Source organism: Bactrocera dorsalis, chromosome 4, assembly GCF_023373825.1.
Source record: "Bactrocera dorsalis isolate Fly_Bdor chromosome 4, ASM2337382v1, whole genome shotgun sequence".
NCBI classification, from domain to species: domain Eukaryota; kingdom Metazoa; phylum Arthropoda; class Insecta; order Diptera; family Tephritidae; genus Bactrocera; species Bactrocera dorsalis.
This window is the reverse complement of record NC_064306.1, coordinates 61,172,919-61,232,415: the sequence shown is the minus strand read 5'-3', so window position 1 is coordinate 61,232,415 and position 59,497 is coordinate 61,172,919. Positions and strand designations below refer to the sequence as shown.

The 59,497-nt window shown below is 38.7% G+C and overlaps 3 protein-coding genes and 1 long non-coding RNA gene across 4 annotated transcripts; 3 read left to right on the top strand and 1 right to left on the bottom strand.

The window, feature by feature from the left end:
* Positions 1-19,259: 19,259 nt before the first annotated feature.
* LOC105229748 (40S ribosomal protein S14a) lies at positions 19,260-20,336 on the bottom strand. The gene is made up of 3 exons (XM_011210182.4): positions 20,239-20,336; positions 19,663-19,918; positions 19,260-19,600 (listed from the first exon to the last, which is right to left on the bottom strand). The coding sequence occupies exons 2-3, from the start codon at positions 19,897-19,899 to the stop codon at positions 19,382-19,384; spliced, it is 456 nt and encodes a 151-aa protein (XP_011208484.1). The 5' UTR covers positions 19,900-19,918; positions 20,239-20,336; the 3' UTR covers positions 19,260-19,381.
* A 674-nt stretch (positions 20,337-21,010) lies between these two features.
* LOC109579789 (uncharacterized) lies at positions 21,011-22,522 on the top strand. The gene is made up of 2 exons (XR_002183982.3): positions 21,011-21,460; positions 21,542-22,522. It is a non-coding gene; the product is annotated as an uncharacterized LOC109579789 (long non-coding RNA).
* A 287-nt stretch (positions 22,523-22,809) lies between these two features.
* LOC105229747 (zinc finger SWIM domain-containing protein 8 homolog) lies at positions 22,810-51,174 on the top strand (the record flags this gene model as incomplete). The annotated part of the gene is made up of 9 exons (XM_011210181.4): positions 22,810-23,233; positions 42,685-42,927; positions 43,012-43,175; positions 43,249-43,559; positions 43,653-44,147; positions 45,199-49,272; positions 49,341-49,679; positions 49,752-49,901; positions 50,631-51,174. Coding segments are annotated over 9 exons (6,267 nt in total), but the record flags the coding sequence as incomplete, so codon positions are not given.
* LOC105229803 (centrosomal and chromosomal factor) lies at positions 50,833-53,518 on the top strand. The gene has a single exon (XM_049454151.1). It carries the CDS (start codon positions 50,833-50,835, stop codon positions 52,432-52,434), a length of 1,602 nt encoding a protein of 533 aa, XP_049310108.1. The 3' UTR covers positions 52,435-53,518.
* Positions 53,519-59,497: the final 5,979 nt, after the last annotated feature.

The following is a 59,497-nucleotide window of genomic DNA, read 5'->3' as shown; positions in this document are numbered from 1 at the left end:
CACCTAGGAATGTACACATGTTGAGTTTGCGCATATAAAGGGTGAGAAATTTCGAGGTCTCCTTATTTTTGAAACTTCAAGTTTAATGGGAATAATAAACATCATTCGAAAGAACATTCTGCCGTATTTATTTTTCGAAGATTATCTCTTTCAAATGTTGGCCACGGCTACGTCTCAGATGGTCCATCCGCTGAGTCTAACTTTCGATGACTCGTTCGAGCATTTCGACAGGTAACTGGCTATTCACATGCTTTATGTTTTGCTCCAAGGCCTGAATCAAAGCGTGATCGTCCGATCGTCTAACGATGCGATATCACATGATCTCGGTGGCCAATCGATCGACGCAAATGTGAAATTATCTGCTCACCAAAGTGTTCTCTCAATAAATCCATTGTTTGATGTGATGAAAGTATTGTTGTCGCCGAGATAACGAGCTTCAATTTCAGTCATCAAATAGTCGGTTATCATGGCGCGATAACGGTCGACATTGACGGTTACACTCTCACCGGCATCATTTTTGAAGAAAATATGGACCCATAATCTCACTGCCCCACTAACCACTCCAAACCATTGTTTTTTGTAGATAAAATGGCAGCTCTTGAATCTTTTCAGATTGCTCTTTGTCCCGAATGCGGTAATTTTGCTTGTTTACATACCCATTGAGCCAGAAATTGGCCTCATCGCTGAACAAAATTTGCCTCGAAAACATCGGATTTTCTTGGAAGTTTTCAAGAGTCCATAGAGCGAAGCGATGTCGCTTGGGAAGGACGAGGACAGCCTGACACGACTATTGAAAGAAGTACCTCTATTGGATCACCCGTTATAGGAGTACAATCAGTAGCATATGAAACAAAGCCAAGCTCTAACTGTAGCGTTCTTCAGCGTCGCATGTGCGCTTGTTTTCTCTGGAAATATTTACACTGACCGAGCTTGTTGCATGTAATAATAAATAATCCCTTGCCAATATATACAAACATATATTGTATAACGGAGTGTTTGTGGTGAATGCTACACTCAGTTAGCACATGTGAACTATATACATACACAAATATGGTTACGTGCTCAAAAATGCTGCTACGAAAATTTGTGTGCGTATGTGTATAAAGTATATTTTATGGCAGCGAGTAGCGCGCGCTTCTAAGTGCATTGTCATGTTATCAATGAAACACATTCCTGGTATACTGAAGAACAGCGTTGACCAGATGTTTTATAATCACTGCGCTTTAAAAAAAAATGGCGGATATTTCAAGGTCACCTTTGGGGTTTTATTCACTGAAAATTAACATTAAGTATTACATATTAGTGTCTTTATTGATCTTCTTAAGGTGTATATAAAAATATTTAATTATTCATCAATATTTATTTTGTCGCCTTCAAATTAATCCTAACCAGATGTGATTATGCCAACGATTCCAGTCCTCGAAACACTCATTTTTTATAAGGACTTTTTGGGATGACCTTCAGCTTCTTTGGCGAATTTTGCGTTATCTCTTCGTTTGACTGAAAACAGTTTCCATTCCGACGATTTATGACTTGTTTGCATGTCGAATTCTTAAACATATTTCTCTGCGGCTGCTATAATGCTTTCTATTAATGAGGGATCGGAATTCGCACGATCCGAAGAGACCTGTTTACGGTACTCTTTTTGAAAAAAAAATCAGCTTTATCAGAACGAGTCGAACACGAATGTGTTTTATACCCAAAATATCATTCGAACGGACTCGCTAGAGATTTCGAACTCTCTTGCCATCTCTCTAACACTTGTCTTACAATTTTCAAGCACCCTCCACTTTTTTAATATTTCCATTAGTTGAAGAGGTTCCATCAGAAAGTTGTCCAAAACGAGGCATGTCTCCAATGATCTCTCGAACCGGGGAATTTAATTACAATTTTCGGGCTACTATTTTGTCACAATGTATCATTTTTGTATGCAAACAGAAGATGCTTAGTCTTAAGTTTATGCCTGATGGTGTCACTACAGGGAAATTTCGGGGTAAAAGTCATATTTTTTTTATTTCAACATAAAATAAATTATAGCTGACAGTTAGCCAGTGTTTAAACTTCTAGGAGGGAATAATGAGATGCTGGCGGTCATGAGTTCCACAATATATCGTAAAAACATCAAGAGGTATAGAAAACGTTGACTATTTTGAGGCATACCACCTGAACAAATGTGATGCGGACTAACAAAAAACAGCATATTTTCCCGTATTTGCTAGATGGTAGAACAGTCTGAAGGCAGTCTGATGAATACAGAGGGTTCAGCATTGTTGTCAAGTATATTTTTTGCGATCTCTTCTCAACGTTGTTTCTACAAAATACTCAGGTCCTTAGCCGTGTTTAAAGCAAGCTCAATTTATGCACCGATCCGAGTCAAATATGATCAGATTGTACCTGTAAAGATGTGAATATTTGAGTGAAGTTATGTATGTCGATCATAAGAGTTATGGAGCGCTAAAAGCTTCACTGTGCATAGATATTACTTATCAAATGTGTGCTGAGATTAATTTGTAGTCCCAGAAAACTTACGTTAGATACACAATTTTAATCAATAGAAATATGTTTTACTTTACAAAGAGGCGGGGCCGATGGATTGCCAGCCGAGCTATTCAAATACGGCAGCTAAGAACTGATAAGAGGCACGGTTGGACGAAAGCATGCCCAACGATTATAATTTAAGTGTGCGCTGCCAATCCACAAAAAGGGAGACCCCACAATCTGCGCCAACTACCGTGGAATCGCATATAAGTTCTATCGAGAGGATTGTGTAAAAGAGTAAAGCCCACCGTCAACAAACTGATTGGACCTTATCAGTGTGGCTTTAGACCTGGAAAATCAACAACCGACCATGCGCCAAATCTTGGAAAAGACCCGTGAAAGGAGAATCGACACACACCACCACTTCTTTGATTTCAAAGCTGTTTTTGATAGCACGAAAAGGAGCTGTCTTTATGCCGCGATATCTAAATTTGGTATCCCCGCAACACTATTAAGGCTTACACAGCTGACGTTGAAAAGCACCAAAAGCTCCGTCAGGATCGGGAAGAAAATCTTCGAGCCATTCAATACAAAACGAGGTTTCAGACAAGGCGACTGTCTATCGTTCGACTTTTTCAATTTGCTCCTAGAGAAATTAATTCGAGCTGCAGAACTTAATCGAGCAAGTACAATCTTTTATAATAGTGTACAGCTGCTGGCTTATGCTGATGATATTGATATAATTGGCCTCAACAACAACAGCATCGTTCTGCTTTCTCCAGGCTAGATAAAGAAGCGAAGCATATGGATCCGATAGTGCACGGGGGCAAGACGAAATATCTCCTGTCATCAAACAAATAGTCTTCGCACTCGTAACTTGGCTTCCACGTCACTGTTGATAGTCATAACTTTGAAGTCGAAGATAATTTCGTCGCCCTTGGAAGCAACAACAACTTCAGTGTCAAAATCCAACGCAGAATAAGTCTTGTCAACAGGTGCTACCTTGAACTGAGTAGGGAATTGAGAACTAAAGTCGTCTCTCGACGAACAAAGAGCAAACTTTACAAGTCGCTCATCTGCACCGTCCTGCTATATGGTGCAAAGGCACGGACGATGACACCATCTGATGAGTCGAAGTTACGAATTTTCGAGAGAAAGGTTCTGCGGAAGATTTATGGTCCTTTGCGCATTGGCAACGAGTATCGAATTTGCTGGAAGGATGAGGTGAACCAGTTATACGATGACATTGTCATAAGGATGAAAACACCCTGGCTCTGAGAGTTTTCGACGCAGTACTCAGCGGAGTAATCGAAGGAACAGCAAGATTTCCACTTCGTTGGAAAGATCAGGTAGAGAAGAACCTGGCTACATTTGGAATCTTCACTTGGCGCCAAAGAGTGAAAAGGAAGAACGATTGGCGCGCTGTTATAAACTCGGCTATAACCACGTAAGCGATTTAAATCAGGATAAAGATCCTTTTATACCCTTTATGCTATAAGAAATACAACTTTGAAAGGTTTTATAGCTTCTGTGCAGCCGAAATTAACTAATATATAATTTTGAAGATTTAATTGAGTAAAATAATATTATTTTTCTTCTTCTTTATTGGGGCGTGAACAGCGATTATAGCCTAGTTTATAAAAGTTGGCTGTTTTCTTTTATTCACTGGAGGTGTTTTTACGTAGAGGGTCCCAAACTCAGCGTACAAGGTACTTAACCCATTCGAGGGCGTTGGTTAAGCAAGAATTAAAAATATTTTCTATTATCACATTGTAAAAGGTTAGCACTTCAGTTCAGCTTCTGAAGTATGCCAAATTGCGCTTCATAAAAGACAAATATGTATATACATTTAAAAGGAAATTATTTTAACCACAGCAGCCTTTGGAGCGAAAGCGATAAATTGCAAATTGTTTGCAGTTCAATGCATAATGACTTAACTGTGCAACAACAGCAAGGGAACAAAAACGATGCAACAAATCATATGTTTGCTTAACAAGAGTTTTTCCCTTCGCACACACACACACATACGCACTCAACACACATTTGACATTTATGGTAATTGTACTTTTATTGCTAAGCAAGCGAAGGATATCAAATTTTAAGTGCATATTTCACACGCCAACAGCCAAGGCGGCAGCATATTTCGCAACAACAACAACAAAAACAGCAACAATGGCGCAAGGCTAGCAAGCGCTGCGCCAACCAACCAACAAGCGCTGTTCCTACCATCTAGCGCGTTAGTGGGTTTTTGCCAGTGAAAGTGTGTGTCAAGTGTGTTTGTGCGTGTGAGTGACAGCCGAAGGATAAATGAAATGTGACAATTTGAATAAAATGAAGCGGCAAAAGTGTGCGAGTGCGCAGAAAGAATTTCAAATATTTTACATTTAATTTATGAATATGCATACGCCGGCACATATATTACATATGCATGTATGTGTGTGTGCGTGTTTGTGTGAAAATGCAATTAAAAGTTAAATTGCATCAAACGCAATTTACATGCAAAACTACTTAAGTATGCATGCAACATTTTCCTGCCTTCCTGCCACTCGGCGGAGCGCCTCAACAACCGCACACACACACACACCGACAACCCCACATACTTGTCAAGCAGCTCACACCGTTGTGTTGTTAGGCATCCGCTCGCATTGCCACGCAACGCTACGGTGTCTTGCAGCCTTTTCCGGGCAACGCACCGCTGCTCACTTTGCTGTGCGTAACGCCAGCGCTGGCATTGTTGCCACATGCGCGTTGCATATGCCGTTGTTGCATGCTTCACTGCCATTCATATTGTTAATGCTCGGTTCTAAAAGTAATGTCGCCAGCATTCTTTTTTTTCACCGCCACCACCAACAACAACAACAAGTTGTTGGCATTTCCTACATGCCGTTATGCCAGTTTGTCGTCGCTACAATGAAATTCTGCAATTCTGAGTGATGTTGCTGGCGTGGCGACTTGCAACTGCGTGAATGGGTGAAGCAGCGGGCGACTGTTGCTCAGCAGTATGAGGCGCCTGACGTTTGTGGTATGTGTATGCGTTGCTATGCTGTGCTACGCTACGCTCGAGCCGAACCGTGTGAGCTGCTGGCTTGCATATGCCTGTGTGCGCATTCTCATGCATATCATTCGGTTTATTAGTGTTGGTGTCGCTACGTTTTAGTGATGAATTTGCACATGAATTGGGACGGCCGACAGTGTGACGCTGTTGCATGTGCCACATACCATTTTGTAGAAATATATTTTTGTATATATATTTTTTTATTTCTAAATTCACTTAACGCTCTGGGAGTATGTTGTGCAACTTCCGTTAAACACATGCACTGGCAACTGAATATTTTAAACAGCTTAAATTGAGGTTGACTAGTTTTATGGGAGTCAAATTGTGACTAGTTACGCGATTAATGATAATGTCACTAATAGTTTTGAAGGGTTAGACCGTAAAATAACGGAATGGGATACGCATTTGGAACATTTCTGGAGCCTTCACCAATGTGTCTACGGAATCTCTTCTGAACAGTATCCAATCAAAAGGTGATGCTCAGCCTATACAACGCTGGATGAGAAACCTTGACGCATTACCATCCTAATAACGGGAACGTGTCTACAGATCATTAGATCCAGAACTGGGCAAGCGGGTCTTGGGTTAAACCCCGAATTGGTGTTTACAAAAAAGCACAAAATTCTTCTATGGAAGTTCCAGTCTATAAATGGAACACAACTCTCTCTCAAGGACCGACCAAATATCTTGGAGTAGTCTTGGACAGCTAACTGTTGTGAAAGCACAAGGTAAAAGAAAGAGTGAGGAAAGCCAACAATGCTTTATATGCATCTAGCCAGAGGCTCGGGTGCTCTCTCCCTCTCTCATGTACCACCAGCTATATGTAGACCAATTTTGCTCTACGATGCAGTAGTATGTTGAACAGGCGTATGGAAATCCACCTACCGGAAGCCAATGGAGAGGCTCGCTGCCCTGTGCATTATAGGAGCTTCAAGGACAACTTCAACGACGGCTCTTGAACTGGGAGTATACGAGGTATGACAATTAAGTAATGACTGACTCCCCTTCAAAGTAGTCCCCTTGGGCAGCCATACAGCGATTCCAGAGCGTTTTCCATGCTTCGTAACATTTCGACTGGGATGTCCGCGAGTACCCTCGTCACGGCCGCCTGGATGTCCGTAATCGACTCAAAATGCGTTCCTTTGACCACCGATTTTGTTTTAGGAAACAAAAAAAGTCACAGGGTGACATGTCGAGCGAATAAGGCGGCTGTTGCAACACGGCGATCCCTTTAGAGGCCAAATACTGGGACACGCTAAGGGCGGTGTGGCACGACGCGTTGTTGTGATGAAGGATCCAGTTACGAGCGATGTCTGGGCGCACCCTGTTGACTCGTTTTCGCAATCTTTCGAGTACTTGGCAATAGTAGACTTGATTCGCAGTTTTCTCCGGTGGAACGAATTCTTTGTGGACGATTCCACGGCTATCAAAAAAGGCAATAATCATCGTTTTCACCTTCGACATGCTCATGGGAGCTTTTTTCGGGCGGGGGGCGCGCGGAGACAACCATTGTGCCATCGAAACACCTGGTCAAGACTAAGAGCACAATCACCATACACACTTAAAATTTTAGCGTACGTTTTCGAAGCTGTTTCGCCCAATCTGACGAAAAATTTTATTCGTTTTTCCATTTTCGTGACGAGCACTACAAACACACGTCTACCTAACTGAACTTGCAGGCGAACGAAACAAGCTAGAGCGATGGCATATATCAATGGAGAGGGGAGTGATGCCAGAAAAAGAGAAAGGGAATTTCAAATCATCAGTCTCATTACTTAATTGTCAAACCTCGTACTACAGTATGTACATATATTTAATAGGTTGTTTCATTTTGAGTATTCCAAACTTCGTCACAAACTTAGTATACCCTGTTCAGGGCACAAAAAGAGGATATTTCTGGTAACTAAATCTAGAATTGCTGACAAACAGGGAAACTCGAAAACCCCAAACTATTTTCGAATGGTCTTTCAATATAGAATGGGTTTCGAGACCGAATCAAATTAATATTTCAGTTGAAATCTGCCTCGTCAAGAAAGGTTATACCATAAGCTACCGTCACCACAAGTTTAGTCTCCATAATACTTATTATCTTAATAAACCAAAATATGAAAGGTTTGAAGAAGAAATTGGAGTCAAAGCCCACAATCTATTTACGATAGCCAAAGAATTTGCAAAGTAAGGCTAGAAAGCACTGGGATTTAGGGATTCTAAGGATTCGAAAAAAACCTATATTACAGGCAGCTTTTGAAAGCTCATGTCTTCTGAAAACTCAGGAAAACTCTTTTGGTGTACATCAGCACCAGCAGAGATCAGGTCTTCGAATAGTAAACTTTCCAACAGTGCCCGAAGAAGTGACTGCAGCAACGATTTGGCATTGCATAAGGCAGAACTGTCCATATATTAGTGTGAGTTAAAGAAAACCAAAAGAGGTTCGTGGAGAAACTTCTGTGGAAGCAAAGAAGGCTATCATAAATCGTGAAGTTTTAGGCAAATTCTTGTGAAAAGTCGTGCTCCCCTGGTGTATTTAAGAAATGTTGATGGTGATGATGAATGGGACGCGAACTGTGTGGACTCGCTAAAGCTACTCCTTGACGTACACTTTCCGTTAAACCTTTGTAGAGCAGAACACTTTCCAGACCCAAATCATACGAGTATACCTTCGTAAAAGAATTATATGTGCAAAATTTTTTTTCTGTGTATTCCGTAAATTTATATCGATAAAACTGGTTCCCTCCTTCCTTATATGCTCAGCCTGTTATTGTCACTAAGGGGTAAAATCAACTAGTTACGAGACTAGTTCCAAACAAACCAATTGCCTACTAGTTAATAAACAACTAGATTCAAAAAAGTCATTGGTAGCAAATTTCTCTTCATACACCATTTGTCAAATTGAAATTAGTGGCGATTTATTTGACACCAATTAGCAATTAACTCTAAACGAGTTAACTTTCCTATGTGGTCAACTGCTTTATCTCATCTATGCAGTTGTTGCACCAGCTCGAAATGTGAACGGAAGCTGCCACATTGGCATCGCCTCAGCAGCCAACTTCCGACCTGAAGACTTGACTGCAATTTATTACGTCGCTTCGTCTTATTCTTTTTCATTTAAATTTCACAGCTCGGCTGTGGTAAGTACGTGTGAGTGTGTGTGCGTGGGTAATTTTTATGTCAGCAAAGCGCTGGGAAATAAATAGCACAATAGCAACGTGCGCTGCATGTGGAATGCAACAATCAGTCAAGCAGTCAAGCACTGCCACATGCGCACTCAAATAACTAAGTATATTTATATACATATATATGTGTGTGTGCAGTGCTGTTATCACGGCGGTCTTGCGTCACCCAGTCAGTCAGATAAGGCGATGCATGCCACACTTGGCAGGCAAAAGCAATGATGTTGTCCATTTAGGTGGCAGACATTTGAAATGCATGCCAGCACACACTCACATACACACACACGTTTGCTGCACTTTTGAATTTGTTACATTTATTTGCAATTCATATATGCATGTGTGCGTGTGTGTGACGACAAGTCGGAAATGCACAAAATATGGTAAACTTTTTCACATCCGTTTTTGTTCACATTCATTACTTTCGTTTTCATCTCCAACCATTCGGTTGTGCCTCCTCCTCCCGTCAACTTCCCACCGCTCCCCTCGGGTGGTCGCTGGCATTGCGGATAGTTATGCGCTTCATAAATCCTTGAAAACTTGAACAACATTAGTCAAGTGATTGTTACTTGTGAAATTGTTGTCATAGCTGTGGCGGCATTGGGGTTTACCAGGCGTATACGTGACTTTTCTTCGGGGAGCCGACTGCTGATGTGCGTTGAAAAATTTTGTGCATTTTTCATATGATTTGCGCAAATTCACATGTGTGCACACTTATATTTGCGTGTGTATGTGTATATGTAAGTGCATGGCTGTGAGCTGCGGCAAGAAATTGAAAATTTGAAAGTCACGAAATATTTGCCACATTTAAATTGCTTGTGTGCTGCTGGCAGCTAGGCACTTACGGTTAAAGTTTGACTTTTCCAGCAATGCTTAGTTGGAATTGTTTATTTGTGTTATCAAAAACAATAAAAAAGTGTAAACTTCTACGCAAATACAATGGTCATGCATTAGTAAGATTTTCCGAAAAAGAAAATTTAGAATGTTAAGAGAGTTTTTGTATTTGGAAAGGTCAAAAATCGACTTTTTAAAATTCAAATTATTTTCAATATTATAGTCGTTGATAACTCTGCCGGTTGGTTTAACTTGAAACTTTGAGCATTTTTTTAAGCCCGAAAGCAAACTCGTATAGCTTGCCTGTGTACCTAAAGAGAAACACCGTCCTGATATGCATGGGCGGAATGTCATCTTCTCTTTTTGCGCAGCGGACGGGATCTTCCCAGCCTACCAAGGGGGGGGGGAGATCTCCCGCATCCATTTAGCGGACATCTCGCCCATGCAGTCTACCTGTAATATGCCTCCTTTCAAGTAGACCTCATGTTATGTTGGACCTCATGTCAGGTTGGTAACGATTTGGTGCGGAGACCTGGGAGCCTACTGTGGCGTTATTTGTCCGCTCTTTCGCGGTTTGGGTAGTCGAAGGCGGTGCATTTTTGCTTCCTCGCCTGACGGTTGGGGTTGCGTAAGCCGGGCAGCAGACCCGAGCATCGCTGCCTCGTGCGTGTACAGACGCGGATTTGCCACCTTCGCGCTTTTTCGATGCAAGGGAAGCACCACTATCTCTGACTCTATTTCGCGCTAATATAGGGTGATTTTTTAAGAGCTTGATAACTTTTAAAAAAAAAAAAACGCATAAAATTTGCAAAATCTCATCGGTTCTTTATTTGAAACGTTAGATTGGTTCATGACATTTACTTTTTGAAGATAATTTCATTTAAATGTTGACCGCGGCTGCGTCTTAGATGGTCCATTCGGAAAGTCCAATTTTGGGCAACTTTTTCGAGCATTTCGGCCGGAATAGCCCGAATTTCTTCGGAAATGTTGTCTTCCAAAGCTGGAATAGTTGCTGGCTTATTTCTGTAGACTTTAGACTTGACGTAGCCCCACAAAAAATAGTCTAAAGGCGTTAAATCGCATGATCTTGGTGGCCAACTTACGGGTCCATTTCTTGAGATGAATTGTTGTCCGAAGTTTTCCCTCAAAATGGCCATAGAATCGCGAGCTGTGTGGCATGTAGCGCCATCTTGTTGAAACCACATGTCAACCAAGTTCAGTTCTTCCATTTTTGGCAACAAAAAGTTTGTTAGCATCGAACGATAGCGATCGCCATTCACCGTAACGTTGCGTCCAACAGCATCTTTGAAAAAATACGGTCCAATGATTCCACCAGCGTACAAACCACACCAAACAGTGCATTTCTTGAACGGCTTCTGGTTGCTCTTCACCCCAAATGCGGCAATTTTGCTTATTTACGTAGCCATTCAACCAGAAATGAGCCTCATCGCTGAACAAAACACGCGCGCGAAACACATTTCGAACCGAACACTGATTTTGGTAATAAAATTCAATGATTTGCAAGCGTTGCTCGTTAGTAAGTCTATTCATGATGAAATGTCAAAGCATACTGAGCATCTTTCTCTTTGACACCATGTCTGAAATCCCAAATACTAATGCATGAAAATCCTAACCTCAAAAAATCACCCGTTACCTCCACCACCTCAGGAGTCTTCCCCTCCCAGAATGGTCTTAGGTACCATTTTAAGCTAGCACCGCTCAAGGCCTTCCTGCGAGAGTCATCATGCAAGCGTGCGTTACCGGCTGCTGGTAAAGGGGTCAATCGGCCCCGCTATTCCTTTTTCACCTCCATCTGCGAACACCTTTGGTATGAGTCCGATGCGACTCCCCCAAATGTAGACAGCTGAGCCTGCTGGGAGGAGCCTCGGTTGTCCTAGGTTTAATTTTTGGGTTTGTTATTGTTTTGGTTTATTGTGTCATCATTTTCTTACCATTTTTGGCTCAACGAGGAAAGTTGTCAGGCCTACGTTTTTGTAGGGGAACGCAGAGGCTTGCCGCATCAGCATCCCATAAATCGGTAAAGCCATCGTTACTTCCCAATTCGGACCGGTGTTGAGAAAGCTTCCATCGAATATAGCCGATTTAACCTCCTGACTGCCAATCATCCAATTGACACGGGAGTCGCATAACAACTTGGAATAGGAGATGGCAGTTCTTGGTAGCTGCACGCATGCAGCTTCAGACAACCGGTAGCAGTGGATCTACACAGCACCATTCCAATTTTCCTTTTTTGTGAAATCTATAACTTTTGGCATGCAAAGCCACGAACTGATGAGAACTGACGGTGCTATACTGACCTGGTATATAATTGGAAGATAAACTTAGAAGATATGGTAATCATTTGATATGGTTTTCTTAGATTTTAGAAATACTCTAGATTTGATAAATTTATAAAATATCAATTCGACATTACCTTAAAGATGAAACTGAAACCAAAACCGTGTAGTAACAACTCTTTTATTAAACCTTTATTAAATTTCAATCCCTCCTCACTGCAGCAGCTTTGATTACAAACCAAGCCTCGGCACAGCAGGCAATTAAACAACATTTTTACATTTTTGTTGTTTGTGCTACAGTTCCCACTGAATGAGCACGTTGTTGCATTAGTCTGGCCGTTAACGTTGCATTATTGAAAACTTGGCTCATTTAAGACGCATTTACCACACTCATTGCGGTCTTCCTTCTGACCCACATATCTACGAATGGTGTTTTGGAGCTGGCCATATGGACACTACACATTGCAAATCTAGTTTCGGAGGGCATGAATTTAGTCTAGCTGGTAAAGGCGTTCAGAAACAGACAAATAAAAAGTGACTGACAAATAAAATACTGACCAAACGCTATAGAAATTAAGGTGCGTCTTACAGATACATCCACTTGCTAAAAACATCAAGTAATGTACCACATGAAGAGCTCGAATAAGTTAATTTACTACTCAACTCTTTCTGAGGCTTTCTCAAAACATTTGTAATTAATATGACCGCTGTAAGTAGCAGAAAAACCACTGAGCAGCAGAAAGAAAACACTGTTTCTACATTAATAACTACATATACATATTTCCGTTCAAGAAGGGATCGAGGAAAATGAGGAAAACCATACAAACACTAGGTTTAGAGAAGCCACTACAAAACTAAAACAGTCCGATATAATGTACCATAATTTTTTATAGATTATACTTGTATATCATGGTTCATTCTGACTTCGTAGATTCAACCGTAGGAACCCGAATAACCCATCGTTCTAAACAACCTTGCCTTTAGTTTTCCCTTTTCTGGTCTTAGTTTAGCAAGGACAAGTACCATATCTTCTTTCAACTATTATATTATATATATAAAATATCATAGATTATATTATACTAAAAGCATCTGAAAACTCACATGAGTTTGGTTATCATGAAACCGAAAGAAACACCCAACACAATTATGGTCCTGAATCTAATCACTCAGACTAAGGTAGTGATTTGCAAGAAAAGGCTTCTCTTGACAAAAAATTAAAACCTTTTAAGTTTTTCCTTATAACGATTATAATAATATGATGCCAAAGCACTACAGGCCACTGACAATGCAGCGACACTTTGGTTAGATGATACCTCATACAAGAGATAGGTCTTCACAGCATTAAAAAGACGAAATGAAAAAGGTCTCAACTTCACTAGTGCCTCGCATAGATTCAAACTTGACTTTACACGTCTTTGGAGCCAATATCAACTTGTATGGTAAAAGACACAAACAAGCAAATGACAGACCATACAAAATTATTGGGGTTTCCAGGGCTGAAGAAACAAATTTGCCACACCATAAGTGTTTCCCGCACGACAGTAGAGAAAAAGAACTATTGAAAGGAGTAAGAGAGTGAGCAGTGACTATCGAATTGGCGCTAACTTGTAGCGGGTGATCCAAGTACTTTTTTCAATAGCCTTTTTTTGACAGATCACGCGTAGTCGAGTCAAGCTGTCATGTTATTTTGGTTCAGTATTGTTTTGCATTTCATTATGGAAAGACTTACTGACTGAACAACGTTTACAAATCGTTCAACTTTTTTACGAAAATTCAGGTTCTGTAAAGAAAGTGTTTCGCGCGATTCTCTCAATTTATTCAACACAATCGGCCTACTGAACGTTCTATCCGCAACACCAGCACTCATCTTGAGACCCAGCATTCATTATTGGATAATACTCGGTCGAATGAACCACATCCAGTACGCAGTGAAGGAAATATAACAGCCATAATTGAGAAGGTACACGAAGACCGTCTAGAGTCGATTCAGCACCGTTCGCACCAACTCGGACTGACGTATGAAAAGACTAGGCTAGACTATTTTACGTCGAGATTTTAAATTTTAAGCGTACGAATAAGATGTATATGCAAGTCGCTCAACCATTCCAAGAAACATCGCTTCGTACTATGTGTTCTTGAAAAGTTCTAAAAAGATCCAACGTTTTCGAGCCAAATTTTGTTCTGCGATGAGGCCCATTTCTGGCTCACTGGGTATGTAAACAAGCGAAATTGCCACATTTGGAACGAAGAGGAGATTCAAGAACTGTCATTTCATCCAAAAAAAAAAAACAACCGTTTGGTGTGGTTGTGGCGCGGTGGAATCTTCGGTCCATATTTCTTCAAAAATGATGCCAGTGAGAACATAACCGTCAATGGCTACTGTTATCGCGCCATGATAACCAACTATTTGATGTCTGAAATTGAAGCTCGTGATCTCGGCGACATTTGGTTTCAACAAGACGGCGCAACTTCCCACACATCACATCAATCAATGAGTTTATTGAGAGAGCACTTTGGTGAGCAGATAATTTCACGTTTTTGGCCGGTCGATTGGCCACCAATATTGTGTGATATCACACCGTTAGACTTTTTCCTGTGGGGATATGTAAAATCTAAAGTCTATGCGGACAATAACGCTTCGATTCAGGCCTTGGAGCAAAGCATGAAGGCCAATTACGAGTCGTAATGTTCGAACGAGTCATCGAAAATTGGACTCAATGAATGGACCATCTAAGACGTAGCGGTGACCAACATTTGAAAGAGATAATGTTCAAAAAATAAATCCCAAGGAATATTCTTTCGAAACAGTCTCCATTAAATTTGAAGTTCCTATGTTTTTTCTTCTAAAAAGTGGGGAACTTCGAAATGGATCCCCCTTTATAACAGAAGAAGGAACTCCGTTCGGAAAACTGCAAAAAGTAACGAAGAAGAACGAAGATGCACTGAATCATAATCGGGCCTCTTACCGATCTGGGTGTACCCCATAATTTTCATATTTGCAATTACAAGAATATTCTACACATCTCGAAGAACTTTCTTCCATGTATTGCACCACTGAAAGTTATACAAAAAGTTCCTCGGAAAATATTTTCTCATTGATTTCGTCATATTTCCAGCGAAGCAAGCGGATTTCTGTAGAAGAAAAAAGCACTAAAATCTCCGCAAACGCTTCTGACCTTTTGCAGCGCATACAATTCCGCAAACTTAAATGAATTTTTTTTTGTTGCACGCCAGGCAATTACATTTTATTCTGCTTACTGTTCGCTTTTCGCTGTTAAGCGTTTCATAATTCCTTGCAACTGCACACTTACACACGCGCACAATTTCTCGCTTACAACATTTTATTAGCAGCATGTAATCAGAGTGTGTGAAATCTTCAAATTGCAATCAACTTTTGCAACATGTTCATTACTGGCGAATATATCAACTTTTCAACACCACCCCAACACATCCTTGGCCGCAGTGGCAGCGGCAGCGGCAACGGCATAAATATGAGCGCCAACATATGCAGGCAGCTACTGTTGCACTTGCAGCACCATGCACACACACTTACACACCCTTTTTACTGGACGGACGCAGAAGACCAGCTCGAACGGCTTGAGTGCACACTTGAATTTTCTCGTTATAAGCGCCGCCCAGCGTCCGTCCGTCCGTCCGTGCGCTTCTAATGCACAATTCTGCCAATTACGCGTAAAGTATTACAGTTAGTTGAGGCGTGGCGGCGTGGGGTGAGCCGGCGGCAAGCTAAGTGTTGCTGGATGCGTTGATGGTGTTTCATTCGATGATAATGCTGGCACATTAAGTACATTTTCTGCAATATGTGAGAGTGCGAATACGAGCCGATCCAGCTGTTTGCGGTCGGGTCATGCGGCGGCGGCAAGTTGTGCAGCGGCAAGCAAGCATGGTGAAGTTGTTGCTTGCGAAAATGCCAAGCAAGCTGCCTTTGTAGTTGTTGTCTTTGTTATTATTGTTTTTGTTGTTGTTGTTGTGGCTCCACTGTGGCATATGAAAATGCATGCAACACAATTTAAAGCATCATTTAACTTTCTACGGATATCCCCACACATTCCACATACAAACTCGTTGTGTGTGTTTGTTTATAGGCATGTTTGCAAAGGATCTTAGAAAGTTCCCCTGGCACACATGCCCAAGCACACACATACATACATACATATATACAAATGGAGCTGACAAAGTTTGCCCTGTTCTTCGGCAGCTCTAAGCAGCACTGCAAATGCTAGATATTCACATATCGGTGCGTCCTGTTCTGCTTGTGCCTGACATACATTTAATCGTTCGAGTCATCATATGCCGTAAACCTTGACCCCCTTTTGGGATTACAATGAGCCAATTAAAATCCCGTGCAATTAAAGTGTCTTGAATTGTGCCAGCTTCAGGTCTTGTCATAAATTAATAGGTTAATTACCGTTAATGATGATATGAAAGGGCTTAGCTGCAAGATCTAAGGTTGAGAATATGTCTAACGAAGGCGTTTGTTAACGGTTATAGCTTGATTGTAGGACAGAGGGATGTGCAAGCGCCTTAGAACACTTTCCTCAATCAAATCAAAAGAATATTATTATTATTATTATTATCATTTTTTTAATATACACAGGGTGATCCATACAAATTATTTTTTTACGATGTATAATAGTTGTTATCATTCGAAAGAACATTATTTGGCATTTATTTTTTGAAGATTGTCTCTTTCAAACGTTAGCTACGCCTACCTCTCCGATGGTCCATCCGTTGAGTCCAATTTTCCATAACTGGTAAGAGCATTTTGGTAACTGGCGTATGACACTCGTGATGTTTTGCTCAAGACCAAATGTGGCCGAGATCACGAACTTCAATTTCCGACATCAAATAGTGGGTTATCATGGCGCGATATATTGACATTTCCTCTTTCACCGGCATCATTTTTTAAGAAACGTAGACCGATGAATACACCGGCCCACAAAGCACAAAGCACCATGTTTTTCTCTGGGCAAAATGGCAGCTTTTGAATCTACTCAGGTTGCTCTTGGTCCCAATTTCGGAAATTTTGCTTGTTTACATACCCATGGAGCCATTAATGGGCCTCATCACTGAACAAATTTTGCCTCGAAAGTTTTTTGGAACTTTTCAAAAGCTCATAGAGCGAGGCGATACCGTTGGGGAAAGTCGAGAGACTTCAGTTCATACACAAGCTGTATTTGGTACGTTTTCAATAAAAGATCTCAACATAAAATACGGCAAGTCGTTCCATAAGCCAGTCCGAGTTGCTGCGAACGGTGCCGAATCGACTATCCACGGTCTTATATTTTCTTCACTGCGTGCTGGACGTGGTCTATTCGGTCGAATATTATCTAATAATGAACGATGGTTCTCAAGATTTGCACATTTGTAAACGTTGTTCAGAATGAGTCTTTCCATTATGAAATGCCAAACAATATTGAACAAAAATAACACGAAAGCTTGCAATCTTGACAAAAAGTGAGCATATTCCTTCTTCCATTTGGGTGGTAAGGGTAAGTCAGAAAAATCGTCTTCGAGGTCGTACAACGGTAAGGTACGTGCTGATACGACGCGATCGGACCAAAGGAATAGGGGTGTTAGATGAGTAGGCTTCGTTGAGAATGCAAAGAGGTGGTTAGAGTCATGAGGGGACTCGTTGCATGCTCGGTATTCATTTGAAATTTTGGGGTCGATTTTGGATAAATAGCAGTTTAACCTGCTACAGTATCCGGAACTCGCGGCAACTCGAGCTCGACGTCTGCAATGGGTGGTGGTTTGATTCCAAGAACGCCATTCACGGAAAGGGAGTCGGTGAAGTTGTAAAGAGCACCACTGTGAATGGCGGTCAGTGTGTGTGGAATATATGAAGTTTATTGCGTCAGAAGGCTGATCAACGTACTGTCTAGTGTCGGGGACGTAGTTAAGGAAAGATCTCCTGGTGTTCCTAGGAGGCGGCTTCTCTTCAAGCGGGCGACTGCAGCGATGATACCCCAACAGAAACTGCTTGGAGAGGAATTCGTTATGTTGCTTAACCAGAATCATACGGGTCTCATCGCGTAGGTGTTCGATCGAGAACATCAAATGGCATCCCGTTATAGTCCGAAGTTCAATGTTCTGATCTGACTAAAACTCCTTCGTTTCACTGCAGACCATATTATTTCGGCGTAGTTAAGAACCGCCCGTCCGACTGCCTTCTACGTTGCCAACAATGTTTATTTGTCTTTTCCCCATGTGCTGCCGGCTATCGACTAGAAGGTTTTATTGCGACTCTGTACTTAGGCAGCTATCACGGACGTATGAGGAGTGAAGGAGCACAGTCTGTCTAATGTCACACTTACAATTTTAGAATTGTTGACAGTCGGAATTAAACAATAAGGGGGAGAGGACACCACCGCGTCGAACCCCCGTTTAATTCTTCTCAATTTGACATTTTTACCCCAAAACAGAACGGATAATGGCCAACCGCTCAGGCAGTTCATAGTCCATCTCTTCAACCCTGGAAGGAGCGTGGATTGTTCAAGAGTGGATTGTCAAGTAGCGTTGACTTTGACCAAGGCTTTTGACAAGTCCAACGCTACGAGGATCGTCCTATCAATAGGTTATTTTTGGTTGATGATCTGGGCGTTTATGACGCTAAATGCTGTGGTGGTGCTGTGCACTTTGCGGAAGCCATGATGGTGGTCTACTGGAATAAATAGGACCTTGCTATGTGTGGCCTTGGACGGAATATATTTCATCGCGGCTTCTCGGCTAATAATAGAATAATTGAATCGGAATAAGAGACAATCCGTTGCCACGACAGTCGGGTCTAAGTAACCAGAACGGGCCCAGATTCCGGCCAGTGACGGTCAACTCGGCACCATTTCTCGAAATTATCTCAGGAATGTTTTGTGTCTAGCAGAAATTTATGAAAAGTTTCTATGTGCTTCTTAAAGAAAGTTACCAGAAACTCTCCTTTAAATGTCAGCCATTATCTCTTTTCCATTAGCTCCAGAAGCTCCGATTAGTTCGGAATACTCATACTATTTATGAAAAGATAATTTCGGTTATACTGAAGTCATAACACCAAACAAGAACTTAATGCTATAGTTGTCCGATCTGAACAAATTCTACGGAAATTGTAAGGCCGCCTTCGTGCTAAATTTCGTGAGGAAATCTTCTCAAATAAAAAAGTTTTTCACACAAGAACTCAGTTTGTGTATCATCGTTCAACCGGCATTGCAATCCTTTATATGATAAGGATTTATCTAACATACATCTTCCCCACCAGCACCAGCAGAACATTGCGATATGATTTAAATCGAAATTTATAGTATTTTTTTACCACTATCGTCCTTCACGAAACCTTTTAGAACCAAAACAACTTCAAACACTACACTATCCAATCACAGCCATTCACCAGTGATTTCAATTAATAAAAACAAGCACACATTTAAGTTTTCACCACTTATATTAAAAAAACTGTATTGTTTCTAATGCTTCCACTTTTCTGCTGTACACAAATGTGTACGAACAACAAAATATACGCACAAAGAACAGAATATGTTCCAAATTTAAAGACGGCGACCACGACGACCTCCCTTCCTGCGTGTGGAATCTGATGGGATTGGTGTAACATCCTCGATGCGTCCAATTTTCATTGAAGAACGAGCCAAAGCACGCAACGCTGACTGGGCACCGGGTCCAGGAGTTTTGGTCTTGTTACCACCGGTAGCACGCAATTTGATGTGCAGAGCAGTGATGCCAAGAGTTTTGCATTTTTCAGCGACATCCTAAAATAAGACAAGGTTTGGTTAGTTTAAGCGCATAAAAACTATATGCAAATTATGCTTACTTGAGCAGCCAACATAGCAGCGTAGGGTGAAGCTTCATCACGATCAGCCTTCACTTTCATACCACCAGTGACGCGAGCAATGGTTTCACGGCCAGACAAATCAGTAACATGAACAAAGGTATCGTTGAAACTGGCGTAGATGTGTGCAACACCGAAAACGTATTCACCATCACGTACTTGTGGGCCCAACGATACTTGGACTTCTTCCTTTTGAGCTTTAGCCTTTCTGGGTGCCATTTTTGTTTGGTAGGATCAACTGTAATTGCAATAACATTGTATTTTGATTATTTTTGCCACAGTTTATGTAGAAAACACTTTGCTAAGTACACATTTTTGATGGTGAATTTGTTTATACAGTGTTAAATGCTATACGCCCGCAATCAGTTGGAAAACACAATCGAGGGTTACATTTATTTGTTCGCATCCATTAACACTGCCAAAAACAAGGCGAGATTTTCGATTTACATTGCTTAGAAATATATTTTGAAGCTTCACACACATTGCTTTTGCAAACAAATTCACCATGTTTTTTTAAATATTTCATAAAATTATTAAGAGCTTAAATAAAACACAGACCAATTGCGTGAACCGGATATTGAAAAAGAAAGTACAGCAGTTTTAGCTGTCAAAAGTGTCATTAGCTGCGCGAACGTCATAACTGCTAGAAAATCAGGGTTGCAAACTCGTTTGCATTGTCCGATTGGCATTACGGATAAAATTTATATATTTAGTTATTTTTCGACGTATTGGTATTTATTTTTCAGGAAGATTTTGTTTTTAGAAATCCTGCCTATTTTATTATTTAAAATACTGGAAGTTAGTATGTAAAGTTCGTTTGATTTTTCGAGCTTGAAATAGGTAACTGAATACAAGTTGCTCTAAGGGGGTTTCATCAAAATTTTTTAAGAACATAAAGAGTTGATGGGTGTTTTGAGAAGCCCTGGTCCATTTATAAGAGAAGGCTTTTGAAAAACAATATTCAGAAATTTCCAAACTGATATAATATTGTGTTTATCACTGAACTCCTGTGGAACCTCTTCATTATAATTATGAAACGGTGGGAATTTATCAAAAATCAAAGTACTGCCCTCTGTACGGAGATATTTGATTAAAGATACAACCCTGCATTTTAGAATTCGCCGCACTGCCATATATAGCTATCACTTTCATACAGTTTGTTATCAAAAACATTCCTTTTCACTTACACCACCGCAATCAGGAGAGAGGGAGATGTTGATTTTCCTTTTCCCAAATGCATCGATAATCCAAGGCCTTGCCACTAGCGCACATTTTAAGGCCTTCAGTAAAATGTCAAATATTTATATTGAAGGGATTGCCTGTGTAAAGCGTTATACAATTGCAATAACGCAGCTATATATACTTCATTTAGTATTTTTTCAATATTTGATTTTGCAAGAATATATATAAGCGATTTAAATCCTAATGTACTAATTTTTATTTGAAAAAATTTGTTTAGGCATTTTGGGAGATTTTCGCTGAATTTTGTACTCCAGTTCTTCATGCTGGCAGCATCGCTGGACCGTACGAGTGTGTGTGTGCGTTTTGTGTTCCAAAGAAATTCTGTGTGTGAAAATTTGGCGAAGAAAAATTGGGAATTAGATGAAATTATCGCATAGAAAAACTGGAAAATGTGTAGAAAACTATATTAGAAACGGTTTAAATATGAATTTGTTGAAATGTTGGGCGAAACGGTGTTATGAAATGTCAAAAATATTAAGTGAATGAGTGGTTTGATTCTGCCTACGATTGTCAGGGGCACTCGTTCATTTTCCTTTCGGTAGTAGAATCGAATAATTTTCTCAACTTAAATTATGTGAAAATTAGATGAAAACTTAAAAAAGTGTTAAATTTCTTTTAGAAAAAAGTCATGTGACTTGACTGTAGTAATTCGAAACGTCCAAAAGAATTGTAATCGCCTGAAATTGTATATTATTTTAGAAGACGATTTTCAATGAAAAGGGGTAGGGGAATATAGTTAGAAGTGAATGTTCATGCAAAGGAAAGCAAAAGTGGTGGAAGCATAGAAAAAAAGTTGGTGGAAAAAAAGAACTGGTTGCGGAGCGAAGAAAACAAAAGGCGAAGAACGAGTGGCAACAGTATAACAACAATAACAACTGCCAGAACGTAAACAAGAACAAAGTTATGATTAAGGCGAATTAAAGTGTTGGATGACAATTGATAGCAAGAAAGTGGGTAAAAAAGAAACGAAGGAAACATCACACGAATAAGGAGTTGTAAAAGAATTTAAAAAGACGAGCAGCTGGTTGCTCAGCCAACAATGCTGCTGCTGCTGCGCTGCTTTAACTGTGCATAATTTTATTTGTGTTGTGTAGCTGCGCTGCCTTGCGTCATCGTTGACGTTGACGTCCAAACGTTGTCGAACTCATCCGTGTACGATTGGTTTGTATTGTACTATAGCGCTTATACGTAGCATGCAATCCCGTTTGGTCGCTTCTTGATTTGTTTTGCGGTAGTGTTCGTTCGTCTTATTGTCGTCGCAATGTTCCGTGTTTCTCATGTTTTGGTAGGGGGGCATATGAGAAAAAAAATTATTAAATAAAAAGTAAATCAAATATCCCCAACATTCGTGAAAGGCCGCGCAGACATCGAGGACGTGTTTGTATTCATCAACAACGGACTCGTTTATGTAGCACATCACATAAGTCTTGAAACTTTAGTGTAGACCACTAAATGGACAAAATTTAATTGTCGTGATCGTCATCGTCGTCGAAATCGTACGGGAATATCAGTTGACAATTAATTTAACAAAAAAAAAATACGGGTTGAACACAGTAAACTGACTTGTAATATAATTAATATATATTTAACTGTACATATATACATATATTCATAAACAGTAACATATACATAAGTGAAGTTAATTAAAAACATACATAAATTTAACTGCTAGTGGATTAATTTAGACACATACGCACACACACACACACTGAGACTCAGAAATTCTATGAACTCTTCATACGAAAAGGTTAAATCATCCGTCGCGTCGCGAGTGTAAAACAACATAAATTAAAAAAGTGCTTGTTAATCACGTACGCAGCCCGCACAATTTTTGAGAAAATATTCTCTAAGAAAAGTCTGCATAATATCGAAACACTTTGTGTATAAAAAACCAGCATCCTGGCGAACCGCAACGGTAACAACGGAAACGGTGGTGGTAGCGGTGGCGGCGGTAATAACGCTGCTGCTGGCGCCGCTGGTGGTGGTGGTGGTGGTAATGCAGCAGAGGGATCGCGACGTAACGGCGCTGCTGCAGCGGCCAACGTTGCGGGGGGTGCTGGTGAGCAAGGCGCCGCAGCAGGTGCCGGAGCAGCTGAGTGGAATCCAGAAGAAATCGACCGTTTTAGCTTCGATGACTCTGATCGCTTTGAAGAAGATTCACTCTGCAGTTGGAGCTCCGAACCAGAGTCGCTTTGTAATAACTGGCGCGGTTGGAAGAAACCATCAAGTTTCGGTTTGACCAACCCAATAACGGCCAGCGCTAGTTCAACGCCTGCCAGCATTGTAGCGCGTAAAGGTGACACTGATGGTGGTAAGTATATAATAACAAAACATATGACAACACATATGTACATAATTGTTAGGTGCTTATGTATTTATGTCTGTATGTCAGTTTACTGTTTTAATTTGCAGTTATAATTTTTCTGCAACTGTAGGTAGGCAAAAGATGGGACTTCTTTTCGGCTTTGCAGTATTAGAATTTTGTACTGAATTTGAGTATGCCATGAAGTTTGTAAGGCTCAAAAGGAATCGACGGAGACCTTATAAAATATAAATGTACAATGTACACATAATATTTCACACAGTTTTATCTGAAGAAATGTTCAAAAAGATAAAGAAAATATTAAACAAGTTTTGAGTTCGTTGAAAAATAAGGTTTGCTTCGTGGAGTTGAAGTTAGCCAAGAATACATTAGAAAACCTAGAAATGTTTTCCATGCGAACAATGGAAACCTTAAATTATGTTTCTCCAGTCAAAGAGTTACTAACAAATACTAACCTCTTCGTTACATTTACAACAAAAAATGCAGTAATAAACAGAAAAAATAAACAAACCACCATAAGAGAACAATCAAAAATAATAAACATGTATATTTTTCTTTTATATTTGAAAGGAAATGTGCAAAAAAGGCAAGCGAAAAATGTAAACGCATGTGCAACTTGCTTGTTGCACCGAATACAGGCTATCAGTACATTGTACGTGCAAACGCTGTGTCCATGTTTGTCAGTCCATTGCAAATGCGACAGTGCCTACCCTATTGCATAGAGCGCTCCGCAGCTAATTCCTGCCTAGTTGCAGTTTTTTCGAGCAGTGAATCCATAGAACGCCCGCAGCTTCTGCGCTTCCAAGGCAACGAAACATGTACAGACACATACATGTATGTGCATTTCATCTGCAAAGGCAATGACAGTGGACGCAACATACAATTGTATGCGTTCATCCGGTTTATTTTAAATGCACAAATACAATGGTACTTTGTTGCAGGGCTAATGTTGGTGCAACATTTTGCGTTTTTTTTTTTCTAGTTCATTGGCTGCGTTGCTTGCGCGTTCTGGCAGATATTGCAACATTTTTATTTTATAACTTTTGTTGCAATATTGCTTTGAATTGTCTAAAAATAACAAGTTGCACTGAGTTCTTTTTAATTTTTTGTTGTTATTTATGTGTTTATTTGTTTCTTTTTTTTCATACCAGCTGGCTTCATGTTGCGTTCTTGCCTCCAGTGGCGGCAACATACAGATCTATGTTTGTGTGTGTTTTGTGCATAGTGTTCTCCTTCTTTTGGTTTGGAGTCGATGCTGTTTGTATCGCTTTGAAAAATCACGGAATGAAACGGTAGTACCATATAATCCTCCGTGGCATATGCATATAATGTCTGTTTTTACTATTTTGCTTCTAATAGGGTAATAAGTGCCGTATAGTGCATATGCCACATGTGTTCGCTTCTACCTAGCCATCGTTCCTTTAACCTCGAGCATTTTACGTTTTTTTTTTTACTCGTACATTAGTTGCACGCAGTGTTTCATTGTAAGCCTCTGTGTCTGTGGCTGTGGCTGAGTTTGTGTGAGCTGAATTGCCTGTGTTCGACATCACCTGTGTCTTGTCCTGTTGCTGGTTTCGACGTATTGCCTTCTCTAAATGCTGATGTTTGTACAGTGACGATAGAAATAATGGCTTTGAATCAAACTTATTCAAAATAAAATGAAAAGTAAAAATATGTATATATTTTAGAATATAACCCTCAAATTGCACGAGAATATGCGAACAAAAAGCTTTAGTCTGAAATTCTAGCATTTTATAATATATTTTGTCAAGATTACCTTTTTTTGACCACTCGGTTTTTCGACAACCGTTTAAAAAAATGGGTAGAACCACCCTGTACCATATGATCGGTCTTAGAGAGTTAGAGCGTTCGATGTTACCACAATTCATTTGTGGATATTTTTCATATTTGCTTTTTCAAAGTATATTACGGTTCCCACGATGGGTTAAACTTACAACAACAACAACGTTCCCAAAACATTTTAATTACCGATGCAAACAAGATTAGATCTTCGAAAAAACAGTCCACGCTCGGATAAACTACTTGTCAATTCCGGTAGCTTAAAACGCATTTCGTCGTAGAATATAAGCTCGTTTTGTCTCGTGACTCCAAAGTGACTTTCTTTCACATAATATCCCTTTCCAGTTGGTCCGACCCCGTCGAAACATCCAATTTCCTGGACCTACCGCTAAGTGATTTCGATGACAGTTAATTTTGCACTAAACGTGGCTCACTCTCACTACAACAACAAAAACAAGTATGTTCCCACGGCAGTCAAAAAGGCGTAACAGAAACGGATTGGGAATTTAATCAGGCCAAGAAGTTTAAACTCTGCAGCATCTCTAAAAATTATTTATCACCAAATATTTGTTTAACAGGAATAACATTTTTTTTGCCTTTATAGTTTCTTATTCTATGCTTTGCAGAATTCCTCTGTCACAGTTGAGGAATTGTAATGGATAAGTATTAATAGTTCTCTCTCTCTCTCTTATCTGCTCTGTCTCTCGTACGTTCTGTCTTTTTCATACCTTCCCTCTTCTTACCTTATATCTCTCTCTCTCTCTCGTACCTTATCTCTCTCTATCTCTATATCTCTGTCTCTCTCTCTGCAAAAATCGTCCTTGAGGTAATACCAATTTAATTATCCACGAGTTTCAACTTCAAGTGTTGCCATTTTAGTCAAAATAACCTATATCCACGTTTTAAAGTCTTAAGTTGCAAACTGTCTTTCTTAACGAAAAGCAAAAGTACCGCCGCATTGCTATTCTTTAACCAACACTGTACATGTATAAATGCCTATATGTAAGTGAAATCGTTATTATTTCTGCGTTTATTTTCATTTGCTCCTTGTCTATGCTCTCTGTCCGTCCGTCTATCTGTCTGTCTAGCTTGTTTACTGGCCATCCTAGTGCTGTTCGGTGGTTGCTGAAGTTCGTGGCAGTTACAAGTTCTTGCCATTATTACCGTTTTCCAGCTCTTAAGATAAAGATATCCATCCACGTTCAACGCTGTGCCTTCACTACTTGCCACGTTCTGCCATTGTTTTGACCATTCTCTTGTCTCTTTATCTGTTTCTTCATATATGTTTGTATGTGCCTCAACTGCTTTCCCTTGCCTCCCTTGCGCGGCCGTGGTTATCTGCATGTTGGTCATACGCCATTTAACAATTGCCTGTTTGCCAGTCCTCCAGCCTTTTTGCTTGCTAGCCTGCCATTTTCCGATGTCAAGAAACCATTTCAAGGATTCTCGCGCTGTTGTTTTAAATGAAATTAAAATGATGACACGATTTAAACTTTTTTTCAACACAGAATATATCTGTGTGTGTTTGTTTGTTTGTGCTCTCGATAGCTTCGTTCGTCCACTTGCCATACTAATTTGGTGGTTTATAAAATGTAAGTGGTTGTTCATTGATCTGATGCTGTTGTTTTTATTGTTGTTATGGTTTCGTTGGTTTTTTGCTTTTGTTTCAGCTTTTACTATACGCTCGTTGTCTGCTGTCAGTTGATCAGCTACTGATGATGCGGTATATTTAAGGTCCAGTAAAAATAGTTCCATTATTTTATTATATCGGTTAAAATGATTCGATTTATTGCCAAAATAACTGGTATCGCAAAGGGCCAAACTGGTCTATGCGTGGCTTTTTGGCCTACCAGATTAACCTAACCTTTTGCCCAAAAGAGTAAGAAACTGTATGTGTTTATCGACTATAAGTCGCTTCCCAACATCCGATAATCTTTGAAATACAAAGTAAGACCGTGATTTGCTTTCTGAGGCACTCCTTCTTCTTCTTTATTGGCGTAGACACTGCTTACGCGGTTATAGCCGAGTTTACAACAGCGCTCCCGTCGTTCTTCCTTTTCTCTGTTTCACGCCAATTGTACACTCCAAGTTTAGTAATTTCCTTCTCCACATGGTATTTCCAATGGAGTGGAGGTCTTCCTCTTCCTCTGCTTCCCCCGAGCGGCTACTGCTTTCTTAGAGCTGAATAGCCAGCCCCCGTCTCTTAATTCTGTTCCACCGTCATCGATTGGGGAATCGGGTTCGCCTTCTCCTGGCGTTAGGCTTTCACTGTCTTTTAGCAGGCTGGAGAAGTGTTCCCTCCATAATTTTAGTATGCTCTGGGCATCGCTTACTAGATCTCTTCTGGAGATTCTACATGAGTATGCTCCGGGCTAGAAACCTTCTGTTAGTCGCCGCACCTTTTCGTAGAATTTTTGGGCATTACCCCTGTTCGCCAGCTTGTCAAGCTCTTCATACTCACGCATTTCGGCCTCTCTCTTTTTCTGTTTGCAAATGTGTCTCTCTTCCCTCTTCAACTAACGTTGCGAGGTAGGCAGTCGGTTTTTCCCCACTGCGACACCGCACTCCTCATCGTACCATACTTTTGCCTTTACCGAAACAAACGGTTTCGTTTGCAGCTGTAGATAAGGAGCTTGAAATGCCGTCCCACAGTTCCCTTATAACGAGTTGTTGATGAGTGCTCTCGGAGAGCAGGAGTGCAAGCCGAGTAGAAAATCGTTCGGCTGCCTGTTGAGATTGCAGCTTCTCGACGACGAACCTTCCTTGTGTTTGTTGATGTGCGTTTTTTGCTGCACAGAGGCACAAGATAGTGGACCTCGAACAGTACGCACATATAAAATACTGGAGACATGTTTTCCGTCTATCGCTACATGATCGATCTGGTTGGTGGCATTTCGATCCGGAGACAGCTAGGTAGTTTGTTGAATTTTCTTATGCTGTAACCTAGTATTACAGACAATCATACTTCGGGCTCCGGCGAAGTCGATCAAACTTGCGTGAACTTTTACACATGGCTCCATCCTCCAATTCTTTACTGAATTTAATATCGGAACACATCAGTTAAGTTGGGCAGATTGTAGGTATCGTTCGAGCTCAGAGATGCTTAGCTAGAGCTCAGATGTTGCGGTAAAATTATCAATGCCAATGCCAAACTTCCGAAGATCATTACTTCCTCAGACGGGAATCAATGGAGAAAATCTGTTATTACAAATATTTACATTATTTATATAGCTAAGAAAACTATAATCTGTTTCCATCAAGCTCCAACTTCGTGAATTTATGTTCTTTTTTTAAAGCTCTTTAAGTTCCTGTTTCCATGAACCCCAGATGGAGAGACACTAAACTAAGTAATATCTTGTATTGGACGAATATTGGATGTGGTCAGTGAATTTGTTAGTGTCTGTAGCGGAGTATCAACTCTTTACTTTCATATTCGTCTATCGGTTTTGTTGTTGTAGCGGCATAAAATATTCCTGAAGCAATTTTGAGGAATGTTGGTGAGTTCACAGTTCTTGGCCGGATAAAAATCCGGGTCCGTTCTGGTTACTTAGACCCCACTGTCGTGGGAACAGATTCCTCTGTCGTTCTTTATTACTGCTTCACAGACACTTTCAACCTAGTGATGTTGTAAATCTTGGAAGTTATAATTATGAAATATACAAAAAGGAGTCTATGCATCATATTTTATAGGAAAGAGTTGAAGAATATCCATTCAAAACTTTGAGCAGAAAGTGGAATGGGATGCATAAAGCAGAACAATTAAAGCGAGAAGATATAACATTCCGATTTTGCAGCCAGGGTGAGGTTGAAACATCACGGCAGTCTTACCTTCGGGGGACCTGGCGACATGCCGAAACTGACATTAGCCGTCTCAACAAATCTGTGATAGGTTCAAAGCGCTTTGAGGATTTGCAAGGGTGTTACTAAGCTGTCCAAGATTCCTTTGACGATTTGTAAGTGTCTTAACAAGCTGCTCAAGTGAGATTCGTGTTAGGATCGACCTCTTAATGATCTGATATAATGAGTAAACCAAAACCAGACTCTTTAAAGAGATCTAGACAAGCAAAAGAGTGTCCTAACATGATGAATATACCATTATTTTTCGTTAGAGATTGCCCCACTCTAAACCCTGTTGAATCATCCAGTTTTTGTCTCAAAAGTTAAAATTTATATTCACATTTATACATGTAATTTCCATATGCATTTTCCTCATATAATAAAAACTTCAAGTTTTCTATGATATTTAGTTTAAGTTTTCCACACATTTTATCTAGATTTCATATCGTCACTTCCGTGTGCACCGAGCGCCGAACGTCGCGCGAGCTTTGAGCGAGCAGCAGCGAACATTGAACGCTGAATTGACCTGACCCGCTTCGATGGCTATCTTTGGCGCTGTTGGTATTGTTGTTGGCGTTGCAATCATTTTAATTGAGGTTGTCACCGTGGCGATTCATGCTTATGCATAGCCATAGCCGTCGGAAGACGAGGTGAACACCTCAAGAAAATTAAACACGCGATAGGGTAAAAAAGTGCAATGAAGTGCAACGAAAGGGCTCCATATTTAAGTGGCGCTGGCAGTTACAAGCGACAAGTTACGAGGGCAGCGTGAACATTATTTTTAGGTGGTTAGTATAAGGTGGATCAAAAATTGGGAAAGTTGTTTGGCGATATTTCTCAAAAATTGTACACATGTCCTTTTCTACCAAAGACGTTGCACATTTCACGAAATCGCTGATTTTTGATCACTATGTCATATGGCTGTCATAGACATTGAACTGTCAAAATGAAGTCCTTCTATGGAAAACTTTTGTATTTGCTAATATATCTTCACCAACTCACGAAAATCGGCTCACTATAGCATATAACAAGCTCAAGATCTTCTTAAAGATATATTTCCGCTATATAAGAGCGACTTCATTCGACTTGAAGATTGCTTATATCATATGTACAATGATATTAGGTGAGGTTAATCTGGTAGACCAATAAGCCACGCATAGACCAGTTTTGTCCTTTGTCTACGTAATTACTCGTAGCTCAACCAATCACGATAGGATTCCCTTTTTCAGAATTTGTATAAGGAAAGGTAGGAAATATCAGCTACGGACTGTCATGGCAATGGGTTTTCCAGTAATGTTACTTGTGTGTCTTTCTCACTCTCTCTCTTCTCTTTATCTTATAAATACCACTTTCCAAGAGATTCCAAGCGAAGCCAAGTCCTTCTCCACCAGGTCTTTCCAACAGAATAGAGGTCTTTCTCCACGAACGAAAGGGAGTTGCTTTGTCTGAAACCACCAAACGAGGTAGAGGTCCCTCCCGGAGTTTTTGGTATTGCTCAACGTCAGCCATATTAGTTTTGCGGGGATACAAAATTGAGACATCGCGGCATAAAGGCAGCTTTGGAATCGACAAAGAGGTAGTGCGTGTCGATTGCCTCTGATAAGGTCCGATCAATTATTGACGGTGGGCTTCAGTCTTTCACATAGTACGCTCTATAGAACCTTATACGCGATGTTGAGAAGGCTTATCCCACGGTATTTGTGGCAAATTGTGGGGTCTCCCTTTTTAAGGATTGGACTTAGCACATTTAAATTCCAATCGTTGGGCATGCTTTCGTCCAACCATATTCTACAAAAAAGCTGATGCATGCTTTTTCTCAGTTCTTCGCCGCCGTGTTTGAATAGCTCGGCCGAAAACCCATCGGCCCCCGTCGCTTTGTTGTTATTTAGACGGGTAATTGCTATTCGAACTACGTTATGGTCGGAGGATGGAGTCATGTGTAGAAGTTCACGCAAGTGAGAAAAGTTCTCTGATCGCCATTCACTTGGGAGTGGCCAGAAACGATTCTTTTACATATGGTTCAAGCAGCTCACGACTTCCGGCCTTAGACCTAGTATCCTCTGGGTCGTCAAAGAACATCCGTTTAAAGGCGAGCTTTAAAGTGAGAAGGCGAACTATCCATCCCCAAGGTTTTGCGCTGGGTTCGGGACCCGCCACGTAAAAAACGCCCCCAATGAAAACTAAACAACAGCCTCGGACGAGAGATCCCACTTTTGATGACGATCATGACATTTTCATCTACATAAATAGTACATAGGCCGGAGATGGTTTCCCTTTCTAAGAGAACTCGATACTATAAAAGTCAGAGATATCAGAAACAAGGAAGGAAAATGTTTCTTTGTAAACTTGTCTGGAAAGAATATCTAGATCTAGGTCGGAACAGCGACTTTACTGGAGCTATTTTTTAAAGACTTCGTTAACAATTAACTTAGCTTTTCCCCAAAAAGATATCACCTCTCGAGGTCTTCCTTGAATGGCATAAGCAGTCATCCAGTAGTGATCCTCAGAACGACTATTCGATATACATACATATGTATCTTGAGGTTTTTTCAAGGCTTGCTTTTGATTCTCAAGGGCCACACGGGGGCGCCGTTTAGCTGAAGCTTTCCGAACTTTTCCAATCCGAAATTTTCCTTCCGTTGCCAAGATTTTTAACATACCTGTCCGCCCTCGTACCATATATGATTGGTCATATGGTTGTACATATGTATATTTACTCGTCATAACTTCTCATAAAGCGTTTATTTATGGCACAATTTATTGTTTATGGCTGCAAGAATGGCAAAAAGCAAATGAACGAACACGCTAAAATAAAAGAACCCAAAACAATTTGCAATGCTTTTCAAAGTATTTTATTTTATTTTATCTTTTCTTTTTTGCATTTTTTCTTGCGTGCACCAGTTGCCGTTGTTGTTGTTGCGTTGGTTGCATTTACAATTTCCTTTTCGTTTTTTTCTGCGGTTATGATTAATTGTCGAATTTGTATAAACGGCGGAGGTGAGTCCACACTCCGAAAGCAACAAGAAAACAACAACAATCAGCTGTGCCGAATGCGTACAACCAGTAGCTGACAGCCAGTCGCCGAGTTAGTCAGGCGGTGGAACTGTGGGCAGCCGAGCGCTTTGGGCGACAAGCGACAGCACGTATACTTACATACATATGTATGTATAAGTATGCTTACATACAGATAGATATGTTGGACGTACGTGAGCGACGACACGACCTGCACGTGGCAAGGACAGGCAACGAACGCTGCCGATTGGAACACAAGACGAAGACGACGACAAAATGGCAACAAACACAATGTTCAAGCGCTTATCTCTGTGTGTGGGTGCATGTGTGTATGTGGCACAAAAAGCGTAGAAGCGAAGGACGTAAAGGTAGCAGCGAACATCGAAAGTTCAAATTGTGCGTTGTGTTCGGGTGTGGGTCCATAAAAGGTTCGCTGCCGCCAACAATAACTACAGCAACTTGCATTTTTGTTTGTTATACCCAGAGCATTTAAGTTTGCCACGAAGCTTGTAACACCCATTGAGAAACGTTGGAGACGAGCTGAGTTGTTTTAGCCAGCTATTTGCGTGAACTATTGCCTGAGCTTTTGAGTTATCGTCCGGAGATTTTGCATAAGCTTTTTTCATGTCCAGATGCTACTCGTTTGTCGGAGCTGCCGATATCGGACTACTGTGGCATATAGCTGCCATACAAACTGAACGATCGGAATTCAGTCCTTGTATGGGAAACTTTTTTATTTGATTAGGTACTTATCTTCACGAAATTTGGTGAGGTTAATTGGTTAAAGCATTGTTACATTCTCTGAAGAAATTGTTTAGTTCGGACAACTATAGCATATAGCTGCCATACAAAATGAACGATCGAAATCAAGTTTTTATATGAAAAACTTTTTTATTTGATGAGGTATCTTCACGAAATTTGGCACGGATTATTGTCAAAAGCAATGTTACAATCTCCGAAGAAATTGCTTAGATCGGGCAACTATAGCATATAGCTGTCATATAAACTGAACGATCGGAATTAAGTACTTGTATGAGAAACTTTTTTATTTGATGAGGCACGGATTATTGTCAAAAGCAACGTTACAATCTCTGAAGAAATTTTATGGATCGGACAACTATAACATATAGTTGTCATACAAACTGAGCGACCGGAATTAAGTTTTTATGCGAAAAACTTTTTTATTTGATGAGGTATCTTCACGAAATTTGGTGAGGCTAATTGGTTAAAGCATTGTTACAATCTCTGAAGAAATTTTTTAGATCGGACGGCTATAACATATAGCTGCCATACAAACTGAACGATAAAAATCAAGTCCTTCTATGGAAAACTTTTTTATTTTTGATGAGGTATTTTCACGAAATTTGGCACGGATTATTGTCCAAAGCCAAGATACAATCTCTGAAGAAATTTTGTAGATCGACTCACTATAACATGTAGCTGCCATACAAACAGCTCAAAATATTCTTAAATGAAAACTTTTTTATGCGTGATGGGTTTCCTAGCTTCCCTTCAACCGAAATTTACGTTTTTCTTGTATCGCCCCTTCTGTTGTTGTTCTTGTTGCTGTTGCTGTCGTTGTCCGATGTCACCGTCAGCTTTTGACTTCACTATGGTTCGCGTGCAATGGTGCACAACAACGATGACACAGCGGCTTTTGTTGCCATCAATGGTCGTTTTTTTATTAAATTTGTAGTTGTTCTTGTTGTTGTAAGGGTTTTGCGATATTGTTGTCGCGCTTCGCAAATATTTGAATGTAGATATGTAAATATTTTTAAGTTTCGCCAGCACGCTTTGTTTTCAAAAGTGACATTGTTGTTGTTGTTATCATTGTTATGACTTTGTTGTTATTGCTGCTGCTGCTGCTGCTCTTATCGTTGGTGGGGTTTGGTGGTAGCAACGTGCTAGACGCTGACGTTGCTAACGACAATGATGCCGTCGTCATCGTCACCAACGCCATAGTCGCACTTGTTTGTGTGTGTGAGTTGCGAAAAGAAATAACAGCGAAGAAGCTGATGGAAGACGACGTTGAATAATGGTGCCACTATGTCTGGACTTAACCGAAACAACATGTGTTTGTTTTCGTTGCTTACTCACTGTTGCTTTTACCATATTGTTATCGAGACGCACAACGCCACACACGCACACACACACATTCGCAGACACATCTATACATATGCATTGAAAATTAAGCTTACGCATATTGGCACAAATGTGTTTGTTTGTATGTTTGTTTTGCATTTGCCCCACTGCCCTGCCGCCTCACTTCGTGCGCTCGTTTCTTTGACGCTGCGCCACACACACGCACACACGCGCTACCCTTATTTCGCCTTTGGTCCTTTGTGATTCTTGCTCTTTTGTTCGGTACGCTTCGTCGATAACGGTGGCGGCGACGCGCATTTTCAGTGGAATTTGTCTGCTTTAATTAAAAGGATTGCAAATTTCATATCGAGCACATTGCCGTCATTTAATTAGCCGACGTCTTTGTTAAGTCTTCGCTTTGTTGTTATTGTTTTTGCAATATACATGTATCTACATACATATGTGTATATGTATGTATCACATATTGGGCCTTGGTATGTATGAATGTATGCGCTTGAGTAAATACGCAGGGTTGTATTGCTAATTGGCGCATCCCTGCAGTTTTAACCGAAATTATAACCAAATTTTATGTGAAAACAGCGGTTTTTAATTTTGTTATCGGATTCGATTACATTTCATAAAGCAAAACTGGGAAAAAAGCATTAAATATTTAATAGAAAATAAACAAGTAAGGAAGGGCTAAGTTCGGGTGTCACCGAACATTTTATACTCTCGCATGATAAAGTGATAATCGGGATTTCATTATCCGTCATTTACATATTTTTTTATTTTTATGTAAAATTAATTAGAATAGTAGTTCCTGAGATATGGTTTTTGGTCTATAAGTGGGCGACGCCACGCCCATTTTCAATTTTTAAAAAAGCCTGGGTGCAGCTTCCTTCTGCCATTTCTTCCGTAAAATTTAGTGTTTCTGACGTTTTTTGTTAGTCGGTTAACGCACTTTTAGTGATTTTCAACATAACCTTTGTATGGGAGGTGGGCGTGGTTATTATCCGATTTCTTCCATTTTTGAACTGTATATGGAAATGCCTGAAGGAAACGACTCTATAGAGTTTGGTTGACATAGCTATGATAGTTTCCGAGATATGTACAAAAAACTTAGTAGGGGGCGGGGCCACGCCCACTTTTCCAAAAAAATTACGTCCAAATATGCCCCTCCCTAATGCGATCCTTTGTGCCAAATTTCACTTTAATATCTTTATTTATGGCTTAGTTATGACACTTTATAGGTTTTCGGTTTTCGCCATTTTGTGGGCGTGGCAGTGGGCCGATTTTGCCCAACTTCGAACTTAACCTTCTTATGGAGCCAAGAAATACGTGTACCAAGTTTAATTATGATATCTCAATTTTTACTCAAGTTACAGCTTGCACGGACGGACGGACAGACGGACGGACGGACAGACAGACATCCGGATTTCAACTCTACTCGTCACCCTGATCACTTTGGTATATATAACCCTATATCTGACTCTTTTAGTTTTGGGACTTACAAACAACCGTTATGTGAACAAAACTATAATACTCTCCTTACCAACTTTGTTGCGAGAGTATAAAAACAACGAAAATAAAAGGATTCTCTTTCTGAATCCACTTGAGCCCCAAATTATTACGCCTTGAGAAGTCTCAGAAAACATGGTAGTCTTTTCAACGCAGAGAAGATGTGCTGTTTATGTTTCCTAATACTGTCGCAACATCATCCATTCGTGTGACATTTCAAACATTCTTTTAAAATTACAGATCTTAGATCAAATATGCACCGTTTTGTTCGAAAATTTGTTGTCTTATTACTTCCCGATCCAGACAGGGTTAGATCCTTGACGTGAAACCAAAATGAACCATGCTCCACTTTGATCTGGGTATTATATCAAGGAGCATTGGTCATTGTAAGCTCAAGAAGGACTTATACAACATGGGCCTAGCTTCTTGTGCGGATTGCGGGTTCTGCGACATTAAGCCCTGAAACTTCAGAATACCTGATAATTAACTGCACAGCATTATGTAGGCGCAGGATAAAAACCCTTGGATCCATGTTTCCAAATAGGGATCACATCGCGTCAATAGCATCTAACAGTATATTGGAATTTATCAATAAGATGAAACTAAGAGAGTCGTTGTGACTTAGGAGAAGAGACAATAGACCTTAGGCCGCGGTGCAATCTTCATGTATCTAATCTGCATGCAATGAGTCTCTGCATGCAACATGTCGATTTTCTCAAACTTCTTTTCCGTTCCCAAGACAGCAGGATCTACGTAACTGGAATGTACCCGGACAAGCTAAAGCAGTTTCTGGTGACATATAACGGTGAGTGTAACCAGGTGTTATGCTGATGGTACGCTTCTGAGCGTTTGGCCGTAGAGGCTAGTGTCAAGTCGATGACTCCATGCCAATCCCACCAACCACAAGCAAAATCTTCCTGACTGTCTGGCTTGGCTACCGTTTACGCCGACTTACCGACGTTGTCGTAACTGACTCACTATTCATCACCGATATTTCGCTTCAGAAAAGGATCGATTTATGCTGCGATTCAGTAACGATTCGCAGATGGAAAATCGTTCCATGAGATGTTTTGTGCCAACTGGCACTCATGCAAGGTTTGTCCGGAAAGTAACAGGACTGACACGATTTGAAAAAATTTATTGAACTACTCGTTAGAATTCTTTAAAAACTTTCAAAATAGGTTTCTACTGCGTCGATGCAGCGCTGCCAGCGCGATTTTCAAGCATTGAAGGTGTCACGGAAGGCATTCTCCGGAATAGCCTTGAGAGCCGAGGTACATGCTGCTTGGACGAGGAGATGGCAACGTGTGCCACTCGGAAGATTGCCTCTTTGTCTCGGGATCTCATACTCAAAGATAAATGACTCGTCACCTGTGATTACGTTATTCAAAAATGAGTGTCACTTTCACACATATTCAATTTTTCTTGGCACACTTCAACTCGCCGCAATTTCTGCTCGTCAGTGAGCACTTTTGGCATCATCTTCGCGCACACCTTGCGCATGTTCAAGTGCTCCGTCACAATGTCATAAACCACAGATTTTGATACGTTTAATATCTGGGCAATTAAATGAATACTTAGTCGACGGTCTGAGTTCAAAACTTTGCGGTCTCCCAGCACGGTCTTCATCAGCGACCTCTTCCCGGCTCTCCAAAAAGGCTTGGTGCCACCGAAACACACCACTTCTTGCTAAAGCAACATCTGGGTAAGCCTGCTTGATCATAACAAACGTCTCTGTCGCAGATTTACCGAATTTCACACATAACTTAATCGCGTACCTCTGCTCTAACGAAAACTCGGCTTGCACCACTCACAAAAACACGTCGCACGAAAATGTTTGTCCTGACTCTCTAGGTGCTCAGAGACAACTGACCAGCCCGTTCGTTACCTAGGACCGCCCTCTACCGAATCCAGTCGAAGCGCGCACGCTCCGAAGTACAGTCTCGGCGGAAGAAAATCAGTCCTATTACTTTCCGCGATCGCTTATAGAACCTCGAAATTATCTCAGCAAGTAACCGATGTGTATATTAAAATAAAGGGTCAAATAAAATAGCTACTTCTAACTGTTCATGAAAAAATACCGTACAAATATAATTATATCTCCTCGCCTGCAAAAATATACGTTCCCAGAACCATGGCACTGTCCGCAAGCTAAATGACACTTGAGTGTAAAATGCTCTATTATTAATTTCCAATGAAAGACGTTGTGCCGTACAGGCAGGGGCGAGACAAACACACAACATAAAAACTGCATAAATACCTACAATGAAGTAAAACCTTTTTTCCGGTCATTTGATAAACTCCACCGACAACTGTTGCCCGATGCAAAGCAATGCAACATTTTTACCAACGGAAGACAAGTCAAGACCACCGCTTATTGTTTGTTTGGCTGTCTATCTGTGCGTCCGTCCGCATGCCTCGGCGTATAATTCAGGCAATTGCTTGTTCCTAAAGTATCACTTACTCACTGCCAAGCAGCAAGTCGTGTTGCACTCGTCCTGCCCCGTTTCCTTCCTTCCCAGCTGGCCCTTTAGCTTCACCTGTTTGCAAGTGCCACACATACGCTCACTCACCCCATCCCCTCTCGATACGCTTGCTGTTGCACTATGTTTTTATTTTTCTTCGCCACCGCGCGCTTGCCTCTCCGTTGGCTTCTCACTTGGCCAATCCTGTCGGCCAACTACTCGAAACTGGCGCACTTACGCTCGATGCAAAGTGCCTGGTGGTTGGCCTGCCCTTGTTCTGCTGTGCCATCTCAATTTTATATGCCCGTTCTCTACCTTCGCCGCCGCTTCGAATGTTTATCGCTTCGTCGTTGTTGCTTGTTTTGGCTTTTGGTTGGCAGATAGACAGACAACAACATTCAACAGCCACATTGCGTGCCACTTTAAGGTTGTTAGTTACACTGCGCATAGTACATTCTTACAATGTTGTTGTTTTTGTTGTCTGTCTTTTGTGTTACCTTGTTGACTAGCTGTCCGGCTGCTTGACGTTTCGGCCAACTGACTAGTTGACTGCTTTACCGGTTATTGCTATTTTGTTCGTTATTCTTGTTGTCTGTCCGCTTTCGTGTTGTTGCCTGTCGCACGTTTGTTATCTTCAAAACTTGTCGTGTCAACATAACCAAAAACTGAAAACCAAATATTACATTAAAAAAGTGCAAAATAAAGAACAACAATCAACTACTTACAAAGGCTGTCGGTTAAGTCAGTGACTTTTTGAAGTTCCCCCTAACCTCAAATGCAACACTGCAGCTGTCAACCGTCATCCATTAATAACCGAAACCAAAGTTTACGGTTGGCTTAGTTTATGAAAACAGACAGGGAGGTTAAAGCCAGCAATTATAAAAAGTGTAATTAAGTTAGCATTGTCAATTAATCGATAAAATAGTTAGGGCACTTAAAATTAATATGGAAATTTTTTGTTTTTGGAACGAAAGACCTAGATAATGCTAATGAAAATTTGAAGAATGTGAGTGTTGTTGTTGTAGTGGCTGAAAACAATCCTGAGGTAATTTCGAGGCATTGTGCGGGGTTGACAGTCCTTGGCCGAATAAAAGTCCGGGTCCTTTCCGGTTATTTAGACCCTGACCGACGTGGAAACGGTTTATGTATGTATGTCTGGGAGTGTAACAGTTGACGGTTTCATAATTTTAAGAAAGGGGTAAATCAAATTTACAACAATATTGGGTAGTCGAAAAAGTCTTTTCGTATTTCAAATCAAACTTCAACGTAAAATTGTAGTCTGATGGTGCAAGGTCAGGGCTATAGCTCTCTCAGTTTTTGCAGCGTCATCAAAGATGTGTGTGATCCAGCGTTGTCCTGAAGGAAGATACTGGCTTTACGACCATTTGATGAGGCTCAACACGCTTGGCCCGTGATCTTTTTCGCACGTCCTTGTCGTATGAGATTGATACTGTTATCACTAGCTAAAAATTCGATAAGAATTCGATATATTTTAAGTTATCGGTTTTCTGATAAATATCGATAATTATCGATACACATGTGTAAAAAGACACAAATTGTGGGTAAAAAAAAGATGCAAACCATTAATGACACTAGAAATAATGCTGTTATCCTTAACCAGGATGATTCAATGAATTTATCGATATACATACATATAGTACATATGTATTTTTGTAGCATTATTTACGTCAATATTTTTGATAGTTTTCCTCTAATAGCACACATAAGCTCTAAAAAATTGATTGGTAAATTTTAGAGGTGCCGAATTATTTTGAATAATACTGTTAACCAAAAATTTGATGTTATCGACACACTTATTTTTACGGTTTTTACAACAGTTTTATGCATGACTGCATTAATTTTATTCCAGGGTAACTAATAGCAGTAATATTAGTACTGTTAGCACTGGCAACATTTCGATAAACAATCGATATATTTTTATGTTATCGATTTTCTGATAATTATCGATAAATTTCTATAGTAGACAAGAGACAATTTATGTGAAAAAATTGAAAAAGTAGAACTATTAATAGCCCTAGTAATAATCAAAGAAATTCAATAACTTATCGATATCTTTTCATATTAACGTCTTTCTGAAGATTGCCGACTGCTTTACCCATCACATATGAGTATAGAAGATATGCAAAAATTTAGCAACATTTCTATAAGCAATCGATATGTTTTATGCTATCGATTTTATAATAACTATCGATAACTTTTTATAGGGTATAAAGGACAAGAGACAATTTATGGATAAATATGGGAAATGTGAATGAAAATGTATATAAGCCTAGCAATAATAAAAGAAATTCAATAGCGTTATCGATATGTTTTCATATTATTGCATATTGTATAAAGATTGTCAGCTGATTTAACCATCGCACATATAATAATCAAATGTGCAAGAAACGTATTCACTTGTTCTGTTGAATACATTGAATTCACTATTTTTGAAAAAGTCGTCGATATTTTCGAAAAAGTTATCGATATTTTTGAAAAGCTATCGTTATTTTTCAAAATAGTTTTTTTTGAAAAAGTTATCGATATTTTTGAAAAAGTCATCAATATTTTTGAAAAAGTTATCGCTATATTTGAAAAAATTATCAATATTTTTGAAAAAGTGATCGATATTTTTGAAGAAGCTTTCGTTATTTTCCAAAAGGGTTTTTTGAAAAAGTTATCGATATTTAAAAAAAAACTCTTGTCATCAATATTTTTGAAAAAGTTATCGATATTTTTTTGGATATTTTCATAAAATAGAATATCGAGATGTTCGACGATTACAAATTTAAACACTTATAAAAGCTTTTGGCTTTTGTTTTGTGATGGGTATAAAAAATGTTGAAAAAATTCTGTGTCGAAAATTAGAAAAATACACTAAAAAAAATTTTTTGATTTTTCTTTCGAATCACAGGCCACTCAAACTGCCCTCGTAGCAGTAAAAACTATAAAAAGGTTGCAAATATGAGAAATAATCGCACATGTGGAAGTGTCCAATCGATTGACAGTGCAACACACACTTTGCCTTTATAAGTAAGTATGTGTATGTACGAGTGCAAGCACGTTTCCGAAACCGTTTGTAGGTTTGTGCCTTTTTTATGAAAGAATCAACACGACCTCTGCTTGTTTGTTGAGACATCCACTGGAGCAGACAGCCGCGTGGCACGAATGCCTTGTATCCATACCCTTGCATATGCCACACATTCACCTACACATAGCCATATTTGTGTGAATATGAGGCACACATGTGCATATGTTTTATTTACTGAAGATTTTGTACACGCGCTTGTTTGTAAATTTTTAGCAAATAAGTCATTGGCATGAATAAGCGTTTGACCGCGGAGCACTAAAAATTTCCGTTGAACATATGTGCCTATGTCTGTATGGAATTGTGAATGCAAAGTGCAATTAACTCCTTTTGTTTACCGTTGTTCTTTTGTCGCTGCTCGCGTTTGATGCGTTCACGGTTATTTGCTACACCTTGAGACAACGAAATCTTTTGTGGTTGGGCAATGTGTCGCGCTTAGTTTCCCAACTGCTCGATAGACAGTGGAAAAATGTTTATGCTGAAATTTTTAAAATTTTGTTTAATAAATTTGAGATTATTTTTGTACAAATTATAACATTTTTCTTATATTGAGTTTATGTATCGAAGATGCTAGATGCCGTTGTGGTGAGATTTTGTTTTTCAGGATTTTATCTCCTGAAAAAATTACATTTTACGGGTTTAAAACTCATTTCCTTCGTAAATCCTTTGTTATTACTTTTTACAGGTTTAGTACACATTTCTTCGTAAATCCTTTGCTACATGATGTTAAGAAATAATTGTTTTTTTTGGTTAGAAAATTAATTTATTTTAATTCAATATTTTTAGTTTTGCTTAGTTTATATATAACGGCCCTTAAACGATTATTCAATTGGAAGAATGGTGAAAAACAATTTTTTCTTGGCCCAAACCGTTGTCGTCTCACATCATTCGGGTTAGTCAGCTGACATGAGCTTGAAATGCGAACTGTCTTGATCAAATCGGACGATCATGTCATGTACTCTTGTCTTTATTGTTGTTGTTGTAGCGGTAGAATACAACCCCGAAGTGATTTGGAGGAATATTGCCGAGTTGGCAGTCTTTGAACGTCTAAAAATTCGGGCCCGTTCCGGCTACGTATAACCGACTTACGAGTCATATAAACAATTTACCGTTATTTCCAATTTCAAAATTTTTTCTAATCAGGCATTTTTCGAAAATTTTATCGAAAGCTGAAAATATACACACTTTACTGGCAAGTCTTTTGTAGATTAGCACGAGTTGCTAAAATTAGTACTCTTCGAGATCCGCTTGATCCGCCATTTTGCAACAAAATGTTAATATAAAATTTTTTATTCCTTGTTGCTGTTGTTGTAGCGGCAGAATTCTGTCGAGTTGACAGTCCTTGTTCGGATAAAAAATGCGGGTCCATTCCGGTTACATAGACCCGACTGTCGTGGGTTTTTTATTCCTATTTCTTTTTCCTTGAATTATTTGTGGATCTTAGATTTTTTGGATTTTTTTTAGCCATTTTCAGCGAACATTCATCTTTGAAAAACATTTACTGTAATATATAAAATTTTCTTTATTCCAATTCTACTTAACCTCTAATTATTTATTCTATGCCTTAAAAGTTTAAAAATGCCTTATTGCCCATTTTAAGCCTTACTAATTTAAAAATTTCACTTTTCTTCTTGCAGATGTTTCTTCACTCACCGAACTTGCCGCACGCTGCGTCGCTTCATATATCCCCTTCGAATTGGTCGAACACGTCTATCCGCCCGTACCGGAGCAATTGCAGTTGCGCATTGCTTTTTGGAGTTTCCCAGACAATGAAGAGGATATACGCCTGTATTCGTGCTTGGCTAATAGCTCAGCGGATGAATTTAATCGCGGCGATCAGCTGTTCAAGACACGCGCCGTCAAAGACACACTACAAATCGGTTCGTATATACATACATACATATGCAGCTGTAGTATATGCCATGAGCTATATAAGTATTAATTTGCATTTTCTTTGCTTGCAGGCTTTCATTTATCCGCCACTGTAGTTGGTCAAACGCCACGTGCCCACTTCAATGTGGCCGTCACCTTCGATCGTAGGCGCATCTCGTCGTGTAATTGCACTTGCACCTCGCCCGCCTACTGGTGCTCGCACGTGGTCGCCGTCTGTTTACATAGAATTCATAATGTAAGTTAGCAACAATTTACCGCTTTTAACAGTTATAAATAATAAATTTATGCAATTTCTTGTTTTCGTGCAGCCCCTAGAAGTATGTTTACGTGCACCCGTCTCCGAATCATTGACGCGCCTACAACGCGATCAATTGCAGAAATTCGCGCAATATTTAATCAGCGAATTGCCGCAACAAATACTACCGACAGCGCAACGTTTGCTCGATGAGCTGCTCAGCTCACAGCCCACTGCCATAAATACAGTGTGCGGTGCGCCTGATCCGACAGCTGGTGCTTCTGTACACGATCAGACTAGTTGGTATTTGGATGAAAAGACATTGCATGCTAATATTAAGCGTATTTTAATTAAATTCTGCCTACCGGCACCCATAGTTTTTAGGTAAGTTGAAATGCCATCACAGATCCCTCTCTCTCTCTCTCTCTCTCTCTCTCTCCTATACTTATTTATATTTTTACTCTCTTATGCCTTTAGCGATGTAAATTATTTAACAAACTCCGCCCCACCGGCGGCTGCCGAATGGAGTTCACTATTACGTCCGTTACGTGGACGTGAACCCGAGGGCATGTGGAATCTATTATCAATCGTACGTGAAATGTATAGACGTTGTGATCGTAATGCTGTACGCCTGCTGGAGATCATCACCGAGGAGTGTATGGTGTGCGATCAGATATTGATATGGTGGTTCCAAACGAAATTATCACTGATGATGGGCTCGCATGGGCATAGCGGTGGCAAACACTCGAATACACATTCGAATTCGACAGCCCTGCAGCATGCATGTAGCTCGCTGTGCGACGAGATTGTGGTGTTGTGGCGTTTGGCGGCGCTAAATCCCGGCTTGGCGCCGGACGAACGCGATATGTTGCATGCACAATTCACTGCATGGCATCTGAAGATACTCGATCGTGTGGTGAAGTGTCGTATGATGCCGCCGTCGTACAGCAATAAGCACCAACAGAATTCAAGGTAAAGTAATTTCGTATTTTATTTGATTTTTAAGTGAGAATTGCGTTAACATTTACATTACTTTGTTTGTAATCATTATTCTATTTGTATTTACTGCAACTAAAAAATAAAAATTATATGATTTTGACTACAGGCACTTGAAACAATCGAATTTTTAAAAGTAATTGTCATGTAATCATAATCATTACGATTGTTGCAATCATAATTTTTGATTGCAATCTTCATGATTTTATATTTCATTATCAAACAATATATATCTCAAATTTGCTTTAATTATAATCGTCGAATATTCAAAATTACAATTGATGAATCATAATCATTATTATTATTGATTACAATTTTTGATTACAATCAGTGTGTTTATAATTATTAAATATTATTTATTTTAAATTAATTTTGAAATAATTGTAATCATTGAAAATTTCAGTTACTATAATGATAATAGTTATGATTACTGTAATTGTAATTATTTTTCATTATTATTGTCATAATAATTGAACAATTTAAGTATGCGTATCTTTTATTCTGCTATAATTGCAGCAGCGGAGTACTAGGAATTACAATTGTAATTGTAATCATAATCATTACGACTATTGTAATTAAAAATTTTGATTACATGCACTATGATTAAAATACTTCAATAATATATATGGTACATCTTTGAAATAAATTTTGCTATAACTGTAATCGCCGAATAACTGATTACAATTACAGTAATCATAATCATTACAATTTTTTTATTACAATTTTTTTAATTATATGATTTAATTATAAAATAATATATACATATATATCTTTTTAAAATTACTGTAATCGTAATCATTACCATTATCACAATTGTAATCAAAAATCATAAAAATTACCGCGCGTTTATAAGGAAAGTATTGGCGTTCAGGCAATTTGTTATTAAATTTGCAGTATGCTAAAAACTTAGTGATTACAATTACAGTAATCATTATCAGTGATCAAAATGTAATTCTAAATTATCAGCTCCATATAAAACAAATGTACATAATTAAGTATTTTTCTAATTCTTCATTTCTGCTCTTAGATCTGATGCCGAAATGTTTGTTGGATTCAAGCCAGCTATTGAAGCTTGCTATCTGGACTGGGAGGAGTATCCAATACCGGGCATTACACACACGCACGATACCAATCCCATATATTACAGCCCTTTCACATGTTTCAAGCACACCGATTCGAAAAGCGAAACAAATAATGGACAACTAAATGCTACACAAGCGGTCATGGCAAACAACAAACATTACAACTACATCAGCTCATCTACAGATCACGGCGCACGTGGCACGTTCAAGCAACGTCACGAGCGTCTCTTCGTTGAACGCTTCTACATTTCGTCCAGCAATAATTCGAGCAACTCCTCAAGCGATAGCGTACATGCGCGCCTACATCAAGGACTTGGCTCAGCTGGCGTGTCCAGCAACGCGGGTGGTGTTAATCCCGCTGCAACGGATGGTTCAAGCAGCAATGTCGGTGCAATGGTCGCAGGCGCCAGCAGCGCCTTGGCCAATGTGGAAGCGGCCAACAGTTTACGTACAGATGCTGGACCAAGTGGGAGTGGTCATGGTGGTGGCGGCGGCGGCGTACCGGGTGGCGGTGTCACCATCAACAGCATCAGCGGTCCTTCCGCTATAGCAGATTTGCCACGCTTACCGATGAGTAGTGTTTCCGGTAGTGGTGGCAATGTAGGTGTCGGCGCCGGCGGTGGTGGCGGTGATGGCAATCGTTCCAGCGCAAGTAGTGAAGGTTTTTGCGAGAATGAAGACTTTGGCGGTGACAGCAGTAGTAATAATCTTTGTGCGGAAGGTGGACAAACGCTTGAGCCGGCACATGCATCCATCGTGGGATCCGCAATGCGTTTGGAGCAAAGCGATGCACAACGCAACTTCACCACACTAGGCACAGACGTTCCCGTCATGGTTGGGCCAAGCGGTGGTACTTCATATCATATACAAACGACCACTTCACTCTCATCCGACACCTCCTCGTCTACTTCAAGTTCGTCATCGAACTCCTCATCGTCATCGATGTTGATGGGCGCAGCCGGCATAGATACCACACCCGAAATTACAGCGAAAAGTAATAGCAACAAGCTAATATCTGTAGGCGATGTCAGACGTTTATCGAAAGATGAATCATTCTCCTCATCTTCTGATGAGTTCACCACACAAGATTCGCCAACTGCGATTAAGTCAACTGAGCTTACGACAGGGGCGAGTACATCAGCCGCGGCGGCGGCTTCGGCAGCAGCGACAGCGCAAGCTTCGTCGGCAATGGTGCCGACACAAACAGCAAACAAACAAACGCTACCCGCCAGCACGTTCACTGCTAACGTGCATGCAGCCGCAGCAGCAGGAACAACAGGAAATCATCCGTCAGCATCCACCTCGAACGCAGCACAACACGCAGCCACAGGTAGCAACGAGAAGCCACACATCTTCTCGAATGTGCGTCCCACTGAGGATGCCTGGGATATACTTTTGGCGCGCTCCGAAGGTCTACATGCACACGGCCACGGGCGAGAAGCATGCATACTGGCCGTACGCTTGGCGGAAGAAATGTTGGCCAATCCTCCGAACTTGATGGTGGAACTGCCGCAGATGCCGAAACGTAAAGGTAAAAATAAAAACATAAACCCCATTTCACATCATCTAACTGTGCTGGCGTCGTCCACTTTGTCGAAATGTGCATTCCTGTGTACGGTGCTGTCGGAGAACTCCGAGCACTTTCACATCGCATTCAGAATTTGTCTATTTGCATTGGAAATGCCACGCCCACCAGCTAGCACAAAACCGCTAGAGGTCAAATTGGCCAATCAGGAAGCTGACATACTCACGCTACTGAAGAAGATACCACTGAACGAGCCGGAGCTCCAAGTGATACGTGAACGCGCAGAATGCCTGCGTAACGGCACTTTTAAATCACGCGGCGAAGCATTGCTGCCCATCAATCTGGCGACATTTATATTCGATGCGCTAGTTATGCCCATGATAATGGTCAAAGAACCACGCAATCCCGCTCTAGACGTGATGTATCGTTTGCCATCCGATGAAAATTTAGGTTTCGAAGCCGCTGTGGCCGCTTTGGGACTGAAAGCAAACGTTTCGGAAGCTGAACATCCGTTGCTGTGCGAGGGCACACGTCGTCAACGTGGCGAACTGGCATTAGCACTACTCTGTTATTACAAAGATGAACCACGTAAAATCGCCAAGATCATGGAGAAACTACTGGATCGCGAGATACATGTGCTATTGAAAACACCATTGCTGCCAGCCTACTATTCGAACAACCCACCCGTGCGCACCGCTGCATCGTCGATGTCACGACGTGAAGAGCATGAGTATGCCAATGCCATCAATGGTGGCGCACACAATGCCAATCTCAACGATATGTTCCCGTCGGACTACGGTTCTGTAGGTGGAAATAGTCGTCCGCATAGTTCGACCAGCGCCGAACTAGAGGTAGGCATGAGCGCACTGAGCGTCTCGTCGTCACAAGGTGGCGGTAGTGGCACGCTAACCAGCGCTACTGGCAGCAATCAACCGATGACCGGGCCGAGCGGTCAAACAAACGTCACTGGCGGCGCCACTAGTCGCAGTAAGGACAGCCGTTATAAGGGCAAGCGCGCTTACCCCTCCATACCCAATCAGCCGTCGGAGGCCAGCGCACATTTCATGTTTGAGTTGGCAAAGAATTTGCTGATCAAAGCAGGTGGCAACTCATCCACATCGCTATTCACACAAGCCACCACCAATCAAGGCCACCACGGACCACATCGCGCACTGCACATATGCGCCTTTCAGCTGGGCCTCTATGCGCTCGGGCTGCACAACTGGGTCAGCCCCAATTGGCTGTCGCGCACCTATTCGTCGCATGTCTCGTGGATACTCGGTCAAGCAATGGAAATTGGCGCACCCGCTATCAGTTTTCTCATCGACACTTGGGAGGGTCATTTAACGCCACCCGAAGCCGCGGGCATGGCCGATCGTGCTTCACGCGGCTGGGACAACAATATGGTATATCCGGGCGCTGAATTGGCGCTCTCCGTCTTGCCACATGCCGCCGCGCTCAATCCCAACGAAATTCAACGCGCCATCCTGCAATGCAAAGAACAGAGCGATCACATGCTCGAACGCGCCTGCATCACCGTTGAGAACGCCGCCAAAGGGGGCGGTGTCTATCCCGAAGTGTTATTCCAAGTGGCACGTTACTGGTACGAGTTGTATGGTCATAATACACCGAACAACGAACATGAACAGCACGACGATCATCTGGATCATTCGGCGGTCAGTCTGAGTGCGCTCATCGAATCGCATCAGCATCATGAAATGCAACAACAAATGCAGGCGCAAGTGCAGGCTCAACAGCAGCCGCAAGGCGGCATGGTCGGTCCACCGCCGGTCATGCCAACAGCACCGCCGGGCGGCCCCAATGCACCCGGTCAGCCGGGACAGGTTGTGGTCAGCACAGCGCCGCAACCCTTCCAGCAAGGTGTTGCCACACTGGCGCCCATCGCTTTGCCACCATACCCGCCGTATAGTTTTTGCCAAAATCTATACCATCACAATATCACCACCTATCCGGGCAACCAAATGCAAATGTACATTTCAACCGGTCCACCGCCACCGTATCCCGGTTACCCGCCCACACAAGCGCAACAGCAAAATGCGTCCAACATACAACCGAGCGGCTCTGCGCAGCCGAACTCACCGTATGTGCATCCATCGAGTGCGCCGAGCGGCGGTTTTCCACCACAAATGCCACCGCAACAGATGCCACCACAGGCATACCAGGGCATGCAATGCGGCGCTGGTGGTGCGCCACCTACCGGCTTTCTGCCACAACTCGGCCAAGGCGGTCAGCCGCAAATGCCACCGCAGAATATGCAAAAAGTCGCCGCTGCTGCCGCCGCCGCCGCGGTATACTTTGCGCCACCACCCCAGCATCCCGCACAAGCAGCGGCAGCCGCCAACGCGGCCATGGCGCAGCACCAAATGCGTCAGCAACAGCAGCAAGGTGTTTATCCGCCGTTTGTGCAACAGCCGCCGGTACATGCGGCACCGCCGCAACCACCCTTGCGCCAACGCCACCCACACCAATTCACGTAAGTCTCATAAAGGAACATATTTTCTTTAGAAATGTTTCATTTAAATTTTTACTTTTCAACTGCAGTTCAACACAATTACGCTATCTACTCGCCGCCTACAATGTGGGCATGTTGGCTATGGAGACATTGGCGCGCCGCGTGCACGATGATCGTCCGCAAGCGAAGTACGCACGCAATCCACCTTACGGTGAGGACGTTAAATGGTTGCTGCGCATCTCCAAGAAACTGGGCACCCAATATCTGCATCAGTTCTGCGTATGCGCCGTAAATTCGATTGTCAGTCCCTTTGTGTTGCACGACGTTGCCATCGAATCGGCGCACTATTTGGGCCGCAACAATCACCAGTTGGTAATGCAGCATTTGCGCTCGGCGTTAACGCCGCTGGTGCAGAAGTGTCAGCAGATGTAAGTTGCTTTGCAATGAGTGCTTTTTTATATAGTGAAGTTTCTAATAAATATTTCATTATTCGCTTGCAGGTATATTCAGTGCATACACCAGAAGTTGTATCATCTGACTCAGGCTGATTATGAGGACTTCGCAAGCATTATCTTAGCAGCGCGCGCTGCGTTCCAGATAACACCAGAGGGCAGTGCACAGTTCAAGGATTGGCTGCAATCGATTAAGAGGTGAGTGATAGTCGGCATTAATCGATGAATAACGGTTCTTGGTATGCAGGAAGGGGATTTCTTCGAAGAAAAACTAGTTGTTACTGAAAAATTTCCATGATTTGAAGAAAGTTCGCAGTTTTTCTTTAGTTTTTAAAGTTTGAGGTTATGTCTAATACCTTAAGGTTGAAAAAGGTTCTTAGAAAAAAAAATTCCGGATCGATATCTCAAAAGTTGACGTACTAATTCGTTTATATGTATATAGACAGATGGATATGTTTTATTGGGTCTCCGACGTTTCCTTCTGATTTTTACAAGCTTAATGTACCCTGTTCAGGGTATAAACATTTCCTACTTTACAAAAGAGTTGTCAACTAAGTTATATTGAAATATAAGAACATTCAATTTCTGCATAATATTTTCATACAATAAATAAATAAATCAAGTCTTTTTTTCAAAAAGTTATCAAAAGCTTATTTTTGGAAAACGAACGTTTAACTTCAAACTCCAAAACACATTCAAGGGGCTTCTTGATAAATATTTTTTTAGGTAAATTGATAATTAGTTACAGTGACAGTGAATCCAAGAGTCCAAGAGCGTTCCTTTTTGACGTTTGTAACATAATCGACACTTCAACCTAACCTAACATATATTTCTTAAAGGGCTTAACAAAATATCAGCACAATTTTTACTTCCACATTGAAATTTTGACCACCCTAATGTATATAACTTCAATTTTCTTCACTCTAGATCGAAATCCTGCAAAAAGGAATTGTGGACGCAAATCAATGCAGCTCTGCAAAGCAATTCCAAATGACAAAGACTTGATTCATTTAGTTTATCGCATTCAACAACATCAGCACCCAAAATCGACAATTACTTTTCCACCAATAATTCAACGACTTCGACAGCAACAGCGGCAACGAGCGCAGCAAACGTCCATAACCCCCCTATGGACAATACAACAGCAAAAAACACGATAGATAATGCCACCAACGCGAATGCTGCAACCACAGCGACGGTTGGTAATGAAGGTGTTATCAATAGCAATAGCTGCAGCGGTGGCGGTGGTGGTGGACGTAGCAGCGGCAGCAGCAACAATCAGAACAACGGCAATCACAACAGTAGCACACACAATGGCAGCGTCAGCGGTAGCAACACACAACACAACAGCGGCTGCAGTAGCAGACACATGAAAACGAATATGAGCGGCGCCGGTGTGCCGACACTGCCCGCAGCAGTGCTACCCCTGTCAGCAACATCCGTAGGCAGCACACCGCCGAGCAGCGCTGAAGCGACAAATACCAACAATTTCGCTTATTACACGGGCGCCGCTGAAACGGTGGCAGCAACAGCTGGCACAGCTGCAACGCAGCGACATGCTGTAGCAGCAACGCCACCACTACCACCCCCACCACAAACGTTGCCACCACAATCATCAGCTGCGGCGGCCTCATCAGCAACAGCGCACTATCCACCACCACACCAGCAACACTATGCCGCGGGCAACACAGTGGCGCCACTGTCGGATGCCTTTCACCACCAGCAGATGCAGCTACAGCTGCAACAACAATATGAGCAGCATTATCAACTGCAAACAGCCTATTTTCACCAGCAGCAGCAGCCGCCGCCACCGACGCAGTCGCAGCAAGAAGACCAATCAACAACGTATGTGACGCCACAACAGCCGTCTACACAATACCAACATGCGGTGGCCACAACAACAACAGTAAATCAACATGCAGCGCGCAGCAATAGACAAGCAACGCCGTCGACAGCCACACACCACGCAACGAACACATCACAAGCAACAACAACAGCACAGCAGCAGCAGCCACAGGCAGCAATGACGCACGCGTTGACACACACCACACAGCAACAACAACAGCAGCAGCAGCAGCAAATATACCCCACGGCTATGTTGGCAATCGCCACCGCACCGCCGCCACCAACAACGTACGGTGTTAGCGGTGGCAGCGGTGCCCCGGCACCTTTGGCCAACATAAGCACCGTTAATGCCACACAAAACGTCAATGTGATTTCGGCAGCGCCGATCGTGGTGGAATTCAGCAATTTTCAACTGAATTGTATGCGCACAACGGCCACAACGACGACAAATGGTGGCGCTTCAGCAGCAGCAGCGGCAGCAATGGTCGCAACAACACAAGCGAACAGCGACGTGAATCGCGGCTTGGCAGGCGGCGTCATCGGGCAAGCGAACACACAACACCATCATCATCGCCACCACCATCACTATCACAATGCTGCTGCGGCGGGCAACATGCATGCGCATACACACCAACAAGCGCTGCTGCAACAGACACAACCGCAACAACAACAGCAGCATCAACATCAGCACCAGCACGCGCTGCAATCAGATGCAACGCTGGCCGACAGACAGCAGCTGCAGCATCAGCAATATGCGCAGCAGCCAACGCAGCCGCTCCAGCAACATGCAACACATTACGGCTATCACCAGCCGCATCATCATCACCATCATCAGAATGTGCGGCACTATCATCATGCGCCGCCGCCGCCACCAGCGCCGTTGTAAGGCGTCGAAATAAATTAGAAATAAGCATGTTGCGCAACATGTTGCAGCAACATTGCTGCACACACACAGTTTGCTATTGGTGGCCGAAAGTTAATGTTAGTAAGAAAAGTAGTAGTTATAGTAATGAAAATAATAATAGCATAAAATAAAAAAATAGTTAATAATACTAATTATTAAAAATGATAATATTTATAAAAAAAATAATGCGTAATAAGTAAAAATGCATAATAATTAAAAAATAATAATTTTTAAAAATATACTAATAACAACAAATTATAGTAATGAATGAACAAATTATAAAAATAATAAAATAAATTAAAATAATAACAAAAATATAATTAAAAATACATTAATTAAAGAAAAATTAGTAGTAATAATAATAAACAAACAAACAAATAAGCAATTTTTGAACTTACCACCGTTTCTCATAATCATAGTTTGCTTTGTTTCGTTTTGTTTTGTTTTTTATATATATAATTTAACGTTTTCTAAAATGTATTTGAAATTTTTTTTTTCGTTCGTTCGTTTATTTATTCAATTATTTATACGTTTATGAAGCTCTTTTCGCAATTCTAATTCTGTTTGTAGTTTTAATACAATTTTTTGCATATATTTTATTGTATGTACCGTTTTATATACATACACACACATATATATATTTATATGAATATAACTTCAGTTAGTTAGGGCTGGACTGATTATTTAATGTAAAGCAACATTTACCACATGCTTCAGGAGTTTTTTTTTATATATAATTTATTTAATGTTTACGAGCGCGACGCAAATGTTTTTTATGCAACATTTACACATTTACAATTATTATATTTCAATAATTAATAATTAATATGGAGAATTATTTGAGTAGACGTAGACACGCGAGCGAAATATGCATGCAACAATTGTGGAAAATTAATGAAAAAAAGAAACTAAAATTGTAAAGTTAAAAGCTGAATGTAAGAAAACAACGGCAAAACAGTAGCAACAACAACAAGAAGAATATCGCAAAAATCTACCGCTGACGGCTGTTTTCGCTGTTTTCCAGCTGCAATGTGTTCAAAATCAACAAAAATTTAATATTATTTTTTAATATTTTTCAACTCATATAAAATAAAAATGTAAAAAATTATTTTGGAAGCTGTTGCTTTGCTTACATGCAACATAATTCGTAATTTAAAATTGTAATGTTAAAAAAAATAAATTAATTGATTATGCATATAAATTTTATAAAATTTCAATATTTGTTTTAGCATTAGGTGCGTAATTGTACGTTTTTTTTTTATTCTGGATTTTAGATTTTATTTTTCTATGTATTTTTCATTTTTAAATGTATTTTTTTTGTTTTTTATTTAATAATTTTTATATTTTAAATTTTTTATTTAATATTTCTTTTACATTTTTTATATAGTTTTGTTTTATGTATTTTTGTATATTTTTTATTTTATTTATTTTTATATTTTAATTTTCTTTTTAAAAATATAGTAAATTTTTTTATGCCAAAAGGTGTATTTTTGTACACTTTTTATTTTTTTAATTACATTTTTTGCAACATTTTTTTTATATTAAATTTTTCTAATTTTTAAGTATATTTTTTATTTTCTTTATTTTTATATTTTAATTTTCTTAGCTAAATTTTGTTTATTTATTTAAACTTTTTTTATGTGAAAATTTTTTTTTTTAATAATTTAATTTTTTAGTGATCAAATTTTTTTTTATTTAAAATTTTATATATTTTCTGTTATATTTTAATTTTTTTTATATAAAAAACATTTTTTTGGTCAAAATTTTTGTATATGTAATTATAATTTTTTATTTAAAACAAATTTTTATGTTTTTTTTTGCAATTTTATGTATATAAAAACCAAATTTTTTTGTAATTTAATTTTTCTAAAATACCAATTTTTTTTTGTATTTAAAATTTGATATATCTTTTTTATATTTTACATTTTTTGTATTAAAACTTTGTTTACGTCAGCATTTTTTATTTATGTATATAAATTTAATTTGTTATATTTAAAATTTTTTCAAGTTAACAAAGTAATTTTTTTTTTATAATTGTTGTTTTTATTTTATATTTATTTTATTTTATTTATTTTTTTTTATAATTAGTGTTTTTATTTTATATTTATTTTATTTTATTTATTTTTTTTATATTTTATTTTTTTGTTTTTTTTATATTTATTTTAATTTATTCGTATTTATTTTATTTTATTTATTTTTTTTATATTTTATTTTTTTGTTATTTCAGCAAGTTTTTTTAATTAAATTTTTTTTCGTTATTTAATAAAAAATATATTTTTTTACTTATAATATATATTTTTATGTTTCTCACATGTCGCATAAATTATTCATATACACATGCAGCGCCAGAAAACGTTGCATAAATTCATATTTACATTTACAAACATATTTACACACATAGTTTTACTTTTAAATATTTTTTATTTAAAATTTTTTCTTTAAAATATATTTATATTTATTAAAAGCAACCACATACATATACATGTGTTTGTTGTGTGTTGCATAGCTGTAATCACACGTTGCATTCGCATATGTTTTTGTGCTGAATTCTATGTTGCAAACGTTTTTCGAAATTTTTTGTTTTTATACACGTTTTTAGTTTAGGTTTTGTGCTTTTGTGTGCAAATTTTTTTTATTTTATACAATTATTTACAAGAAATACCTACAATTACATTTACATTTACATACACACATACACAATTAATGCTAAAAAATATATTTTGTATTTTTACATACATATATTTTTTCAATTATAAAAACGTTTATTTAAAAAAATGCAAAAAAAATTATATATTATAAAAGTAGTTTTGAATAAATATGATTTTTTGGATTTATCTCAAAACTCGCAAAAAAGATAAAAACAAATTGACTCTTTATTTTGTGTTTAATTTGGTGAGCTTTAAGATTAAGTTTACTGTTTGCGGTTATAAAGGAAGTAACAATTGATTGAATGGCAGTTTGTGGCGGAAGGAAAATATTTTTGAAAATTTGTTGAGTTTAGTAAAAGGCCATATGTTTCAACTGGGCATTATAGGAAAATATAGGAAATTTTTTTTTTCAAAATTTATTAAAAATATTTTTTTTTTTTCAAAACTTTTTTTTAAAAGTTTTTTTGAGATTTTTTTCAAATTTTTTAAATTAATTTTTTAGAAATCTGATTATAATTAAATATACAAAAAATTTTGTATAATTTTTCAAATAATTTTGTTTACTGAATTTTTTTTTTGCAGAATTTTTTTCGAAAATTTTTATTTTTCCTACTTTTGTTTTAATTTTCAAAATTACATTTTTACCTATAATATATACACAAACTGTCATAAGTATTGGAGCAAATATTGTATACAAATTTTTTTTAAATTTTCAAAACCTTTAATGTTGGTCTACCAGACTTTCTTGAGCTTTAATGCTTGAAAGATTCAGCTGCCAGGGCAGATGTCAGTATTTGACATTATTGTTGTTCTTGTACCTGCAACATAAAATCGTTTATTTCTACTTCCGGCACAATTGTGTTCAGTTAAAAATTCTCTCTCATGTTTGAAATTGATCATTGATTAACCTTCTTTCCACTATCTCTTATATTGAGCTTGATTTTAACTATTTTCTTCTTTGGAATATTGCTTGTGAGTCACAAAAATAAATTAAGTAGAAAAGTTCTACAATAACGTACACTGTGGTAGCGGCGCAATGTCACTAGCGGTATTTCTCATTTTCTGTAGTATCTTTTAGGCTGAATTTTTATTCACATGACGCTTATAGACAATTGGGTTTTTGTTGATTGCAGTCACATAGCATATTAAATTTCTACGAAGACGTGATATTTGATTTATATAAAATATTTAAATATCAAAATAATATGTTTATAACTGATATTTAATTTATATTGAAGCCTGCTTGCTGAGGAATTTTATTTCTGATTATTTTAGGGAGACTAAATTGGAAAAAATATAATTTTAATAATATTAAGTAAGTAATATTATAAATATCTTTATTTTTATTAAATCTTGTATATTTCTTTAAATTAGCACTTACATTTTGCCATATTTTTTTAAATAATGACCTACGTTTTTGAATTCGAAATGTTAGCGAAACTTGATATATAAAAAAAATGTATTTGTAATATAATTACCGTTAGTCGGTTGACGAGATATTCGAAAAATAAATATAATTTTCATCACTGAGATTATGATTTCTCTTCAAAAACTATTATATAATTTTATAAAAAAAATGTTTTTATTTTTTTTTTCTTGCAATTTTTGACATCTTCGTACATCTTTTTTAAATTACTATTTTTTTGTTATTTTTTCACATTTCAATTCAAATTTTTATTATTATTTTTTTAATTAAAATTTTCATTACTTTTGTATTTTTTAAAATTTTGTAAATTTTGTTTTTAATTTTTTTTCTTTTTTGTGTGTGTTTTCTTGTCTAAACTATGTATATATAATTTTATAATAAAGTTGTATTATCTTTTTTGCGATTTCTGACTTCTTCATACATACATCTTAATTGTTAATTATTTTTAAATTTTTCAAATTTATATTTTTTGGCTTTTTAATAACATTTTGTTATATTTTTATTTTTCGTTATTTGATTAAAGTTTAATTAAACTTTTTTATAATTTTTTAATTTTAATTCACATTTTTTATAAATTTTCCACATCTTAATTATTAATTTTAATTGTTTTTTTCTTTAATTTCTTGTGTGTTTTCATTTTCCTTTCGCTTACTGTTCATTTACACCTACAAGTTATATAATATATAAACATACATACATATATGAAAAACTGCCAACTTGCAATAAAAACAAATAAATAAATATAAAAATAACTGATTCTGCTACACTATATTTTTGAACTAACTTCGTAGGCAACAACACTACTCTTTCTTGGTGAAATCCATGTAGTTAAATGTAAACTGTTGTAAATAAAGATATACAAAAAAATTAAATAAAAATACCTACACACACTTCTCAAAAATGCTGGTTTTGTAAATAAGTATTAAAAAGTTATTCAAATGGAGAATAAGCATAGCGGGTGTAGCAATATGGTGTACTTGAAAATATAAATGAAAATTTTTTAAAATATATTTTTCATACATTATTGTTACAAAAAGGTATATACATATATTTAATTTCAATAATACAATTTTTTTTTTCAATAATAAAATTAAATATATTTAGCAGTTTTAGAACAGACTAAAATACTTTTTTTTTTGCTTTAATATTTTACATTTTTTTTATTATATTTTCTTAGATCTTTTTAAATTTTTCAGAATTTTATTTTTGAATTTTTTAATTTTCAATATATTTTTAATAAATTTTTATTTTACATTTTATTAATTTTTTATTTTAAAAATTGTTTTCATAGTTTTTTTTTTAGATTTTTTTGAAAGTTTTTCAGAATTTTTAAATTTATTTTTAGAAATTTGATTATTCAAAAAATTTTGTATATACATACATAAATATTGTCAAACAATTTTGTTTACTAGGAAAATTTTTTTTAATTATCATTTTTTTTTCATAAATTTTTATTTTCGATTTTTTCATATTTTTTTTTTTATACTCAAAATTTTTTCAATGTTTTTTATTTTTGAGAATTTTTTCAAATTTTTTCAGAATATTTTTATTAATTTTTTTAAAATTTGATTATATAGAAGATTTTGTATATCTTTTGAAATGACTTTTTTATTCAGAATTTTTTTTTTCTATTTTTCAGAACTTATTTTCGATTTTTCATATATTTTTTAATATTCAAAATTTTTGTTTTAGATTTTTTTTTGATTTTTTTGTTCAAAATTTTTTTCATAAATTATTTGAGACCTTTTTGAAATCTTTTTAATTTATTTTTTATAAATCTGATTATCCAAAAAATTTTGTATAATTTTTCAAATAATTTTGTTTACTCAAATTTTTTTTCAGAATTATTTTATTAACAACATTTTATTTTTCATATTTTTGTTTTAATTTTCAAAATTTTTTATCATAGTTTTTTTTTTTAATTTTTTTTTTAATTTTTATTAGTTTTTTTTTGTTTTAGAAATTTTATTACATCAAAAAAAGTTTAAAAAACTACTATAATTTCAAATTTCAATTCACGCCAGCGAAGATACATAGTTAAAGCAATAATATGATTAAAATTTTAAATATATAAAATAATACACAAACATATTACAGCAAGTATCAAACGAGTTAAATTAACCATTCAAAACGCATGTATTGTGGTAGTTGAATAAAAAGGTTCGAAAAAAAATTGTGGAAATTTTGGAAAAAATGTGTAAAAAGTAGAGTTTTAATTCCAAATAATCACCAAACTAAAAATGTACAGCAACAATATTCATATTGAAAACAGTAATGGCCATGACCAGCTTCATGCAATTTAAAATAAAATTTGTATATAAATGCTAAACTCCCTCCAAACTCCCCCTCACCAAAAAAACAGCAATGTAATTAGCGCTTTCGAACAAGCCTATATACAAGTACATATGTAGATATATTACATGTACATATATTTTAAAAAATTTTTAAAGCAACGGCATTGAACAATACATTTAGCAGAACATTGCTTTAACTCTTAAAAATTTTGCTTTAGTTTTTTCAAAACTATAGAACTATTTTTCAAATTTTAAATTAGAAAATGAACATTAATTTTGAAAATAATTTAATCATTCAAACACAATCTCGATTTTTAATGATTTTTTCTGTGCTAAAACTATTAAAATCCTTAAAAACACACTTTTAGCCATGATCTCATGATCTATGATATAGCGATCGCTTTGATGGAACTTCCCAGATAACTTCTGAAACTGTTAAATAATGCCATTATACTTTCTAGTCGAATATAAAAGTCCAGTAATAATAATTTCGAATAATGTTTTGAGCTTTAGTTTCTAGTATGCAGTTTTTTTTGAAACTACTCTTCAACTATAAACCTAGTAGAGCTCTCTAAGCTTGCTACATACAAGAAACACCAGGTTTGAGAGAACTTTCTAAGCCTTCCTTTAGTTGTAACCAGGAATTTCGATTCTTATGACGACTAATCTGAAAATCG

Coding starts and splice junctions, on each gene's coding strand:
- LOC105229748 (XM_011210182.4), bottom strand. CDS start 19,899: ATGGCACCCAGAAAGGCTAAAGCTCAAAAGGAAGAAGTCCAAGTATCG. Junction 19,601..19,662: donor CTGCTATGTTGGCTGCTCAA/GTAAGCATAATT, acceptor GTCTTATTTTAG/GATGTCGCTGAAAAATGCAA.
- LOC105229803 (XM_049454151.1), top strand. CDS start 50,833: ATGGACAATACAACAGCAAAAAACACGATAGATAATGCCACCAACGCG.